Genomic DNA, 72,089 nt, shown 5'->3' with positions numbered 1-72,089 from the left:
GCTGCTTAAAATCAGACATTTAGTGTGGTCAATACCACACAGCTTTCAGAGCTGGGTCAGAGGTCAAATCTGTTCTGTATATTTAGCCTGGTCTTTCAGGCTAGCATGATCTGATTTACTGGAATGATACCTCCATGTAAACCTCAGATTCAGACCTTTTCATAGAGTCCAACATTGTTGATTTTAACCCTTCTAGTGGCTAGCAGCACACTGATGAATTATGGTTACATTCAGCTGTTTTCAAAAGGCCTGCAGCCAACTGGTTTTATATTCTAACTTATCCTCCTGTATTTCTGGTAAACCTGCTTCAAATCAAACATGTTGCACATCAAATTAAAGCTTAGGTTCTCTTCTTTCCAACAATTGTTGGCTTTCCATCCTATCACAACCTGGCTGCTTAAAATCAGACATTTAGTGTGGTCAATACCACACAGCTTTCAGAGCTGGGTCAGAGGTCAAATCTGTTCTGTATATTTAGCCTGGTCTTTCAGGCTAGCATGATCTGATTTACTGGAGTGACACCTCAATTTAAAGCTCAGACTCAGACCTTTTCATAGAGTCCAACATTGTTCATTTTAAACCTTCTGGTGGCTAGCAGCACACTGATGAATTATGGTTATATTCAGCTTTTTTTAAAAGGCCTGCAGCCAACTGGTTTTATATTCTACCTTATCCTCCTGTATTTCTGGTAAACCTGCTTCAAATCAAACATGTTGCACATCAAATTAAAGCTTAGGTTCTCTTCTTTCCAACAATTGTTGGCTTTCCATCATAGCACAACCTGGCTGCTTAAAATCAGACATTTAGTGTGGTCAATACCACACAGCTTTCAGAGCTGGGTCAGAGGTCAAATCTGTTCTGTATAATTAGCCTGGTCCTTCAGGCTAGCATGATCTGATTTACTTGAGTGACACCTCAATTTAAAGCTAAGATTCAGACCTTTTCATAGAGTCCAACATTGTTGAGTTTACCCCTTCTGGTGGCTAGCAGCACACTGATGAATTATGGTTACATTCAGCTGTTTTTAAAAGGCCTGTAGCCAACAGGTTTTATATTCTAACTTATCCTCCTGTATTTCTGGTAAACCTGCTTCAAATCAAACATGTTGCACATCAAATTAAAGCTTAGGTTCTCTTCTTTCCATCAATTGTTGGCTTTCCATCATAGCACAAGCTGGCTGCTTAAAATCAGACATTTAGTGTGGTCAATACCACACAGCTTTCAGAGCTGGGTCAGAGGTCAAATCTGTTCTGTATATTTAGCCTGGTCTTTCAGGCTAGCATGATCTGATTTACTGGAGTGACACCTCAATTTAAAGCTCAGATTCAGACCTTTTCATAGAGCCCAACATTGTTCATTTTACCCCTTCTGGTGGCTAGCAGCACACTGATGAATTATGGTTACATTCAGCTGTTTTCAAAAGGCCTGTAGCCAACAGGTTTTATATTCTAACTTATCCTCCTGTATTTCTGGTAAACCTGCTTCAAATCAAACATGTTGCACATCAAATTAAAGCTTAGGTTCTCTTCTTTCCATCAATTGTTGGCTTTCCATCATAGCACAAGCTGGCTGCTTAAAATCAGACATTTAGTGTGGTCAATACCACACAGCTTTCAGAGCTGGGTCAGAGGTCAAATCTGTTCTGTATATTTAGCCTGGTCCTTCAGGCTAGCATGATCTGATTTACTGGAGTGACACCTCAATTTAAAGCTAAGATTCAGACCTTTTCATAGAGTCCAACATTGTTGAGTTTACCCCTTCTGGTGGCTAGCAGCACACTGATGAATTATGGTTACATTCAGCTGTTTTCAAAAGGCCTGCAGCCAACAGGTTTTCTATTCTAACTTATCCTCCTGTATTTCTGGTAAACCTGCTTCAAATCAAACATGTTGCACATCAAATTAAAGCTTAGGTTCTCTTCTTTCCATCAATTGTTGGCTTTCCATCCTAGCACAAGCTGGCTGCTTAAAATCAGACATTTAGTGTGGTCAATACCACACAGCTTTCAGAGCTGGGTCAGAGGTCAAATCTGTTCTGTATATTTAGCCTGGTCTTTCAGGCTAGCATGATCTGATTTACTGGAGTGACACCTCAATTTAAAGCTCAGACTCAGACCTTTTCATAGAGTCCAACATTGTTCATTTTAAACCTTCTGGTGGCTAGCAGCACACTGATGAATTATGGTTATATTCAGCTGTTTTCAAAAGGCCTGCAGCCAACTGGTTTTATAGTCTAACTTATCCTCCTGTATTTCTGGTAAACCTGCTTCAAATCAAACATGTTGCACATCAAATTAAAGCTTAGGTTCTCTTCTTTCCAACAATTGTTGGCTTTCCATCCTATCACAACCTGGCTGCTTAAAATCAGACATTTAGTGTGGTCAATACCACACAGCTTTCAGAGCTGGGTCAGAGGTCAAATCTGTTCTGTATATTTAGCCTGGTCTTTCAGGCTAGCATGATCTGATTTACTGGAGTGACACCTCAATTTAAAGCTAAGATTCAGACCTTTTCATAGTGTCTAACATTGTTGATTTTACCCCTTCTGGTGGCTAGCAGCACACTGATGAATTATGGTTACATTCAGCTGTTTTCAAAAGGCCTGTAGCCAACAGGTTTTATATTCTAACTTATCCTCCTGTATTTCTGGTAAACCTGCTTCAAATCAAACATGTTGCACATCAAATTAAAGCTTAGGTTCTCTTCTTTCCATCAATTGTTGGCTTTCCATCCTAGCACAACCTGGCTGCTTAAAATCAGACATTTAGTGTGGTCAATACCACACAGCTTTCAGAGCTGGGTCAGAGGTCAAATCTGTTCTGTATATTTAGCCTGGTCTTTCAGGCTAGCATGATCTGATTTACTGGAGTGACACCTCAATTTAAAGCTAAGATTCAGACCTTTTCATAGTGTCTAACATTGTTGATTTTACCCCGTCTGGTGGCTAGCAGCACACTGATGAATTATGGTTACATTCAGCTGTTTTCAAAAGGCCTGTAGCCAACAGGTTTTATATTCTAACTTATCCTCCTGTATTTCTGGTAAACCTGCTTCAAATCAAACATGTTGCACATCAAATTAAAGCTTAGGTTCTCTTCTTTCCATCAATTGTTGGCTTTCCATCCTAGCACAACCTGGCTGCTTAAAATCAGACATTTAGTGTGGTCAATACCACACAGCTTTCAGAGCTGGGTCAGAGGTCAAATCTGTTCTGTATATTTAGCCTGGTCTTTCAGGCTAGCATGATCTGATTTACTGGAGTGACACCTCAATTTAAAGCTCAGACTCAGACCTTTTCATAGAGTCCAACATTGTTCATTTTAAACCTTCTGGTGGCTAGCAGCACACTGATGAATTATGGTTATATTCAGCTGTTTTCAAAAGGCCTGCAGCCAACTGGTTTTATAGTCTAACTTATCCTCCTGTATTTCTGGTAAACCTGCTTCAAATCAAACATGTTGCACATCAAATTAAAGCTTAGGTTCTCTTCTTTCCAACAATTGTTGGCTTTCCATCCTATCACAACCTGGCTGCTTAAAATCAGACATTTAGTGTGGTCAATACCACACAGCTTTCAGAGCTGGGTCAGAGGTCAAATCTGTTCTGTATATTTAGCCTGGTCTTTCAGGCTAGCATGATCTGATTTACTGGAGTGACACCTCAATTTAAAGCTCAGACTCAGACCTTTTCATAGAGTCCAACATTGTTCATTTTAAACCTTCTGGTGGCTAGCAGCACACTGATGAATTATTGTTACATTCAGCTGTTTTCAAAAGGCCTGCAGCCAACAGGTTTTATATTCTACCTTATCCTCCTGTATTTCTGGTAAACCTGCTTCAAATCAAACATGTTGCACATCAAATTAAAGCTTAGGTTCTCTTCTTTCCAACAATTGTTGGCTTTCCATCATAGCACAAGCTGGCTGCTTAAAATCAGACGTTTAGTGTGGTCAATACCACACAGCTTTCAGAGCTGGGTCAGAGGTCAAATCTGTTCTGTATATTTAGCCTGGTCTTTCAGGCTAGCATGATCTGATTTACTGGAGTGACACCTCAATTTAAAGCTCAGATTCAGACCTTCTTATAGACTCCAACATTGTTGATTTTAACCCTTCTGGTGGCTAGCAGCACACTGATGAATTATGCTTACATTCAGCTGTTTTCAAAAGGCCTGTAGCCAACAGGTTTTATATTCTAACTTATCCTCCTGTATTTCTGGTAAACCTGCTTCAAATCAAACATGTTGCACATCAAATTAAAGCTTAGGTTCTCTTCTTTCCATCAATTGTTGGCTTTCCATCATAGCACAAGCTGGCTGCTTAAAATCAGACATTTAGTGTGGTCAATACCACACAGCTTTCAGAGCTGGGTCAGAGGTCAAATCTGTTCTGTATATTTAGCCTGGTCCTTCAGGCTAGCATGATCTGATTTACTGGAGTGACACCTCAATTTAAAGCTAAGATTCAGACCTTTTCATAGAGTCCAACATTGTTGAGTTTACCCCTTCTGGTGGCTAGCAGCACACTGATGAATTATGGTTACATTCAGCTGTTTTCAAAAGGCCTGCAGCCAACAGGTTTTCTATTCTAACTTATCCTCCTGTATTTCTGGTAAACCTGCTTCAAATCAAACATGTTGCACATCAAATTAAAGCTTAGGTTCTCTTCTTTCCATCAATTGTTGGCTTTCCATCCTAGCACAAGCTGGCTGCTTAAAATCAGACATTTAGTGTGGTCAATACCACACAGCTTTCAGAGCTGGGTCAGAGGTCAAATCTGTTCTGTATATTTAGCCTGGTCTTTCAGGCTAGCATGATCTGATTTACTGGAGTGACACCTCAATTTAAAGCTCAGACTCAGACCTTTTCATAGAGTCCAACATTGTTCATTTTAAACCTTCTGGTGGCTAGCAGCACACTGATGAATTATGGTTATATTCAGCTGTTTTCAAAAGGCCTGCAGCCAACTGGTTTTATAGTCTAACTTATCCTCCTGTATTTCTGGTAAACCTGCTTCAAATCAAACATGTTGCACATCAAATTAAAGCTTAGGTTCTCTTCTTTCCAACAATTGTTGGCTTTCCATCCTATCACAACCTGGCTGCTTAAAATCAGACATTTAGTGTGGTCAATACCACACAGCTTTCAGAGCTGGGTCAGAGGTCAAATCTGTTCTGTATATTTAGCCTGGTCTTTCAGGCTAGCATGATCTGATTTACTGGAGTGACACCTCAATTTAAAGCTAAGATTCAGACCTTTTCATAGTGTCTAACATTGTTGATTTTACCCCGTCTGGTGGCTAGCAGCACACTGATGAATTATGGTTACATTCAGCTGTTTTCAAAAGGCCTGTAGCCAACAGGTTTTATATTCTAACTTATCCTCCTGTATTTCTGGTAAACCTGCTTCAAATCAAACATGTTGCACATCAAATTAAAGCTTAGGTTCTCTTCTTTCCATCAATTGTTGGCTTTCCATCCTAGCACAACCTGGCTGCTTAAAATCAGACATTTAGTGTGGTCAATACCACACAGCTTTCAGAGCTGGGTCAGAGGTCAAATCTGTTCTGTATATTTAGCCTGGTCTTTCAGGCTAGCATGATCTGATTTACTGGAGTGACACCTCAATTTAAAGCTAAGATTCAGACCTTTTCATAGTGTCTAACATTGTTGATTTTACCCCGTCTGGTGGCTAGCAGCACACTGATGAATTATGGTTACATTCAGCTGTTTTCAAAAGGCCTGTAGCCAACAGGTTTTATATTCTAACTTATCCTCCTGTATTTCTGGTAAACCTGCTTCAAATCAAACATGTTGCACATCAAATTAAAGCTTAGGTTCTCTTCTTTCCATCAATTGTTGGCTTTCCATCCTAGCACAACCTGGCTGCTTAAAATCAGACATTTAGTGTGGTCAATACCACACAGCTTTCAGAGCTGGGTCAGAGGTCAAATCTGTTCTGTATATTTAGCCTGGTCTTTCAGGCTAGCATGATCTGATTTACTGGAGTGACACCTCAATTTAAAGCTCAGACTCAGACCTTTTCATAGAGTCCAACATTGTTCATTTTAAACCTTCTGGTGGCTAGCAGCACACTGATGAATTATGGTTATATTCAGCTGTTTTCAAAAGGCCTGCAGCCAACTGGTTTTATAGTCTAACTTATCCTCCTGTATTTCTGGTAAACCTGCTTCAAATCAAACATGTTGCACATCAAATTAAAGCTTAGGTTCTCTTCTTTCCAACAATTGTTGGCTTTCCATCCTATCACAACCTGGCTGCTTAAAATCAGACATTTAGTGTGGTCAATACCACACAGCTTTCAGAGCTGGGTCAGAGGTCAAATCTGTTCTGTATATTTAGCCTGGTCTTTCAGGCTAGCATGATCTGATTTACTGGAGTGACACCTCAATTTAAAGCTCAGACTCAGACCTTTTCATAGAGTCCAACATTGTTCATTTTAAACCTTCTGGTGGCTAGCAGCACACTGATGAATTATTGTTACATTCAGCTGTTTTCAAAAGGCCTGCAGCCAACAGGTTTTATATTCTACCTTATCCTCCTGTATTTCTGGTAAACCTGCTTCAAATCAAACATGTTGCACATCAAATTAAAGCTTAGGTTCTCTTCTTTCCAACAATTGTTGGCTTTCCATCATAGCACAAGCTGGCTGCTTAAAATCAGACATTTAGTGTGGTCAATACCACACAGCTTTCAGAGCTGGGTCAGAGGTCAAATCTGTTCTGTATATTTAGCCTGGTCTTTCAGGCTAGCATGATCTGATTTACTGGAGTGACACCTCAATTTAAAGCTCAGATTCAGACCTTTTCATAGACTCCAACATTGTTGATTTTACCCCTTCTAGTGGCTAGCAGCACACTGATGAATTATGGTTACATTCAGCTGTTTTCAAAAGGCCTGTAGCCAACAGGTTTTATATTCTAACTTATCCTCCTGTATTTCTGGTAAACCTGCTTCAAATCAAACATGTTGCACATCAAATTAAAGCTTAGGTTCTCTTCTTTCCATCAATTGTTGGCTTTCCATCCTAGCACAACCTGGCTGCTTAAAATCAGACATTTAGTGTGGTCAATACCACACAGCTTTCAGAGCTGGGTCAGAGGTCAAATCTGTTCTGTATATTTAGCCTGGTCTTTCAGGCTAGCATGATCTGATTTACTGGAGTGATACCTTCATGTAAACCTCAGATTCAGACCTTTTCATAGAGTCCAACATTGTTGATTTTACCCCTTCTGGTGGCTAGCAGCACACTGATGAATTATGGTTACATTCAGCTGTTTTCAAAAGGCCTGCAGCCAACAGGTTTTCTATTCTAACTTATCCTCCTGTATTTCTGGTAAACCTGCTTCAAATCAAACATGTTGCGCATCAAATTAAAGCTTAGGTTCTCTTCTTTCCATCAATTGTTGGCTTTCCATCATAGCACAACCTGGCTGCTTAAAATCAGACATTTAGTGTGGTCAATACCACACAGCTTTCAGAGCTGGGTCAGAGGTCAAATCTGTTCTGTATATTTAGCCTGGTCCTTCAGGCTAGCATGATCTGATTTACTGGAGTGACACCTCAATTTAAAGCTCAGATTCAGACCTTTTCATAGACTCCAACATTGTTGATTTTACCCCTTCTAGTGGCTAGCAGCACACTGATGAATTATGGTTACATTCAGCTGTTTTCAAAAGGCCTGTAGCCAACAGGTTTTATATTCTACCTTATCCTCCTGTATTTCTGGTAAACCTGCTTCAAATCAAACATGTTGCACATCAAATTAAAGCTTAGGTTCTCTTCTTTCCAACAATTGTTGGCTTTCCATCATAGCACAAGCTGGCTGCTTAAAATCAGACATTTAGTGTGGTCAATACCACACAGCTTTCAGAGCTGGGTCAGAGGTCAAATCTGTTCTGTATATTTAGCCTGGTCTTTCAGGCTAGCATGATCTGATTTACTGGAGTGACACCTCAATTTAAAGCTCAGATTCAGACCTTTTCATAGACTCCAACATTGTTGATTTTACCCCTTCTAGTGGCTAGCAGCACACTGATGAATTATGGTTACATTCAGCTGTTTTCAAAAGGCCTGTAGCCAACAGGTTTTATATTCTAACTTATCCTCCTGTATTTCTGGTAAACCTGCTTCAAATCAAACATGTTGCACATCAAATTAAAGCTTAGGTTCTCTTCTTTCCATCAATTGTTGGCTTTCCATCCTAGCACAACCTGGCTGCTTAAAATCAGACATTTAGTGTGGTCAATACCACACAGCTTTCAGAGCTGGGTCAGAGGTCAAATCTGTTCTGTATATTTAGCCTGGTCTTTCAGGCTAGCATGATCTGATTTACTGGAGTGATACCTCCATGTAAACCTCAGATTCAGACCTTTTCATAGAGTCCAACATTGTTGATTTTAACCCTTCTGGTGGCTAGCAGCACACTGATGAATTATGGTTACATTCAGCTGTTTTCAAAAGGCCTGCAGCCAACTGGTTTTATATTCTACCTTATCCTCCTGTATTTCTGGTAAACCTGCTTCAAATCAAACATGTTGCACATCAAATTAAAGCTTAGGTTCTCTTCTTTCCAACAATTGTTGGCTTTCCATCATAGCACAAGCTGGCTGCTTAAAATCAGACATTTAGTGTGGTCAATACCACACAGCTTTCAGAGCTGGGTCAGAGGTCAAATCTGTTCTGTATATTTAGCCTGGTCTTTCAGGCTAGCATGATCTGATTTACTGGAGTGACACCTCAATTTAAAGCTCAGATTCAGACCTTTTCATAGAGTCCAACATTGTTGATTTTACCCCTTCTGGTGGCTAGCAGCACACTGATGAATTATGGTTACATTCAGCTGTTTTCAAAAGGCCTGTAGCCAACAGGTTTTATATTCTAACTTATCCTCCTGTATTTCTGGTAAACCTGCTTCAAATCAAACATGTTGCACATCAAATTAAAGCTTAGGTTCTCTTCTTTCCATCAATTGTTGGCTTTCCATCATAGCACAACCTGGCTGCTTAAAATCAGACATTTAGTGTGGTCAATACCACACAGCTTTCAGAGCTGGGTCAGAGGTCAAATCTGTTCTGTATATTTAGCCTGGTCTTTCAGGCTAGCATGATCTGATTTACTGGAATGATACCTCCATGTAAACCTCAGATTCAGACCTTTTCATAGAGTCCAACATTGTTGATTTTAACCCTTCTGGTGGCTAGCAGCACACTGATGAATTATGGTTACATTCAGCTGTTTTCAAAAGGCCTGCAGCCAACTGGTTTTATATTCTAACTTATCCTCCTGTATTTCTGGTAAACCTGCTTCAAATCAAACATGTTGCACATCAAATTAAAGCTTAGGTTCTCTTCTTTCCAACAATTGTTGGCTTTCCATCCTATCACAACCTGGCTGCTTAAAATCAGACATTTAGTGTGGTCAATACCACACAGCTTTCAGAGCTGGGTCAGAGGTCAAATCTGTTCTGTATATTTAGCCTGGTCTTTCAGGCTAGCATGATCTGATTTACTGGAGTGACACCTCAATTTAAAGCTAAGATTCAGACCTTTTCATAGAGATGCAACATTGTTGATTTTACACCTTCTGGTGGCTAGCAGCACACTGATGAATTATGGTTACATTCAGCTGTTTTCAAAAGGCCTGCAGCCAACAGGTTTTATATTCTAACTTATCCTCCTGTATTTCTGGTAAACCTGCTTCAAATCAAACATGTTGCACATCAAATTAAAGCTTAGGTTCTCTTCTTTCCAACAATTGTTGGCTTTCCATCCTATCACAACCTGGCTGCTTAAAATCAGACATTTAGTGTGGTCAATACCACACAGCTTTCAGAGCTGGGTCAGAGGTCAAATCTGTTCTGTATATTTAGCCTGGTCTTTCAGGCTAGCATGATCTGATTTACTGGAGTGACACCTCAATTTAAAGCTCAGACTCAGACCTTTTCATAGAGTCCAACATTGTTCATTTTAAACCTTCTGGTGGCTAGCAGCACACTGATGAATTATGGTTATATTCAGCTTTTTTTAAAAGGCCTGCAGCCAACTGGTTTTATATTCTACCTTATCCTCCTGTATTTCTGGTAAACCTGCTTCAAATCAAACATGTTGCACATCAAATTAAAGCTTAGGTTCTCTTCTTTCCAACAATTGTTGGCTTTCCATCATAGCACAACCTGGCTGCTTAAAATCAGACATTTAGTGTGGTCAATACCACACAGCTTTCAGAGCTGGGTCAGAGGTCAAATCTGTTCTGTATATTTAGCCTGGTCCTTCAGGCTAGCATGATCTGATTTACTTGAGTGACACCTCAATTTAAAGCTAAGATTCAGACCTTTTCATAGAGTCCAACATTGTTGAGTTTACCCCTTCTGGTGGCTAGCAGCACACTGATGAATTATGGTTACATTCAGCTGTTTTTAAAAGGCCTGTAGCCAACAGGTTTTATATTCTAACTTATCCTCCTGTATTTCTGGTAAACCTGCTTCAAATCAAACATGTTGCACATCAAATTAAAGCTTAGGTTCTCTTCTTTCCATCAATTGTTGGCTTTCCATCATAGCACAAGCTGGCTGCTTAAAATCAGACATTTAGTGTGGTCAATACCACACAGCTTTCAGAGCTGGGTCAGAGGTCAAATCTGTTCTGTATATTTAGCCTGGTCTTTCAGGCTAGCATGATCTGATTTACTGGAGTGACACCTCAATTTAAAGCTCAGATTCAGACCTTTTCATAGAGCCCAACATTGTTGATTTTACCCCTTCTGGTGGCTAGCAGCACACTGATGAATTATGGTTACATTCAGCTGTTTTCAAAAGGCCTGTAGCCAACAGGTTTTATATTCTAACTTATCCTCCTGTATTTCTGGTAAACCTGCTTCAAATCAAACATGTTGCACATCAAATTAAAGCTTAGGTTTTCTTCTTTCCATCAATTGTTGGCTTTCCATCATAGCACAAGCTGGCTGCTTAAAATCAGACATTTAGTGTGGTCAATACCACACAGCTTTCAGAGCTGGGTCAGAGGTCAAATCTGTTCTGTATATTTAGCCTGGTCCTTCAGGCTAGCATGATCTGATTTACTGGAGTGACACCTCAATTTAAAGCTAAGATTCAGACCTTTTCATAGAGTCCAACATTGTTGAGTTTACCCCTTCTGGTGGCTAGCAGCACACTGATGAATTATGGTTACATTCAGCTGTTTTCAAAAGGCCTGCAGCCAACAGGTTTTCTATTCTAACTTATCCTCCTGTATTTCTGGTAAACCTGCTTCAAATCAAACATGTTGCACATCAAATTAAAGCTTAGGTTCTCTTCTTTCCATCAATTGTTGGCTTTCCATCCTAGCACAACCTGGCTGCTTAAAATCAGACATTTAGTGTGGTCAATACCACACAGCTTTCAGAGCTGGGTCAGAGGTCAAATCTGTTCTGTATATTTAGCCTGGTCTTTCAGGCTAGCATGATCTGATTTACTGGAGTGACACCTCAATTTAAAGCTCAGACTCAGACCTTTTCATAGAGTCCAACATTGTTCATTTTAAACCTTCTGGTGGCTAGCAGCACACTGATGAATTATGGTTATATTCAGCTGTTTTCAAAAGGCCTGCAGCCAACTGGTTTTATAGTCTAACTTATCCTCCTGTATTTCTGGTAAACCTGCTTCAAATCAAACATGTTGCACATCAAATTAAAGCTTAGGTTCTCTTCTTTCCAACAATTGTTGGCTTTCCATCCTATCACAACCTGGCTGCTTAAAATCAGACATTTAGTGTGGTCAATACCACACAGCTTTCAGAGCTGGGTCAGAGGTCAAATCTGTTCTGTATATTTAGCCTGGTCTTTCAGGCTAGCATGATCTGATTTACTGGAGTGACACCTCAATTTAAAGCTAAGATTCAGACCTTTTCATAGTGTCTAACATTGTTGATTTTACCCCGTCTGGTGGCTAGCAGCACACTGATGAATTATGGTTACATTCAGCTGTTTTCAAAAGGCCTGTAGCCAACAGGTTTTATATTCTAACTTATCCTCCTGTATTTCTGGTAAACCTGCTTCAAATCAAACATGTTGCACATCAAATTAAAGCTTAGGTTCTCTTCTTTCCATCAATTGTTGGCTTTCCATCCTTGCACAACCTGGCTGCTTAAAATCAGACATTTAGTGTGGTCAATACCACACAGCTTTCAGAGCTGGGTCAGAGGTCAAATCTGTTCTGTATATTTAGCCTGGTCTTTCAGGCTAGCATGATCTGATTTACTGGAGTGACACCTCAATTTAAAGCTCAGACTCAGACCTTTTCATAGAGTCCAACATTGTTCATTTTAAACCTTCTGGTGGCTAGCAGCACACTGATGAATTATGGTTATATTCAGCTGTTTTCAAAAGGCCTGCAGCCAACTGGTTTTATAGTCTAACTTATCCTCCTGTATTTCTGGTAAACCTGCTTCAAATCAAACATGTTGCACATCAAATTAAAGCTTAGGTTCTCTTCTTTCCAACAATTGTTGGCTTTCCATCCTATCACAACCTGGCTGCTTAAAATCAGACATTTAGTGTGGTCAATACCACACAGCTTTCAGAGCTGGGTCAGAGGTCAAATCTGTTCTGTATATTTAGCCTGGTCTTTCAGGCTAGCATGATCTGATTTACTGGAGTGACACCTCAATTTAAAGCTCAGATTCAGACCTTTTCATAGACTCCAACATTGTTTATTTTTCCCCTTCTGGTGGCTAGCAGCACACTGATGAATTATGGTTACATTCAGCTGTTTTCAAAAGGCCTGTAGCCAACAGGTTTTATATTCTAACTTATCCTCCTGTATTTCTGGTAAACCTGCTTCAAATCAAACATGTTGCACATCAAATTAAAGCTTAGGTTCTCTTCTTTCCATCAATTGTTGGCTTTCCATCCTAGCACAACCTGGCTGCTTAAAATCAGACATTTAGTGTGGTCAATACCACACAGCTTTCAGAGCTGGGTCAGAGGTCAAATCTGTTCTGTATATTTAGCCTGGTCTTTCAGGCTAGCATGATCTGATTTACTGGAGTGACACCTCAATTTAAAGCTCAGATTCAGACCTTTTCATAGAGTCCAACATTGTTGATTTTACCCCTTCTGGTGGCTAGCAGCACACTGATGAATTATGGTTACATTCAGCTGTTTTCAAAAGGCCTGTAGCCAACAGGTTTTATATTCTAACTTATCCTCCTGTATTTCTGGTAAACCTGCTTCAAATCAAACATGTTGCACATCAAATTAAAGCTTAGGTTCTCTTCTTTCCATCAATTGTTGGCTTTCCATCATAGCACAACCTGGCTGCTTAAAATCAGACATCTAGTGTGGTCAATACCACACAGCTTTCAGAGCTGGGTCAGAGGTCAAATCTGTTCTGTATATTTAGCCTGGTCTTTCAGGCTAGCATGATCTGATTTACTGGAGTGATACCTCCATGTAAACCTCAGATTCAGACCTTTTCATAGAGTCCAACATTGTTGATTTTACCCCTTCTGGTGGCTAGCAGCACACTGATGAATTATGGTTACATTCAGCTGTTTTCAAAAGGCCTGTAGCCAACAGGTTTTATATTCTAACTTATCCTCCTGTATTTCTGGTAAACCTGCTTCAAATCAAACATGTTGCACATCAAATTAAAGCTTAGGTTCTCTTCTTTCCATCAATTGTTGGCTTTCCATCATAGCACAACCTGGCTGCTTAAAATCAGACATTTAGTGTGGTCAATACCACACAGCTTTCAGAGCTGGGTCAGAGGTCAAATCTGTTCTGTATATTTAGCCTGGTCTTTCAGGCTAGCATGATCTGATTTACTGGAATGATACCTCCATGTAAACCTCAGATTCAGACCTTTTCATAGAGTCCAACATTGTTGATTTTAACCCTTCTGGTGGCTAGCAGCACACTGATGAATTATGGTTACATTCAGCTGTTTTCAAAAGGCCTGCAGCCAAATGGTTTTATATTCTAACTTATCCTCCTGTATTTCTGGTAAACCTGCTTCAAATCAAACATGTTGCACATCAAATTAAAGCTTAGGTTCTCTTCTTTCCAACAATTGTTGGCTTTTCATCCTATCACAACCTGGCTGCTTAAAATCAGACATTTAGTGTGGTCAATACCACAAAGCTTTCAGAGCTGGGTCAGAGGTCAAATCTGTTCTGTATATTTAGCCTGGTCTTTCAGGCTAGCATGATCTGATTTACTGGAGTGATACCTTCATGTAAACCTCAGATTCAGACCTTTTCATAGAGTCCAACATTGTTGATTTTACCCCTTCTGGTGGCTAGCAGCACACTGATGAATTATGGTTACATTCAGCTGTTTTCAAAAGGCCTGCAGCCAACTGGTTTTATATTCTACCTTATCCTCCTGTATTTCTGGTAAACCTGCTTCAAATCAAACATGTTGCACATCAAATTAAAGCTTAGGTTCTCTTCTTTCCAACAATTGTTGGCTTTCCATCATAGCACAAGCTGGCTGCTTAAAATCAGACATTTAGTGTGGTCAATACCACACAGCTTTCAGAGCTGGGTCAGAGGTCAAATCTGTTCTGTATATTTAGCCTGGTCTTTCAGGCTAGCATGATCTGATTTACTGGAGTGACACCTCAATTTAAAGCTCAGATTCAGACCTTTTCATAGAGTCCAACATTGTTGATTTTACCCCTTCTGGTGGCTAGCAGCACACTGATGAATTATGGTTACATTCAGCTGTTTTCAAAAGGCCTGTAGCCAACAGGTTTTATATTCTAACTTATCCTCCTGTATTTCTGGTAAACCTGCTTCAAATCAAACATGTTGCACATCAAATTAAAGCTTAGGTTCTCTTCTTTCCATCAATTGTTGGCTTTCCATCATAGCACAACCTGGCTGCTTAAAATCAGACATCTAGTGTGGTCAATACCACACAGCTTTCAGAGCTGGGTCAGAGGTTAAATCTGTTCTGTATATTTAGCCTGGTCTTTCAGGCTAGCATGATCTGATTTACTGGAGTGACACCTCAATTTAAAGCTCAGATTCAGACCTTTTCATAGACTCCAACATTGTTGATTTTAACCCTTCTGGTGGCTAGCAGCACACTGATGAATTATGGTTACATTCAGCTGTTTTCAAAAGGCCTGCAGCCAACTGGTTTTATATTCTACCTTATCCTCCTGTATTTCTGGTAAACCTGCTTCAAATCAAACATGTTGCACATCAAATTAAAGCTTAGGTTCTCTTCTTTCCAACAATTGTTGGCTTTCCATCATAGCACAAGCTGGCTGCTTAAAATCAGACATTTAGTGTGGTCAATACCACACAGCTTTCAGAGCTGGGTCAGAGGTCAAATCTGTTCTGTATATTTAGCCTGGTCTTTCAGGCTAGCATGATCTGATTTACTGGAGTGACACCTCAATTTAAAGCTCAGATTCAGACCTTTTCATAGAGTCCAACATTGTTGATTTTACCCCTTCTGGTGGCTAGCAGCACACTGATGAATTATGGTTACATTCAGCTGTTTTCAAAAGGCCTGTAGCCAACAGGTTTTATATTCTAACTTATCCTCCTGTATTTCTGGTAAACCTGCTTCAAATCAAACATGTTGCACATCAAATTAAAGCTTAGGTTCTCTTCTTTCCATCAATTGTTGGCTTTCCATCATAGCACAACCTGGCTGCTTAAAATCAGACATCTAGTGTGGTCAATACCACACAGCTTTCAGAGCTGGGTCAGAGGTTAAATCTGTTCTGTATATTTAGCCTGGTCTTTCAGGCTAGCATGATCTGATTTACTGGAGTGACACCTCAATTTAAAGCTCAGATTCAGACCTTTTCATAGACTCCAACATTGTTGATTTTAACCCTTCTGGTGGCTAGCAGCACACTGATGAATTATGGTTACATTCAGCTGTTTTCAAAAGGCCTGCAGCCAACTGGTTTTATATTCTAACTTATCCTCCTGTATTTCTGGTAAACCTGCTTCAAATCAAACGTGTTGCACATCAAATTAAAGCTTAGGTTCTCTTCTTTCCAACAATTGTTGGCTTTCCATCCTATCACAACCTGGCTGCTTAAAATCAGACATTTAGTGTGGTCAATACCACACAGCTTTCAGAGCTGGGTCAGAGGTCAAATCTGTTCTGTATATTTAGCCTGGTCTTTCAGGCTAGCATGATCTGATTTACTGGAGTGATACCTCCATGTAAACCTCAGATTCAGACCTTTTCATAGAGTTCAACATTGTTGATTTTAACCCTTCTGGTGGCTAGCAGCACACTGATGAATTATGGTTACATTCAGCTGTTTTCAAAAGGTCTGCAGCCAACTGGTTTTATATTCTACCTTATCCTCCTGTATTTCTGGTAAACCTGCTTCAAATCAAACATGTTGCACATCAAATTAAAGCTTAGGTTCTCTTCTTTCCAACAATTGTTGGCTTTCCATCATAGCACAAGCTGGCTGCTTAAAATCAGACATTTAGTGTGGTCAATACCACACAGCTTTCAGAGCTGGGTCAGAGGTCAAATCTGTTCTGTATATTTAGCCTGGTCTTTCAGGCTAGCATGATCTGATTTACTGGAGTGACACCTCAATTTAAAGCTCAGATTCAGACCTTTTCATAGACTCCAACATTGTTGATTTTACCCCTTCTGGTGGCTAGCAGCACACTGATGAATTATGGTTACATTCAGCTGTTTTCAAAAGGCCTATAGCCAACAGGTTTTATATTCTAACTTATCCTCCTGTATTTCTGGTAAACCTGCTTCAAATCAAACATGTTGCACATCAAATTAAAGCTTAGGTTCTCTTCTTTCCATCAATTGTTGGCTTTCCATCATAGCACAACCTGGCTGCTTAAAATCAGACATTTAGTGTGGTCAATACCACACAGCTTTCAGAGCTGGGTCAGAGGTCAAATCTGTTCTGTATATTTAGCCTGGTCTTTCAGGCTAGCATGATCTGATTTACTGGAATGATACCTCCATGTAAACCTCAGATTCAGACCTTTTCATAGAGTCCAACATTGTTGATTTTAACCCTTCTGGTGGCTAGCAGCACACTGATGAATTATGGTTACATTCAGCTGTTTTCAAAAGGCCTGCAGCCAAATGGTTTTATATTCTAACTTATCCTCCTGTATTTCTGGTAAACCTGCTTCAAATCAAACATGTTGCACATCAAATTAAAGCTTAGGTTCTCTTCTTTCCAACAATTGTTGGCTTTCCATCCTATCACAACCTGGCTGCTTAAAATCAGACATTTAGTGTGGTCAATACCACACAGCTTTCAGAGCTGGGTCAGAGGTCAAATCTGTTCTGTATATTTAGCCTGGTCTTTCAGGCTAGCATGATCTGATTTACTGGAGTGATACCTTCATGTAAACCTCAGATTCAGACCTTTTCATAGAGTCCAACATCGTTGATTTTACCCCTTCTGGTGGCTAGCAGCACACTGATGAATTATGGTTACATTCAGCTGTTTTCAAAAGGCCTGCAGCCAACTGGTTTTATATTCTACCTTATCCTCCTGTATTTCTGGTAAACCTGCTTCAAATCAAACATGTTGCACATCAAATTAAAGCTTAGGTTCTCTTCTTTCCAACAATTGTTGGCTTTCCATCATAGCACAAGCTGGCTGCTTAAAATCAGACATTTAGTGTGGTCAATACCACACAGCTTTCAGAGCTGGGTCAGAGGTCAAATCTGTTCTGTATATTTAGCCTGGTCTTTCAGGCTAGCATGATCTGATTTACTGGAGTGACACCTCAATTTAAAGCTCAGATTCAGACCTTTTCATAGACTCCAACATTGTTGATTTTAACCCTTCTGGTGGCTAGCAGCACACTGATGAATTATGGTTACATTCAGCTGTTTTCAAAAGGCCTGCAGCCAACTGGTTTTATATTCTACCTTATCCTCCTGTATTTCTGGTAAACCTGCTTCAAATCAAACATGTTGCACATCAAATTAAAGCTTAGGTTCTCTTCTTTCCAACAATTGTTGGCTTTCCATCATAGCACAAGCTGGCTGCTTAAAATCAGACATTTAGTGTGGTCAATACCACACAGCTTTCAGAGCTGGGTCAGAGGTCAAATCTGTTCTGTATATTTAGCCTGGTCTTTCAGGCTAGCATGATCTGATTTACTGGAGTGACACCTCAATTTAAAGCTCAGATTCAGACCTTTTCATAGAGTCCAACATTGTTGATTTTACCCCTTCTGGTGGCTAGCAGCACACTGATGAATTATGGTTACATTCAGCTGTTTTCAAAAGGCCTGTAGCCAACAGGTTTTATATTCTAACTTATCCTCCTGTATTTCTGGTAAACCTGCTTCAAATCAAACATGTTGCACATCAAATTAAAGCTTAGGTTCTCTTCTTTCCATCAATTGTTGGCTTTCCATCATAGCACAACCTGGCTGCTTAAAATCAGACATCTAGTGTGGTCAATACCACACAGCTTTCAGAGCTGGGTCAGAGGTTAAATCTGTTCTGTATATTTAGCCTGGTCTTTCAGGCTAGCATGATCTGATTTACTGGAGTGACACCTCAATTTAAAGCTCAGATTCAGACCTTTTCATAGACTCCAACATTGTTGATTTTAACCCTTCTGGTGGCTAGCAGCACACTGATGAATTATGGTTACATTCAGCTGTTTTCAAAAGGCCTGCAGCCAACTGGTTTTATATTCTAACTTATCCTCCTGTATTTCTGGTAAACCTGCTTCAAATCAAACGTGTTGCACATCAAATTAAAGCTTAGGTTCTCTTCTTTCCAACAATTGTTGGCTTTCCATCCTATCACAACCTGGCTGCTTAAAATCAGACATTTAGTGTGGTCAATACCACACAGCTTTCAGAGCTGGGTCAGAGGTCAAATCTGTTCTGTATATTTAGCCTGGTCTTTCAGGCTAGCATGATCTGATTTACTGGAGTGATACCTCCATGTAAACCTCAGATTCAGACCTTTTCATAGAGTTCAACATTGTTGATTTTAACCCTTCTGGTGGCTAGCAGCACACTGATGAATTATGGTTACATTCAGCTGTTTTCAAAAGGTCTGCAGCCAACTGGTTTTATATTCTACCTTATCCTCCTGTATTTCTGGTAAACCTGCTTCAAATCAAACATGTTGCACATCAAATTAAAGCTTAGGTTCTCTTCTTTCCAACAATTGTTGGCTTTCCATCATAGCACAAGCTGGCTGCTTAAAATCAGACATTTAGTGTGGTCAATACCACACAGCTTTCAGAGCTGGGTCAGAGGTCAAATCTGTTCTGTATATTTAGCCTGGTCTTTCAGGCTAGCATGATCTGATTTACTGGAGTGACACCTCAATTTAAAGCTCAGATTCAGACCTTTTCATAGAGTCCAACATTGTTGATTTTACCCCTTCTGGTGGCTAGCAGCACACTGATGAATTATGGTTACATTCAGCTGTTTTCAAAAGGCCTGCAGCCAACTGGTTTTATATTCTACCTTATCCTCCTGTATTTCTGGTAAACCTGCTTCAAATCAAACATGTTGCACATCAAATTAAAGCTTAGGTTCTCTTCTTTCCAACAATTGTTGGCTTTCCATCATAGCACAAGCTGGCTGCTTAAAATCAGACATTTAGTGTGGTCAATACCACACAGCTTTCAGAGCTGGGTCAGAGGTCAAATCTGTTCTGTATATTTAGCCTGGTCTTTCAGGCTAGCATGATCTGATTTACTGGAGTGACACCTCAATTTAAAGCTCAGATTCAGACCTTTTCATAGACTCCAACATTGTTGATTTTACCCCTTCTGGTGGCTAGCAGCACACTGATGAATTATGGTTACATTCAGCTGTTTTCAAAAGGCCTATAGCCAACAGGTTTTATATTCTAACTTATCCTCCTGTATTTCTGGTAAACCTGCTTCAAATCAAACATGTTGCACATCAAATTAAAGCTTAGGTTCTCTTCTTTCCATCAATTGTTGGCTTTCCATCATAGCACAACCTGGCTGCTTAAAATCAGACATTTAGTGTGGTCAATACCACACAGCTTTCAGAGCTGGGTCAGAGGTCAAATCTGTTCTGTATATTTAGCCTGGTCTTTCAGGCTAGCATGATCTGATTTACTGGAATGATACCTCCATGTAAACCTCAGATTCAGACCTTTTCATAGAGTCCAACATTGTTGATTTTAACCCTTCTGGTGGCTAGCAGCACACTGATGAATTATGGTTACATTCAGCTGTTTTCAAAAGGCCTGCAGCCAAATGGTTTTATATTCTAACTTATCCTCCTGTATTTCTGGTAAACCTGCTTCAAATCAAACATGTTGCACATCAAATTAAAGCTTAGGTTCTCTTCTTTCCAACAATTGTTGGCTTTCCATCCTATCACAACCTGGCTGCTTAAAATCAGACATTTAGTGTGGTCAATACCACACAGCTTTCAGAGCTGGGTCAGAGGTCAAATCTGTTCTGTATATTTAGCCTGGTCTTTCAGGCTAGCATGATCTGATTTACTGGAGTGATACCTTCATGTAAACCTCAGATTCAGACCTTTTCATAGAGTCCAACATTGTTGATTTTACCCCTTCTGGTGGCTAGCAGCACACTGATGAATTATGGTTACATTCAGCTGTTTTCAAAAGGCCTGCAGCCAACTGGTTTTATATTCTACCTTATCCTCCTGTATTTCTGGTAAACCTGCTTCAAATCAAACATGTTGCACATCAAATTAAAGCTTAGGTTCTCTTCTTTCCAACAATTGTTGGCTTTCCATCATAGCACAAGCTGGCTGCTTAAAATCAGACATTTAGTGTGGTCAATACCACACAGCTTTCAGAGCTGGGTCAGAGGTCAAATCTGTTCTGTATATTTAGCCTGGTCTTTCAGGCTAGCATGATCTGATTTACTGGAGTGACACCTCAATTTAAAGCTCAGATTCAGACCTTTTCATAGACTCCAACATTGTTGATTTTACCCCTTCTGGTGGCTAGCAGCACACTGATGAATTATGGTTACATTCAGCTGTTTTCAAAAGGCCTGTAGCCAACAGGTTTTATATTCTAACTTATCCTCCTGTATTTCTGGTAAACCTGCTTCAAATCAAACATGTTGCACATCAAATTAAAGCTTAGGTTCTCTTCTTTCCATCAATTGTTGGCTTTCCATCCTAGCACAACCTGGCTGCTTAAAATCAGACATTTAGTGTGGTCAATACCACACAGCTTTCAGAGCTGGGTCAGAGGTCAAATCTGTTCTGTATATTTAGCCTGGTCTTTCAGGCTAGCATGATCTGATTTACTGGAGTGATACCTCCATGTAAACCTCAGATTCAGACCTTTTCATAGAGTTCAACATTGTTGATTTTAACCCTTCTGGTGGCTAGCAGCACACTGATGAATTATGGTTACATTCAGCTGTTTTCAAAAGGTCTGCAGCCAACTGGTTTTATATTCTACCTTATCCTCCTGTATTTCTGGTAAACCTGCTTCAAATCAAACATGTTGCACATCAAATTAAAGCTTAGGTTCTCTTCTTTCCAACAATTGTTGGCTTTCCATCATAGCACAAGCTGGCTGCTTAAAATCAGACATTTAGTGTGGTCAATACCACACAGCTTTCAGAGCTGGGTCAGAGGTCAAATCTGTTCTGTATATTTAGCCTGGTCTTTCAGGCTAGCATGATCTGATTTACTGGAGTGACACCTCAATTTAAAGCTCAGATTCAGACCTTTTCATAGAGTCCAACATTGTTGATTTTACCCCTTCTGGTGGCTAGCAGCACACTGATGAATTATGGTTACATTCAGCTGTTTTCAAAAGGCCTGTAGCCAACAGGTTTTATATTCTAACTTATCCTCCTGTATTTCTGGTAAACCTGCTTCAAATCAAACATGTTGCACATCAAATTAAAGCTTAGGTTCTCTTCTTTCCAACAATTGTTGGCTTTCCATCATAGCACAAGCTGGCTGCTTAAAATCAGACATTTAGTGTGGTCAATACCACACAGCTTTCAGAGCTGGGTCAGAGGTCAAATCTGTTCTGTATATTTAGCCTGGTCTTTCAGGCTAGCATGATCTGATTTACTGGAGTGACACCTCAATTTAAAGCTCAGATTCAGACCTTTTCATAGAGTCCAACATTGTTGATTTTACCCCTTCTGGTGGCTAGCAGCACACTGATGAATTATGGTTACATTCAGCTGTTTTCAAAAGGCCTGCAGCCAAAAAGTTTTATATTCTAACTTATCCTCCTGTATTTCTGGTAAACCTGCTTCAAATCAAACATGTTGCACATCAAATTAAAGCTTAGGTTCTCTTCTTTCCAACAATTGTTGGCTTTCCATCATAGCACAACCTGGCTGCTTAAAATCAGACATTTAGTGTGGTCAATACCACACAGCTTTCAGAGCTGGGTCAGAGGTCAAATCTGTTCTGTATATTTAGCCTGGTCTTTCAGGCTAGCATGATCTGATTTACTGGAGTGATACCTCCATGTAAACCTCAGATTCAGACCTTTTCATAGACTCCAACATTGTTGATTTTAACCCTTCTGGTGGCTAGCAGCACACTGATGAATTATGGTTACATTCAGCTGTTTTCAAAAGGCCTGCAGCCAACTGGTTTTATATTCTACCTTATCCTCCTGTATTTCTGGTAAACCTGCTTCAAATCAAACATGTTGCACATCAAATTAAAGCTTAGGTTCTCTTCTTTCCAACAATTGTTGGCTTTCCATCATAGCACAAGCTGGCTGCTTAAAATCAGACATTTAGTGTGGTCAATACCACACAGCTTTCAGAGCTGGGTCAGAGGTCAAATCTGTTCTGTATATTTAGCCTGGTCTTTCAGGCTAGCATGATCTGATTTACTGGAGTGATACCTTCATGTAAACCTCAGATTCAGACCTTTTCATAGAGTCCAACATTGTTGATTTTACCCCTTCTGGTGGCTAGCAGCACACTGATGAATTATGGTTACATTCAGCTGTTTTCAAAAGGCCTGCAGCCAACTGGTTTTATATTCTACCTTATCCTCCTGTATTTCTGGTAAACCTGCTTCAAATCAAACATGTTGCACATCAAATTAAAGCTTAGGTTCTCTTCTTTCCAACAATTGTTGGCTTTCCATCCTATCACAACCTGGCTGCTTAAAATCAGACATTTAGTGTGGTCAATACCACACAGCTTTCAGAGCTGGGTCAGAGGTCAAATCTGTTCTGTATATTTAGCCTGGTCTTTCAGGCTAGCATGATCTGATTTACTGGAGTGATACCTTCATGTAAACCTCAGATTCAGACCTTTTCATAGAGTCCAACATTGTTGATTTTACCCCTTCTGGTGGCTAGCAGCACACTGATGAATTATGGTTACATTCAGCTGTTTTCAAAAGGCCTGCAGCCAACTGGTTTTATATTCTACCTTATCCTCCTGTATTTCTGGTAAACCTGCTTCAAATCAAACATGTTGCACATCAAATTAAAGCTTAGGTTCTCTTCTTTCCAACAATTGTTGGCTTTCCATCATAGCACAAGCTGGCTGCTTAAAATCAGACATTTAGTGTGGTCAATACCACACAGCTTTCAGAGCTGGGTCAGAGGTCAAATCTGTTCTGTATATTTAGCCTGGTCTTTCAGGCTAGCATGATCTGATTTACTGGAGTGACACCTCAATTTAAAGCTCAGATTCAGACCTTTTCATAGACTCCAACATTGTTGATTTTACCCCTTCTGGTGGCTAGCAGCACACTGATGAATTATGGTTACATTCAGCTGTTTTCAAAAGGCCTGTAGCCAACAGGTTTTATATTCTAACTTATCCTCCTGTATTTCTGGTAAACCTGCTTCAAATCAAACATGTTGCACATCAAATTAAAGCTTAGGTTCTCTTCTTTCCATCAATTGTTGGCTTTCCATCCTAGCACAACCTGGCTGCTTAAAATCAGACATTTAGTGTGGTCAATACCACACAGCTTTCAGAGCTGGGTCAGAGGTCAAATCTGTTCTGTATATTTAGCCTGGTCTTTCAGGCTAGCATGATCTGATTTACTGGAGTGATACCTCCATGTAAACCTCAGATTCAGACCTTTTCATAGAGTTCAACATTGTTGATTTTAACCCTTCTGGTGGCTAGCAGCACACTGATGAATTATGGTTACATTCAGCTGTTTTCAAAAGGTCTGCAGCCAACTGGTTTTATATTCTACCTTATCCTCCTGTATTTCTGGTAAACCTGCTTCAAATCAAACATGTTGCACATCAAATTAAAGCTTAGGTTCTCTTCTTTCCAACAATTGTTGGCTTTCCATCATAGCACAAGCTGGCTGCTTAAAATCAGACATTTAGTGTGGTCAATACCACACAGCTTTCAGAGCTGGGTCAGAGGTCAAATCTGTTCTGTATATTTAGCCTGGTCTTTCAGGCTAGCATGATCTGATTTACTGGAGTGACACCTCAATTTAAAGCTTAGATTCAGACCTTTTCATAGAGTTCAACATTGTTGATTTTAACCCTTCTGGTGGCTAGCAGCACACTGATGAATTATGGTTACATTCAGCTGTTTTCAAAAGGTCTGCAGCCAACTGGTTTTATATTCTACCTTATCCTCCTGTATTTCTGGTAAACCTGCTTCAAATCAAACATGTTGCACATCAAATTAAAGCTTAGGTTCTCTTCTTTCCAACAATTGTTGGCTTTCCATCATAGCACAAGCTGGCTGCTTAAAATCAGACATTTAGTGTGGTCAATACCACACAGCTTTCAGAGCTGGGTCAGAGGTCAAATCTGTTCTGTATATTTAGCCTGGTCTTTCAGGCTAGCATGATCTGATTTACTGGAGTGACACCTCAATTTAAAGCTCAGATTCAGACCTTTTCATAGAGTCCAACATTGTTGATTTTACCCCTTCTGGTGGCTAGCAGCACACTGATGAATTATGGTTACATTCAGCTGTTTTCAAAAGGCCTGTAGCCAACAGGTTTTATATTCTAACTTATCCTCCTGTATTTCTGGTAAACCTGCTTCAAATCAAACATGTTGCACATCAAATTAAAGCTTAGGTTCTCTTCTTTCCAACAATTGTTGGCTTTCCATCATAGCACAAGCTGGCTGCTTAAAATCAGACATTTAGTGTGGTCAATACCACACAGCTTTCAGAGCTGGGTCAGAGGTCAAATCTGTTCTGTATATTTAGCCTGGTCTTTCAGGCTAGCATGATCTGATTTACTGGAGTGACACCTCAATTTAAAGCTCAGATTCAGACCTTTTCATAGAGTCCAACATTGTTGATTTTAACCCTTCTGGTGGCTAGCAGCACACTGATGAATTATGGTTACATTCAGCTGTTTTCAAAAGGCCTGCAGCCAAAAAGTTTTATATTCTAACTTATCCTCCTGTATTTCTGGTAAACCTGCTTCAAATCAAACATGTTGCACATCAAATTAAAGCTTAGGTTCTCTTCTTTCCAACAATTGTTGGCTTTCCATCATAGCACAACCTGGCTGCTTAAAATCAGACATTTAGTGTGGTCAATACCACACAGCTTTCAGAGCTGGGTCAGAGGTCAAATCTGTTCTGTATATTTAGCCTGGTCTTTCAGGCTAGCATGATCTGATTTACTGGAGTGATACCTCCATGTAAACCTCAGATTCAGACCTTTTCATAGACTCCAACATTGTTGATTTTAACCCTTCTGGTGGCTAGCAGCACACTGATGAATTATGGTTACATTCAGCTGTTTTCAAAAGGCCTGCAGCCAACTGGTTTTATATTCTACCTTATCCTCCTGTATTTCTGGTAAACCTGCTTCAAATCAAACATGTTGCACATCAAATTAAAGCTTAGGTTCTCTTCTTTCCAACAATTGTTGGCTTTCCATCATAGCACAAGCTGGCTGCTTAAAATCAGACATTTAGTGTGGTCAATACCACACAGCTTTCAGAGCTGGGTCAGAGGTCAAATCTGTTCTGTATATTTAGCCTGGTCTTTCAGGCTAGCATGATCTGATTTACTGGAGTGATACCTTCATGTAAACCTCAGATTCAGACCTTTTCATAGACTCCAACATTGTTGATTTTACCCCTTCTGGTGGCTAGCAGCACACTGATGAATTATGGTTATATTCAGCTGTTTTCAAAAGGCCTGCAGCCAACTGGTTTTATATTCTACCTTATCCTCCTGTATTTCTGGTAAACCTGCTTCAAATCAAACATGTTGCACATCAAATTAAAGCTTAGGTTCTCTTCTTTCCAACAATTGTTGGCTTTCCATCCTATCACAACCTGGCTGCTTAAAATCAGACATTTAGTGTGGTCAATACCACACAGCTTTCAGAGCTGGGTCAGAGGTCAAATCTGTTCTGTATATTTAGCCTGGTCTTTCAGGCTAGCATGATCTGATTTACTGGAGTGATACCTTCATGTAAACCTCAGATTCAGACCTTTTCATAGAGTCCAACATTGTTGATTTTACCCCTTCTGGTGGCTAGCAGCACACTGATGAATTATGGTTACATTCAGCTGTTTTCAAAAGGCCTGCAGCCAACTGGTTTTATATTCTACCTTATCCTCCTGTATTTCTGGTAAACCTGCTTCAAATCAAACATGTTGCACATCAAATTAAAGCTTAGGTTCTCTTCTTTCCAACAATTGTTGGCTTTCCATCATAGCACAAGCTGGCTGCTTAAAATCAGACATTTAGTGTGGTCAATACCACACAGCTTTCAGAGCTGGGTCAGAGGTCAAATCTGTTCTGTATATTTAGCCTGGTCTTTCAGGCTAGCATGATCTGATTTACTGGAGTGACACCTCAATTTAAAGCTCAGATTCAGACCTTTTCATAGACTCCAACATTGTTGATTTTACCCCTTCTGGTGGCTAGCAGCACACTGATGAATTATGGTTACATTCAGCTGTTTTCAAAAGGCCTGTAGCCAACAGGTTTTATATTCTAACTTATCCTCCTGTATTTCTGGTAAACCTGCTTCAAATCAAACATGTTGCACATCAAATTAAAGCTTAGGTTCTCTTCTTTCCATCAATTGTTGGCTTTCCATCCTAGCACAACCTGGCTGCTTAAAATCAGACATTTAGTGTGGTCAATACCACACAGCTTTCAGAGCTGGGTCAGAGGTCAAATCTGTTCTGTATATTTAGCCTGGTCTTTCAGGCTAGCATGATCTGATTTACTGGAGTGATACCTCCATGTAAACCTCAGATTCAGACCTTTTCATAGAGTTCAACATTGTTGATTTTAACCCTTCTGGTGGCTAGCAGCACACTGATGAATTATGGTTACATTCAGCTGTTTTCAAAAGGTCTGCAGCCAACTGGTTTTATATTCTACCTTATCCTCCTGTATTTCTGGTAAACCTGCTTCAAATCAAACATGTTGCACATCAAATTAAAGCTTAGGTTCTCTTCTTTCCAACAATTGTTGGCTTTCCATCATAGCACAAGCTGGCTGCTTAAAATCAGACATTTAGTGTGGTCAATACCACACAGCTTTCAGAGCTGGGTCAGAGGTCAAATCTGTTCTGTATATTTAGCCTGGTCTTTCAGGCTAGCATGATCTGATTTACTGGAGTGACACCTCAATTTAAAGCTCAGATTCAGACCTTTTCATAGACTCCAACATTGTTGATTTTAACCCTTCTGGTGGCTAGCAGCACACTGATGAATTATGGTTACATTCAGCTGTTTTCAAAAGGCCTGCAGCCAACTGGTTTTATATTCTAACTTATCCTCCTGTATTTCTGGTAAACCTGCTTCAAATCAAACGTGTTGCACATCAAATTAAAGCTTAGGTTCTCTTCTTTCCAACAATTGTTGGCTTTCCATCCTATCACAACCTGGCTGCTTAAAATCAGACATTTAGTGTGGTCAATACCACACAGCTTTCAGAGCTGGGTCAGAGGTCAAATCTGTTCTGTATATTTAGCCTGGTCTTTCAGGCTAGCATGATCTGATTTACTGGAGTGATACCTCCATGTAAACCTCAGATTCAGACCTTTTCATAGAGTTCAACATTGTTGATTTTAACCCTTCTGGTGGCTAGCAGCACACTGATGAATTATGGTTACATTCAGCTGTTTTCAAAAGGTCTGCAGCCAACTGGTTTTATATTCTACCTTATCCTCCTGTATTTCTGGTAAACCTGCTTCAAATCAAACATGTTGCACATCAAATTAAAGCTTAGGTTCTCTTCTTTCCAACAATTGTTGGCTTTCCATCATAGCACAAGCTGGCTGCTTAAAATCAGACATTTAGTGTGGTCAATACCACACAGCTTTCAGAGCTGGGTCAGAGGTCAAATCTGTTCTGTATATTTAGCCTGGTCTTTCAGGCTAGCATGATCTGATTTACTGGAGTGACACCTCAATTTAAAGCTCAGATTCAGACCTTTTCATAGAGTCCAACATTGTTGATTTTACCCCTTCTGGTGGCTAGCAGCACACTGATGAATTATGGTTACATTCAGCTGTTTTCAAAAGGCCTGTAGCCAACAGGTTTTATATTCTAACTTATCCTCCTGTATTTCTGGTAAACCTGCTTCAAATCAAACATGTTGCACATCAAATTAAAGCTTAGGTTCTCTTCTTTCCATCAATTGTTGGCTTTCCATCATAGCACAACCTGGCTGCTTAAAATCAGACATCTAGTGTGGTCAATACCACACAGCTTTCAGAGCTGGGTCAGAGGTTAAATCTGTTCTGTATATTTAGCCTGGTCTTTCAGGCTAGCATGATCTGATTTACTGGAGTGACACCTCAATTTAAAGCTCAGATTCAGACCTTTTCATAGACTCCAACATTGTTGATTTTAACCCTTCTGGTGGCTAGCAGCACACTGATGAATTATGGTTACATTCAGCTGTTTTCAAAAGGCCTGCAGCCAACTGGTTTTATATTCTACCTTATCCTCCTGTATTTCTGGTAAACCTGCTTCAAATCAAACATGTTGCACATCAAATTAAAGCTTAGGTTCTCTTCTTTCCAACAATTGTTGGCTTTCCATCATAGCACAAGCTGGCTGCTTAAAATCAGACATTTAGTGTGGTCAATACCACACAGCTTTCAGAGCTGGGTCAGAGGTCAAATCTGTTCTGTATATTTAGCCTGGTCTTTCAGGCTAGCATGATCTGATTTACTGGAGTGACACCTCAATTTAAAGCTCAGATTCAGACCTTTTCATAGAGTCCAACATTGTTGATTTTACCCCTTCTGGTGGCTAGCAGCACACTGATGAATTATGGTTACATTCAGCTGTTTTCAAAAGGCCTGTAGCCAACAGGTTTTATATTCTAACTTATCCTCCTGTATTTCTGGTAAACCTGCTTCAAATCAAACATGTTGCACATCAAATTAAAGCTTAGGTTCTCTTCTTTCCATCAATTGTTGGCTTTCCATCATAGCACAACCTGGCTGCTTAAAATCAGACATCTAGTGTGGTCAATACCACACAGCTTTCAGAGCTGGGTCAGAGGTTAAATCTGTTCTGTATATTTAGCCTGGTCTTTCAGGCTAGCATGATCTGATTTACTGGAGTGACACCTCAATTTAAAGCTCAGATTCAGACCTTTTCATAGACTCCAACATTGTTGATTTTAACCCTTCTGGTGGCTAGCAGCACACTGATGAATTATGGTTACATTCAGCTGTTTTCAAAAGGCCTGCAGCCAACTGGTTTTATATTCTAACTTATCCTCCTGTATTTCTGGTAAACCTGCTTCAAATCAAACGTGTTGCACATCAAATTAAAGCTTAGGTTCTCTTCTTTCCAACAATTGTTGGCTTTCCATCCTATCACAACCTGGCTGCTTAAAATCAGACATTTAGTGTGGTCAATACCACACAGCTTTCAGAGCTGGGTCAGAGGTCAAATCTGTTCTGTATATTTAGCCTGGTCTTTCAGGCTAGCATGATCTGATTTACTGGAGTGATACCTCCATGTAAACCTCAGATTCAGACCTTTTCATAGAGTTCAACATTGTTGATTTTAACCCTTCTGGTGGCTAGCAGCACACTGATGAATTATGGTTACATTCAGCTGTTTTCAAAAGGTCTGCAGCCAACTGGTTTTATATTCTACCTTATCCTCCTGTATTTCTGGTAAACCTGCTTCAAATCAAACATGTTGCACATCAAATTAAAGCTTAGGTTCTCTTCTTTCCAACAATTGTTGGCTTTCCATCATAGCACAAGCTGGCTGCTTAAAATCAGACATTTAGTGTGGTCAATACCACACAGCTTTCAGAGCTGGGTCAGAGGTCAAATCTGTTCTGTATATTTAGCCTGGTCTTTCAGGCTAGCATGATCTGATTTACTGGAGTGATACCTCCATGTAAACCTCAGATTCAGACCTTTTCATAGACTCCAACATTGTTGATTTTAACCCTTCTGGTGGCTAGCAGCACACTGATGAATTATGGTTACATTCAGCTGTTTTCAAAAGGCCTGCAGCCAACTGGTTTTATATTCTCCCTTATCCTCCTGTATTTCTGGTAAACCTGCTTCAAATCAAACATGTTGCACATCAAATTAAAGCTTAGGTTCTCTTCTTTCCAACAATTGTTGGCTTTCCATCATAGCACAAGCTGGCTGCTTAAAATCAGACATTTAGTGTGGTCAATACCACACAGCTTTCAGAGCTGGGTCAGAGGTCAAATCTGTTCTGTATATTTAGCCTGGTCTTTCAGGCTAGCATGATCTGATTTACTGGAGTGACACCTCAATTTAAAGCTCAGATTCAGACCTTTTCATAGAGTCCAACATTGTTGATTTTACCCCTTCTGGTGGCTAGCAGCACACTGATGAATTATGGTTACATTCAGCTGTTTTCAAAAGGCCTGTAGCCAACAGGTTTTATATTCTAACTTATCCTCCTGTATTTCTGGTAAACCTGCTTCAAATCAAACATGTTGCACATCAAATTAAAGCTTAGGTTCTCTTCTTTCCATCAATTGTTGGCTTTCCATCATAGCACAACCTGGCTGCTTAAAATCAGACATCTAGTGTGGTCAATACCACACAGCTTTCAGAGCTGGGTCAGAGGTTAAATCTGTTCTGTATATTTAGCCTGGTCTTTCAGGCTAGCATGATCTGATTTACTGGAGTGACACCTCAATTTAAAGCTCAGATTCAGACCTTTTCATAGACTCCAACATTGTTGATTTTAACCCTTCTGGTGGCTAGCAGCACACTGATGAATTATGGTTACATTCAGCTGTTTTCAAAAGGCCTGCAGCCAACTGGTTTTATATTCTAACTTATCCTCCTGTATTTCTGGTAAACCTGCTTCAAATCAAACGTGTTGCACATCAAATTAAAGCTTAGGTTCTCTTCTTTCCAACAATTGTTGGCTTTCCATCCTATCACAACCTGGCTGCTTAAAATCAGACATTTAGTGTGGTCAATACCACACAGCTTTCAGAGCTGGGTCAGAGGTCAAATCTGTTCTGTATATTTAGCCTGGTCTTTCAGGCTAGCATGATCTGATTTACTGGAGTGATACCTCCATGTAAACCTCAGATTCAGACCTTTTCATAGAGTTCAACATTGTTGATTTTAACCCTTCTGGTGGCTAGCAGCACACTGATGAATTATGGTTACATTCAGCTGTTTTCAAAAGGTCTGCAGCCAACTGGTTTTATATTCTACCTTATCCTCCTGTATTTCTGGTAAACCTGCTTCAAATCAAACATGTTGCACATCAAATTAAAGCTTAGGTTCTCTTCTTTCCAACAATTGTTGGCTTTCCATCATAGCACAAGCTGGCTGCTTAAAATCAGACATTTAGTGTGGTCAATACCACACAGCTTTCAGAGCTGGGTCAGAGGTCAAATCTGTTCTGTATATTTAGCCTGGTCTTTCAGGCTAGCATGATCTGATTTACTGGAGTGACACCTCAATTTAAAGCTCAGATTCAGACCTTTTCATAGAGTCCAACATTGTTGATTTTACCCCTTCTGGTGGCTAGCAGCACACTGATGAATTATGGTTACATTCAGCTGTTTTCAAAAGGCCTGTAGCCAACAGGTTTTATATTCTAACTTATCCTCCTGTATTTCTGGTAAACCTGCTTCAAATCAAACATGTTGCACATCAAATTAAAGCTTAGGTTCTCTTCTTTCCATCAATTGTTGGCTTTCCATCATAGCACAACCTGGCTGCTTAAAATCAGACATCTAGTGTGGTCAATACCACACAGCTTTCAGAGCTGGGTCAGAGGTTAAATCTGTTCTGTATATTTAGCCTGGTCTTTCAGGCTAGCATGATCTGATTTACTGGAGTGACACCTCAATTTAAAGCTCAGATTCAGACCTTTTCATAGACTCCAACATTGTTGATTTTAACCCTTCTGGTGGCTAGCAGCACACTGATGAATTATGGTTACATTCAGCTGTTTTCAAAAGGCCTGCAGCCAACTGGTTTTATATTCTACCTTATCCTCCTGTATTTCTGGTAAACCTGCTTCAAATCAAACATGTTGCACATCAAATTAAAGCTTAGGTTCTCTTCTTTCCAACAATTGTTGGCTTTCCATCATAGCACAAGCTGGCTGCTTAAAATCAGACATTTAGTGTGGTCAATACCACACAGCTTTCAGAGCTGGGTCAGAGGTCAAATCTGTTCTGTATATTTAGCCTGGTCTTTCAGGCTAGCATGATCTGATTTACTGGAGTGACACCTCAATTTAAAGCTCAGATTCAGACCTTTTCATAGAGTCCAACATTGTTGATTTTACCCCTTCTGGTGGCTAGCAGCACACTGATGAATTATGGTTACATTCAGCTGTTTTCAAAAGGCCTGTAGCCAACAGGTTTTATATTCTAACTTATCCTCCTGTATTTCTGGTAAACCTGCTTCAAATCAAACATGTTGCACATCAAATTAAAGCTTAGGTTCTCTTCTTTCCATCAATTGTTGGCTTTCCATCATAGCACAACCTGGCTGCTTAAAATCAGACATCTAGTGTGGTCAATACCACACAGCTTTCAGAGCTGGGTCAGAGGTTAAATCTGTTCTGTATATTTAGCCTGGTCTTTCAGGCTAGCATGATCTGATTTACTGGAGTGACACCTCAATTTAAAGCTCAGATTCAGACCTTTTCATAGACTCCAACATTGTTGATTTTAACCCTTCTGGTGGCTAGCAGCACACTGATGAATTATGGTTACATTCAGCTGTTTTCAAAAGGCCTGCAGCCAACTGGTTTTATATTCTAACTTATCCTCCTGTATTTCTGGTAAACCTGCTTCAAATCAAACGTGTTGCACATCAAATTAAAGCTTAGGTTCTCTTCTTTCCAACAATTGTTGGCTTTCCATCCTATCACAACCTGGCTGCTTAAAATCAGACATTTAGTGTGGTCAATACCACACAGCTTTCAGAGCTGGGTCAGAGGTCAAATCTGTTCTGTATATTTAGCCTGGTCTTTCAGGCTAGCATGATCTGATTTACTGGAGTGATACCTCCATGTAAACCTCAGATTCAGACCTTTTCATAGAGTTCAACATTGTTGATTTTAACCCTTCTGGTGGCTAGCAGCACACTGATGAATTATGGTTACATTCAGCTGTTTTCAAAAGGTCTGCAGCCAACTGGTTTTATATTCTACCTTATCCTCCTGTATTTCTGGTAAACCTGCTTCAAATCAAACATGTTGCACATCAAATTAAAGCTTAGGTTCTCTTCTTTCCAACAATTGTTGGCTTTCCATCATAGCACAAGCTGGCTGCTTAAAATCAGACATTTAGTGTGGTCAATACCACACAGCTTTCAGAGCTGGGTCAGAGGTCAAATCTGTTCTGTATATTTAGCCTGGTCTTTCAGGCTAGCATGATCTGATTTACTGGAGTGACACCTCAATTTAAAGCTCAGATTCAGACCTTTTCATAGAGTCCAACATTGTTGATTTTACCCCTTCTGGTGGCTAGCAGCACACTGATGAATTATGGTTACATTCAGCTGTTTTCAAAAGGCCTGTAGCCAACAGGTTTTATATTCTAACTTATCCTCCTGTATTTCTGGTAAACCTGCTTCAAATCAAACATGTTGCACATCAAATTAAAGCTTAGGTTCTCTTCTTTCCATCAATTGTTGGCTTTCCATCATAGCACAACCTGGCTGCTTAAAATCAGACATCTAGTGTGGTCAATACCACACAGCTTTCAGAGCTGGGTCAGAGGTTAAATCTGTTCTGTATATTTAGCCTGGTCTTTCAGGCTAGCATGATCTGATTTACTGGAGTGACACCTCAATTTAAAGCTCAGATTCAGACCTTTTCATAGACTCCAACATTGTTGATTTTAACCCTTCTGGTGGCTAGCAGCACACTGATGAATTATGGTTACATTCAGCTGTTTTCAAAAGGCCTGCAGCCAACTGGTTTTATATTCTAACTTATCCTCCTGTATTTCTGGTAAACCTGCTTCAAATCAAACGTGTTGCACATCAAATTAAAGCTTAGGTTCTCTTCTTTCCAACAATTGTTGGCTTTCCATCCTATCACAACCTGGCTGCTTAAAATCAGACATTTAGTGTGGTCAATACCACACAGCTTTCAGAGCTGGGTCAGAGGTCAAATCTGTTCTGTATATTTAGCCTGGTCTTTCAGGCTAGCATGATCTGATTTACTGGAGTGACACCTCAATTTAAAGCTCAGATTCAGACCTTTTCATAGACTCCAACATTGTTGATTTTACCCCTTCTGGTGGCTAGCAGCACACTGATGAATTATGGTTACATTCAGCTGTTTTCAAAAGGCCTGCAGCCAACAGGTTTTATATTCTAACTTATCCTCCTGTATTTCTGGTAAACCTGCTTCAAATCAAACATGTTGCACATCAAATTAAAGCTTAGGTTCTCTTCTTTCCATCAATTGTTGGCTTTCCATCATAGCACAACCTAGCTGCTTAAAATCAGACATCTAGTGTGGTCAATACCACACAGCTTTCAGAGCTGGGTCAGAGGTCAAATCTGTTCTGTATATTTAGCCTGGTCTTTCAGGCTAGCATGATCTGATTTACTGGAGTGACACCTCAATTTAAAGCTCAGATTCAGACCTTTTCATAGAGTCCAACATTGTTGATTTTACCCCTTCTGGTGGCTAGCAGCACACTGATGAATTATGGTTACATTCAGCTGTTTTCAAAAGGCCTGTAGCCAACAGGTTTTATATTCTAACTTATCCTCCTGTATTTCTGGTAAACCTGCTTCAAATCAAACATGTTGCACATCAAATTAAAGCTTAGGTTCTCTTCTTTCCATCAATTGTTGGCTTTCCATCCTAGCACAACCTGGCTGCTTAAAATCAGACATTTAGTGTGGTCAATACCACACAGCTTTCAGAGCTGGGTCAGAGGTCAAATCTGTTCTGTATATTTAGCCTGGTCTTTCAGGCTAGCATGATCTGATTTACTGGAGTGACACCTCAATTTAAAGCTCAGATTCAGACCTTTTCATAGAGTCCAACATTGTTGATTTTACCCCTTCTGGTGGCTAGCAGCACACTGATGAATTATGGTTACATTCAGCTGTTTTCAAAAGGCCTGTAGCCAACAGGTTTTCTATTCTAACTTATCCTCCTGTATTTCTGGTAAACCTGCTTCAAATCAAACATGTTGCGCATCAAATTAAAGCTTAGGTTCTCTTCTTTCCATCAATTGTTGGCTTTCCATCATAGCACAACCTGGCTGCTTAAAATCAGACATTTAGTGTGGTCAATACCACACAGCTTTCAGAGCTGGGTCAGAGGTCAAATCTGTTCTGTATATTTAGCCTGGTCCTTCAGGCTAGCATGATCTGATTTACTGGAGTGATACATCCATGTAAACCTCAGATTCAGACCTTTTCATAGAGTCCAACATTCTTGATTTTAACCCTTCTGGTGGCTAGCAGCACACTGATGAATTATGGTTACATTCAGCTGTTTTCAAAAGGCCTGCAGCCAACAGGTTTTATATTCTACCTTATCCTCCTGTATTTCTGGTAAACCTGCTTCAAATCAAACATGTTGCACATCAAATTAAAGCTTAGGTTCTCTTCTTTCCAACAATTGTTGGCTTTCCATCATAGCACAACCTGGCTGCTTAAAATCAGACATCTAGTGTGGTCAATACCACACAGCTTTCAGAGCTGGGTCAGAGGTCAAATCTGTTCTGTATATTTAGCCTGGTCTTTCAGGCTAGCATGATCTGATTTACTGGAGTGACACCTCAATTTAAAGCTCAGATTCAGACCTTTTCATAGACTCCAACATTGTTGATTTTACCCCTTCTGGTGGCTAGCAGCACACTGATGAATTATGGTTACATTCAGCTGTTTTCAAAAGGCCTGTAGCCAACAGGTTTTATATTCTAACTTATCCTCCTGTATTTCTGGTAAACCTGCTTCAAATCAAACATGTTGCACATCAAATTAAAGCTTAGGTTCTCTTCTTTCCATCAATTGTTGGCTTTCCATCATAGCACAACCTGGCTGCTTAAAATCAGACATCTAGTGTGGTCAATACCACACAGCTTTCAGAGCTGGGTCAGAGGTCAAATCTGTTCTGTATATTTAGCCTGGTCTTTCAGGCTAGCATGATCTGATTTACTGGAGTGACACCTCAATTTAAAGCTCAGATTCAGACCTTTTCATAGAGTCCAACATTGTTGATTTTACCCCTTCTGGTGGCTAGCAGCACACTGATGAATTATGGTTACATTCAGCTGTTTTCAAAAGGCCTGTAGCCAACAGGTTTTATATTCTAACTTATCCTCCTGTATTTCTGGTAAACCTGCTTCAAATCAAACATGTTGCACATCAAATTAAAGCTTAGGTTCTCTTCTTTCCATCAATTGTTGGCTTTCCATCCTAGCACAACCTGGCTGCTTAAAATCAGACATTTAGTGTGGTCAATACCACACAGCTTTCAGAGCTGGGTCAGAGGTCAAATCTGTTCTGTATATTTAGCCTGGTCTTTCAGGCTAGCATGATCTGATTTACTGGAGTGACACCTCAATTTAAAGCTCAGATTCAGACCTTTTCATAGAGTCCAACATTGTTGATTTTACCCCTTCTGGTGGCTAGCAGCACACTGATGAATTATGGTTACATTCAGCTGTTTTCAAAAGGCCTGTAGCCAACAGGTTTTCTATTCTAACTTATCCTCCTGTATTTCTGGTAAACCTGCTTCAAATCAAACATGTTGCGCATCAAATTAAAGCTTAGGTTCTCTTCTTTCCATCAATTGTTGGCTTTCCATCCTAGCACAACCTGGCTGCTTAAAATCAGACATTTAGTGTGGTCAATACCACACAGCTTTCAGAGCTGGGTCAGAGGTCAAATCTGTTCTGTATATTTAGCCTGGTCTTTCAGGCTAGCATGATCTGATTTACTGGAGTGACACCTCAATTTAAAGCTCAGATTCAGACCTTTTCATAGAGTCCAACATTGTTGATTTTACCCCTTCTGGTGGCTAGCAGCACACTGATGAATTATGGTTACATTCAGCTGTTTTCAAAAGGCCTGTAGCCAACAGGTTTTCTATTCTAACTTATCCTCCTGTATTTCTGGTAAACCTGCTTCAAATCAAACATGTTGCGCATCAAATTAAAGCTTAGGTTCTCTTCTTTCCATCAATTGTTGGCTTTCCATCATAGCACAACCTGGCTGCTTAAAATCAGACATTTAGTGTGGTCAATACCACACAGCTTTCAGAGCTGGGTCAGAGGTCAAATCTGTTCTGTATATTTAGCCTGGTCCTTCAGGCTAGCATGATCTGATTTACTGGAGTGATACCTCCATGTAAACCTCAGATTCAGACCTTTTCATAGAGTCCAACATTGTTGATTTTAACCCTTCTGGTGGCTAGCAGCACAATGATGAATTATGGTTACATTCAGCTGTTTTCAAAAGGCCTGCAGCCAACAGGTTTTATATTCTACCTTATCCTCCTGTATTTCTGGTAAACCTGCTTCAAATCAAACATGTTGCACATCAAATTAAAGCTTAGGTTCTCTTCTTTCCAACAATTGTTGGCTTTCCATCATAGCACAAGCTGGCTGCTTAAAATCAGACATTTAGTGTGGTCAATACCACACAGCTTTCAGAGCTGGGTCAGAGGTCAAATCTGTTCTGTATATTTAGCCTGGTCTTTCAGGCTAGCATGATTTGATTTACTGGAGTGATACCTCCATGTAAACCTCAGATTCAGACCTTTTCATAGAGTCCAACATTGTTGATTTTACCCCTTCTGGTGGCTAGCAGCACACTGATGAATTATGGTTACATTCAGCTGTTTTCAAAAGGCCTGTAGCCAACAGGTTTTATATTCTAACTTATCCTCCTGTATTTCTGGTAAACCTGCTTCAAATCAAACATGTTGCACATCAAATTAAAGCTTAGGTTCTCTTCTTTCCATCAATTGTTGGCTTTCCATCCTAGCACAACCTGGCTGCTTAAAATCAGACATCTAGTGTGATCAATACCACACAGCTTTCAGAGCTGGGTCAGAGGTCAAATCTGTTCTGTATATTTAGCCTGGTCTTTCAGGCTAGCATGATCTGATTTACTGGAGTGACACCTCAATTTAAAGCTCAGATTCAGACCTTTTCATAGACTCCAACATTGTTGATTTTACCCCTTCTGGTGGCTAGCAGCACACTGATGAATTATGGTTACATTCAGCTGTTTTCAAAAGGCCTGTAGCCAACAGGTTTTATATTCTAACTTATCCTCCTGTATTTCTGGTAAACCTGCTTCAAATCAAACATGTTGCACATCAAATTAAAGCTTAGGTTCTCTTCTTTCCATCAATTGTTGGCTTTCCATCCTAGCACAACCTGGCTGCTTAAAATCAGACATTTAGTGTGGTCAATACCACACAGCTTTCAGAGCTGGGTCAGAGGTCAAATCTGTTCTGTATATTTAGCCTGGTCTTTCAGGCTAGCATGATCTGATTTACTGGAGTGACACCTCAATTTAAAGCTCAGATTCAGACCTTTTCATAGAGTCCAACATTGTTGATTTTACCCCTTCTGGTGGCTAGCAGCACACTGATGAATTATGGTTACATTCAGCTGTTTTCAAAAGGCCTGTAGCCAACAGGTTTTCTATTCTAACTTATCCTCCTGTATTTCTGGTAAACCTGCTTCAAATCAAACATGTTGCGCATCAAATTAAAGCTTAGGTTCTCTTCTTTCCATCAATTGTTGGCTTTCCATCATAGCACAACCTGGCTGCTTAAAATCAGACATCTAGTGTGGTCAATACCACACAGCTTTCAGAGCTGGGTCAGAGGTCAAATCTGTTCTGTATATTTAGCCTGGTCTTTCAGGCTAGCATGATCTGATTTACTGGAGTGATACCTCCATGTAAACCTCAGATTCAGACCTTTTCATAGAGTCCAACATTGTTGATTTTACCCCTTCTGGTGGCTAGCAGCACACTGATGAATTATGGTTACATTCAGCTGTTTTCAAAAGGCCTGCAGCCAACTGGTTTTATATTCTAACGTATCCTCCTGTATTTCTGGTAAACCTGCTTCAAATCAAACATGTTGCACATCAAATTAAAGCTTAGGTTCTCTTCTTTCCATCAATTGTTGGCTTTCCATCATAGCACAACCTGGCTGCTTAAAATCAGACATTTAGTGTGGTCAATACCACACAGCTTTCAGAGCTGGGTCAGAGGTCAAATCTGTTCTGTATATTTAGCCTGGTCTTTCAGGCTAGCATGATCTGATTTACTGGAGTGACACCTCAATTTAAAGCTCAGATTCAGACCTTTTCATAGAGTCCAACATTGTTGATTTTACCCCTTCTGGTGGCTAGCAGCACACTGATGAATTATGGTTACATTCAGCTGTTTTCAAAAGGCCTGCAGCCAACTGGTTTTATATTCTACCTTATCCTCCTATATTTCTGGTAAACCTGCTTCAAATCAAACATGTTGCACATCAAATTAAAGCTTAGGTTCTCTTCTTTCCAACAATTGTTGGCTTTCCATCCTATCACAAGCTGGCTGCTTAAAATCAGACATTTAGTGTGATCAATACCACACAGCTTTCAGAGCTGGGTCAGAGGTCAAATCTGTTCTGTATATTTAGCCTGGTCTTTCAGGCTAGCATGATCTGATTTACTGGAGTGACACCTGAATTTAAAGCTCAGATTCAGACCTTTTCATAGAGTCCAACATTGTTGAGTTTACCACTTCTGGTGGCTAGCAGCACACTGATGAATTATGGTTACATTCAGCTGTTTTCAAAAGGCCTGCAGCCAACAGGTTTTATAATCTAACTTATCCTCCTGTATTTCTGGTAAACCTGCTTCAAATCAAACATGTTGCACATCAAATTAAAGCTTAGGTTCTCTTCTTTCCATCAATTGTTGGCTTTCCATCCTATCACAACCTGGCTGCTTAAAATCAGACATTTAGTGTGGTCAATACCACACAGCTTTCAGAGCTGGGTCAGAGGTCAAATCCGTTCTGTATATTTAGCCTGGTTCTACAGGCTAGCATGATCTGATTTACTGGAGTGACACCTCAATGTAAAGCTAAGATTCAGACCTTTTCATAGAGTCCAACATTGTTGATTTTACCCCTTCTGGTGGCTAGCAGCACACTGATGAATTATGGTTACATTCAGCTGTTTTCAAAAGGCCTGCAGTCAACAGGTTTTATATTCTAACTTATCCTCCTGTATTTCTGGTAAACCTGCTTCAAATCAAACATGTTGCACATCAAATTAAAGCTTAGGTTCTCTTCTTTCCATCAATTGTTGGCTTTCCATCCTATCACAACCTGGCTGCTTAAAATCAGACATTTAGTGTGGTCAATACCACACAGCTTTCAGATCTGATTTACTGGAGTGACACCTCAATTTAAAGCTCAGATTCAGACCTTTTCATAGAGTCCAACATTGTTGAGTTTACCCCTTCTGGTGGCTAGCAGCACACTGATGAATTATGGTTACATTCAGCTGTTTTCAAAAGGCCTGCAGCCAACTGGTTTTATATTCTAACTTATCCTCCTGTATTTCTGGTAAACCTGCTTCAAATCAAACATGTTGCACATCAAATTAAAGCTTAGGTTCTCTTCTTTCCATCAATTGTTGGCTTTCCATCCTATCACAACCTGGGTGCTTAAAATCAGACATTTAGTTTGGTCAATACCACACAGCTTTCAGAGCTGGGTCAGAGGTCAAATCTGTTCTGTATATTTAGCCTGGTCTTTCAGGCTAGCATGATCTGATTTACTGGAGTGACACCTCCATTTAAAGCTAAGATTCAGACCTTTTCATAGAGTCCAACACTGTTGAGTTTACCCCTTCTGGTGGCTAGCAGCACACTGATGAATTATGGTTACATTCAGCTGTTTTCAAAAGGCCTGCAGCCAACAGGTTTTATATTCTAACTTATCCTCCTATATTTCTGGTAAACCTGCTTCAAATCAAACATGTTGCACATCAAATTAAAGCTTAGGTTCTCTTCTTTCCATCAATTGTTGGCTTTCCATCCTATCACAACCTGGCTGCTTAAAATCAGACATTTAGTGTGGTCAATACCACACAGCTTTCAGAGCTGGGTCAGAGGTCAAATCTGTTCTGTATATTTAACCTGGTCTTTCAGGCTAGCATGATCTGATTTACTGGAGTGACACCTCAATTTAAAGCTAAGATTCAGACCTTTTCATAGAGTCCAACATTGTTGAGTTTACCCCTTCTGGTGGCTAGCAGCACACTGATGAATTATGGTTACATTCAGCTGTTTTCAAAAGGCCTGCAGCCAACAGGTTTTATATTCTACCTTATCCTCCTGTATTTCTGGTAAACCTGCTTCAAATCAAACATGTTGCACATCAAATTAAAGCTTAGGTTCTCTTCTTTCCATCAATTGTTGGCTTTCCATCATAGCACAACCTGGCTGCTTAAAATCAGACATTTAGTGTGGTCAATACCACACAGCTTTCAGAGCTGGGTCAGAGGTCAAATCTGTTCTGTATATTTAGCCTGGTCTTTCAGGCTAGCATGATCTGATTTACTGGAGTGACACCTCCATTTAAAGCTAAGATTGAGACCTTTTCATAGAGTCCAACATTGTTGAGTTTACCCCTTCTGGTGGCTAGCAGCACACTGATGAATTATGGTTACATTCAGCTGTTTTCAAAAGGCCTGCAGCCAACAGGTTTTATATTCTAACTTATCCTCCTGTATTTCTGGTAAACCTGCTTCAAATCAAACATGTTGCACATCAAATTAAAGCTTAGGTTCTCTTCTTTCCATCAATTGTTGGCTTTCCATCCTATCACAACCTGGCTGCTTAAAATCAGACATTTAGTATGGTCAATACCACACAGCTTTCAGAGCTGGGTCAGAGGTCAAATCTGTTCTGTATATTTAGCCTGGTCCTTCAGGCTAGCATGATCTGATTTACTGGAGTGACACCTCAATTTAAAGCTAAGATTCAGACCTTTTCATAGAGTCCAACATTGTTGAGTTTACCCCTTCTGGTGGCTAGCAGCACACTGATGAATTATGGTTACATTCAGCTGTTTTCAAAAAGCCTGCAGCCAACAGGTTTTATATTCTACCGTATCCTCCTGTATTTCTGGTAAACCTGCTTCAAATCAAACATGTTGCACATCAAATTAAAGCTTAGGTTCTCTTCTTTCCATCAATTGTAGGCTTTCCATCCCATCACAACCTGGCTGCTTAAAATCAGACATTTAGTGTGGTCAATACCACACAGCTTTCAGAGCTGGGTCAGAGGTCAAATCTGTTCTGTATATTTAACCTGGTCTTTCAGGCTAGCATGATCTGATTTACTGGAGTGACACCTCAATTTAAAGCTAAGATTCAGACCTTTTCATAGAGTCCAACATTGTTGAGTTTACCCCTTCTGGTGGCTAGCAGCACACTGATGAATTATGGTTACATTCAGCTGTTTTCAAAAGGCCTGCAGCCAACAGGTTTTATATTCTAACTTATCCTCCTGTATTTCTGGTAAACCTGCTTCAAATCAAACATGTTGCACATCAAATTAAAGCTTAGGTTCTCTTCTTTCCATCAATTGTTGGCTTTCCATCCTATCACAACCTGGCTGCTTAAAATCAGACATTTAGTGTGGTCAATACCACACAGCTTTCAGATCTGATTTACTGGAGTGACACCTCAATTTAAAGCTCAGATTCAGACCTTTTCATAGAGTCCAACATTGTTGATTTTACCCCTTCTGGTGGCTAGCAGCACACTGATGAATTATGGTTACATTCAGCTGTTTTTAAAAGGCCTGCAGCCAACAGGTTTTATATTCTACCTTATCCTCCTGTATTTCTGGTAAACCTGCTTCAAATCAAACATGTTGCACATCAAATTAAAGCTTAGGTTCTCTTCTTTCCATCAATTGTTGGCTTTCCATCATAGCACAACCTGGCTGCTTAAAATCAGACATTTAGTGTGGTCAATACCACACAGCTTTCAGAGCTGGGTCAGAGGTCAAATCTGTTCTGTATATTTAGCCTGGTCCTTCAGGCTAGCATGATCTGATTTACTGGAGTGATACCTCCATGTAAACCTCAGATTCAGACCTTTTCATAGAGTCCAACATTGTTGATTTTAACCCTTCTGGTGGCTAGCAGCACACTGATGAATTATGGTTACATTCAGCTGTTTTCAAAAGGCCTGCAGCCAACTGGTTTTATATTCTACCTTATCCTCCTGTATTTCTGGTCAACCTGCTTCAAATCAAACATGTTGCACATCAAATTAAAGCTTAGGTTCTCTTCTTTCCAACAATTGTTGGCTTTCCATCATAGCACAAGCTGGCTGCTTAAAATCAGACATTTAGTGTGGTCAATACCACACAGCTTTCAGAGCTGGGTCAGAGGTCAAATCTGTTCTGTATATTTAGCCTGGTCTTTCAGGCTAGCATGATCTGATTTACTGGAGTGACACCTCAATTTAAAGCTCAGATTCAGACCTTTTCATAGACTCCAACATTGTTGATTTTACCCCTTCTAGTGGCTAGCAGCACACTGATGAATTATGGTTACATTCAGCTGTTTTCAAAAGGCCTGTAGCCAACAGGTTTTATATTCTAACTTATCCTCCTGTATTTCTGGTAAACCTGCTTCAAATCAAACATGTTGCACATCAAATTAAAGCTTAGGTTCTCTTCTTTCCAACAATTGTTGGCTTTCCATCATAGCACAAGCTGGCTGCTTAAAATCAGACATTTAGTGTGGTCAATACCACACAGCTTTCAGAGCTGGGTCAGAGGTCAAATCTGTTCTGTATATTTAGCCTGGTCTTTCAGGCTAGCATGATCTGATTTACTGGAGTGACACCTCAATTTAAAGCTCAGATTCAGACCTTTTCATAGAGTCCAACATTCTTGATTTTATCCCTTCTGGTGGCTAGCAGCACACTAATGAATTATGGTTACATTCAGCTGTTTTCAAAAGGCCTGTAGCCAACAGGTTTTATATTCTAACTTATCCTCCTGTATTTCTGGTAAACCTGCTTCAAATCAAACATGTTGCACATCAAATTAAAGCTTAGGTTCTCTTCTTTCCATCAATTGTTGGCTTTCCATCATAGCACAACCTGGCTGCTTAAAATCAGACATTTAGTGTGGTCAATACCAGACAGCTTTCAGAGCTGGGTCAGAGGTCAAATCTGTTCTGTATATTTAGCCTGGTCTTTCAGGCTAGCATGATCTGATTTACTGGAGTGACACCTCAATTTAAAGCTCAGATTCAGACCTTTTCATAGACTCCAACATTGTTGATTTTACCCCTTCTGGTGGCTAGCAGCACACTGATGAATTATGGTTACATTCAGCTGTTTTCAAAAGGCCTGTAGCCAACAGGTTTTATATTCTAACTTATCCTCCTGTATTTCTGGTAAACCTGCTTCAAATCAAACATGTTGCACATCAAATTAAAGCTTAGGTTCTCTTCTTTCCATCAATTGTTGGCTTTCCATCCTAGCACAACCTGGCTGCTTAAAATCAGACATTTAGTGTGGTCAATACCACACAGCTTTCAGAGCTGGGTCAGAGGTCAAATCTGTTCTGTATATTTAGCCTGGTCTTTCAGGCTAGCATGATCTGATTTACTGGAGTGATACCTCCATGTAAACATCAGATTCAGACCTTTTCATAGAGTCCAACATTGTTGATTTTAACCCTTCTGGTGGCTAGCAGCACACTGATGAATTATGGTTACATTCAGCTGTTTTCAAAAGGCCTGCAGCCAACTGGTTTTATATTCTACCTTATCCTCCTGTATTTCTGGTAAACCTGCTTCAAATCAAACATGTTGCACATCAAATTAAAGCTTAGGTTCTCTTCTTTCCAACAATTGTTGGCTTTCCATCATAGCACAAGCTGGCTGCTTAAAATCAGACATTTAGTGTGGTCAATACCACACAGCTTTCAGAGCTGGGTCAGAGGTCAAATCTGTTCTGTATATTTAGCCTGGTCTTTCAGGCTAGCATGATCTGATTTACTGGAGTGATACCTTCATGTAAACCTCAGATTCAGACCTTTTCATAGAGTCCAACATTGTTGATTTTAACCCTTCTGGTGGCTAGCAGCACACTGATGAATTATGGTTACATTCAGCTGTTTTCAAAAGGCCTGCAGCCAACTGGTTTTATATTCTAACGTATCCTCCTGTATTTCTGGTAAACCTGCTTCAAATCAAACATGTTGCACATCAAATTAAAGCTTAGGTTCTCTTCTTTCCATCAATTGTTGGCTTTCCATCATAGCACAACCTGGCTGCTTAAAATCAGACATCTAGTGTGGTCAATACCACACAGCTTTCAGAGCTGGGTCAGAGGTCAAATCTGTTCTGTATATTTAGCCTGGTCTTTCAGGCTAGCATGATTTGATTTACTGGAGTGATACCTCCATGTAAACCTCAGATTCAGACCTTTTCATAGAGTCCAACATTGTTGATTTTACCCCTTCTGGTGGCTAGCAGCACACTGATGAATTATGGTTACATTCAGCTGTTTTCAAAAGGCCTGTAGCCAACAGGTTTTATATTCTAACTTATCCTCCTGTATTTCTGGTAAACCTGCTTCAAATCAAACATGTTGCACATCAAATTAAAGCTTAGGTTCTCTTCTTTCCATCAATTGTTGGCTTTCCATCATAGCACAACCTGGCTGCTTAAAATCAGACATCTAGTGTGGTCAATACCACACAGCTTTCAGAGCTGGGTTAGAGGTCAAATCTGTTCTGTATATTTAGCCTGGTCTTTCAGGCTAGCATGATCTGATTTACTGGAGTGACACCTCAATTTAAAGCTCAGATTCAGACCTTTTCATAGACTCCAACATTGTTGATTTTAACCCTTCTGGTGGCTAGCAGCACACTGATGAATTATGGTTACATTCAGCTGTTTTCAAAAGGCCTGCAGCCAACTGGTTTTATATTCTAACTTATCCTCCTGTATTTCTGGTAAACCTGCTTCAAATCAAACGTGTTGCACATCAAATTAAAGCTTAGGTTCTCTTCTTTCCAACAATTGTTGGCTTTCCATCCTATCACAACCTGGCTGCTTAAAATCAGACATTTAGTGTGGTCAATACCACACAGCTTTCAGAGCTGGGTCAGAGGTCAAATCTGTTCTGTATATTTAGCCTGGTCTTTCAGGCTAGCATGATCTGATTTACTGGAGTGACACCTCAATTTAAAGCTCAGATTCAGACCTTTTCATAGACTCCAACATTGTTGATTTTAACCCTTCTGGTGGCTAGCAGCACACTGATGAATTATGGTTACATTCAGCTGTTTTCAAAAGGCCTGCAGCCAACTGGTTTTATATTCTACCTTATCCTCCTGTATTTCTGGTAAACCTGCTTCAAATCAAACATGTTGCACATCAAATTAAAGCTTAGGTTCTCTTCTTTCCATCAATTGTTGGCTTTCCATCATAGCACAACCTGGCTGCTTAAAATCAGACATCTAGTGTGGTCAATACCACACAGCTTTCAGAGCTGGGTCAGAGGTCAAATCTGTTCTGTATATTTAGCCTGGTCTTTCAGGCTAGCATGATCTGATTTACTGGATTGATACCTCCATGTAAACCTCAGATTCAGACCTTTTCATAGAGTCCAACATTGTTGATTTTACCCCTTCTGGTGGCTAGCAGCACACTGATGAATTATGGTTACATTCAGCTGTTTTCAAAAGGCCTGCAGCCAACTGGTTTTATATTCTACCTTATCCTCCTGTATTTCTGGTAAACCTGCTTCAAATCAAACATGTTGCACATCAAATTAAAGCTTAGGTTCTCTTCTTTCCAACAATTGTTGGCTTTCCATCATAGCACAAGCTGGCTGCTTAAAATCAGACATTTAGTGTGGTCAATACCACACAGCTTTCAGAGCTGGGTCAGAGGTCAAATCTGTTCTGTATATTTAGCCTGGTCTTTCAGGCTAGCATGATCTGATTTACTGGAGTGACACCTCAATTTAAAGCTCAGATTCAGACCTTTTCATAGACTCCAACATTGTTCATTTTAAACCTTCTGGTGGCTAGCAGCACACTGATGAATTATGGTTATATTCAGCTGTTTTTAAAAGGCCTGCAGCCAACTGGTTTTATATTCTACCTTATCCTCCTGTATTTCTGGTAAACCTGCTTCAAATCAAACATGTTGCACATCAAATTAAAGCTTAGGTTCTCTTCTTTCCAACAATTGTTGGCTTTCCATCATAGCACAAGCTGGCTGCTTAAAATCAGACATTTAGTGTGGTCAATACCACACAGCTTTCAGAGCTGGGTCAGAGGTCAAATCTGTTCTGTATATTTAGCCTGGTCTTTCAGGCTAGCATGATCTGATTTACTGGAGTGATACCTTCATGTAAACCTCAGATTCAGACCTTTTCATAGAGTCCAACATTGTTGATTTTAACCCTTCTGGTGGCTAGCAGCACACTGATGAATTATGGTTACATTCAGCTGTTTTCAAAAGGCCTGCAGCCAACTGGTTTTATATTCTAACGTATCCTCCTGTATTTCTGGTAAACCTGCTTCAAATCAAACATGTTGCACATCAAATTAAAGCTTAGGTTCTCTTCTTTCCATCAATTGTTGGCTTTCCATCATAGCACAACCTGGCTGCTTAAAATCAGACATCTAGTGTGGTCAATACCACACAGCTTTCAGAGCTGGGTCAGAGGTCAAATCTGTTCTGTATATTTAGCCTGGTCTTTCAGGCTAGCATGATTTGATTTACTGGAGTGATACCTCCATGTAAACCTCAGATTCAGACCTTTTCATAGAGTCCAACATTGTTGATTTTACCCCTTCTGGTGGCTAGCAGCACACTGATGAATTATGGTTACATTCAGCTGTTTTCAAAAGGCCTGTAGCCAACAGGTTTTATATTCTAACTTATCCTCCTGTATTTCTGGTAAACCTGCTTCAAATCAAACATGTTGCACATCAAATTAAAGCTTAGGTTCTCTTCTTTCCATCAATTGTTGGCTTTCCATCATAGCACAACCTGGCTGCTTAAAATCAGACATCTAGTGTGGTCAATACCACACAGCTTTCAGAGCTGGGTTAGAGGTCAAATCTGTTCTGTATATTTAGCCTGGTCTTTCAGGCTAGCATGATCTGATTTACTGGAGTGACACCTCAATTTAAAGCTCAGATTCAGACCTTTTCATAGACTCCAACATTGTTGATTTTAACCCTTCTGGTGGCTAGCAGCACACTGATGAATTATGGTTACATTCAGCTGTTTTCAAAAGGCCTGCAGCCAACTGGTTTTATATTCTAACTTATCCTCCTGTATTTCTGGTAAACCTGCTTCAAATCAAACGTGTTGCACATCAAATTAAAGCTTAGGTTCTCTTCTTTCCAACAATTGTTGGCTTTCCATCCTATCACAACCTGGCTGCTTAAAATCAGACATTTAGTGTGGTCAATACCACACAGCTTTCAGAGCTGGGTCAGAGGTCAAATCTGTTCTGTATATTTAGCCTGGTCTTTCAGGCTAGCATGATCTGATTTACTGGAGTGACACCTCAATTTAAAGCTCAGATTCAGACCTTTTCATAGACTCCAACATTGTTGATTTTAACCCTTCTGGTGGCTAGCAGCACACTGATGAATTATGGTTACATTCAGCTGTTTTCAAAAGGCCTGCAGCCAACTGGTTTTATATTCTACCTTATCCTCCTGTATTTCTGGTAAACCTGCTTCAAATCAAACATGTTGCACATCAAATTAAAGCTTAGGTTCTCTTCTTTCCATCAATTGTTGGCTTTCCATCATAGCACAACCTGGCTGCTTAAAATCAGACATCTAGTGTGGTCAATACCACACAGCTTTCAGAGCTGGGTCAGAGGTCAAATCTGTTCTGTATATTTAGCCTGGTCTTTCAGGCTAGCATGATCTGATTTACTGGATTGATACCTCCATGTAAACCTCAGATTCAGACCTTTTCATAGAGTCCAACATTGTTGATTTTACCCCTTCTGGTGGCTAGCAGCACACTGATGAATTATGGTTACATTCAGCTGTTTTCAAAAGGCCTGCAGCCAACTGGTTTTATATTCTACCTTATCCTCCTGTATTTCTGGTAAACCTGCTTCAAATCAAACATGTTGCACATCAAATTAAAGCTTAGGTTCTCTTCTTTCCAACAATTGTTGGCTTTCCATCATAGCACAAGCTGGCTGCTTAAAATCAGACATTTAGTGTGGTCAATACCACACAGCTTTCAGAGCTGGGTCAGAGGTCAAATCTGTTCTGTATATTTAGCCTGGTCTTTCAGGCTAGCATGATCTGATTTACTGGAGTGACACCTCAATTTAAAGCTCAGATTCAGACCTTTTCATAGACTCCAACATTGTTCATTTTAAACCTTCTGGTGGCTAGCAGCACACTGATGAATTATGGTTATATTCAGCTGTTTTTAAAAGGCCTGCAGCCAACAGGTTTTATATTCTAACTTATCCTCCTGTATTTCTGGTAAACCTGCTTCAAATCAAACATGTTGCACATCAAATTAAAGCTTAGGTTCTCTTCTTTCCATCAATTGTTGGCTTTCCATCATAGCACAACCTGGCTGCTTAAAATCAGACATTTAGTGTGGTCAATACCACACAGCTTTCAGAGCTGGGTCAGAGGTCAAATCTGTTCTGTATATTTAGCCTGGTCTTTCAGGCTAGCATGATCTGATTTACTGGAGTGACACCTCAATTTAAAGCTCAGATTCAGACCTTTTCATAGACTCCAACATTGTTGATTTTACCCCTTCTGGTGGCTAGCAGCACACTGATGAATTATGGTTACATTCAGCTGTTTTCAAAAGGCCTGCAGCCAACTGGTTTTATATTCTAACTTATCCTCCTGTATTTCTGGTAAACCTGCTTCAAATCAAACGTGTTGCACATCAAATTAAAGCTTAGGTTCTCTTCTTTCCAACAATTGTTGGCTTTCCATCCTATCACAACCTGGCTGCTTAAAATCAGACATTTAGTGTGGTCAATACCACACAGCTTTCAGAGCTGGGTCAGAGGTCAAATCTGTTCTGTATATTTAGCCTGGTCTTTCAGGCTAGCATGATCTGATTTACTGGAGTGACACCTCAATTTAAAGCTCAGATTCAGACCTTTTCATAGAGTCCAACATTGTTGATTTTACCCCTTCTGGTGGCTAGCAGCACACTGATGAATTATGGTTACATTCAGCTGTTTTCAAAAGGCCTGTAGCCAACAGGTTTTATATTCTAACTTATCCTCCTGTATTTCTGGTAAACCTGCTTCAAATCAAACATGTTGCACATCAAATTAAAGCTTAGGTTCTCTTCTTTCCATCAATTGTTGGCTTTCCAGCATAGCACAACCTGGCTGCTTAAAATCAGACATCTAGTGTGGTCAATACCACACAGCTTTCAGAGCTGGGTCAGAGGTCAAATCTGTTCTGTATATTTAGCCTGGTCTTTCAGGCTAGCATGATCTGATTTACTGGATTGATACCTCCATGTAAACCTCAGATTCAGACCTTTTCATAGAGTCCAACATTGTTGATTTTACCCCTTCTGGTGGCTAGCAGCACACTGATGAATTATGGTTACATTCAGCTGTTTTCAAAAGGCCTGCAGCCAACTGGTTTTATATTCTACCTTATCCTCCTGTATTTCTGGTAAACCTGCTTCAAATCAAACATGTTGCACATCAAATTAAAGCTTAGGTTCTCTTCTTTCCAACAATTGTTGGCTTTCCATCATAGCACAAGCTGGCTGCTTAAAATCAGACATTTAGTGTGGTCAATACCACACAGCTTTCAGAGCTGGGTCAGAGGTCAAATCTGTTCTGTATATTTAGCCTGGTCTTTCAGGCTAGCATGATCTGATTTACTGGAGTGATACCTTCATGTAAACCTCAGATTCAGACCTTTTCATAGAGTCCAACATTGTTGATTTTAACCCTTCTGGTGGCTAGCAGCACACTGATGAATTATGGTTACATTCAGCTGTTTTCAAAAGGCCTGCAGCCAACTGGTTTTATATTCTAACGTATCCTCCTGTATTTCTGGTAAACCTGCTTCAAATCAAACATGTTGCACATCAAATTAAAGCTTAGGTTCTCTTCTTTCCATCAATTGTTGGCTTTCCATCATAGCACAACCTGGCTGCTTAAAATCAGACATCTAGTGTGGTCAATACCACACAGCTTTCAGAGCTGGGTCAGAGGTCAAATCTGTTCTGTATATTTAGCCTGGTCTTTCAGGCTAGCATGATTTGATTTACTGGAGTGATACCTCCATGTAAACCTCAGATTCAGACCTTTTCATAGAGTCCAACATTGTTGATTTTACCCCTTCTGGTGGCTAGCAGCACACTGATGAATTATGGTTACATTCAGCTGTTTTCAAAAGGCCTGTAGCCAACAGGTTTTATATTCTAACTTATCCTCCTGTATTTCTGGTAAACCTGCTTCAAATCAAACATGTTGCGCATCAAATTAAAGCTTAGGTTCTCTTCTTTCCATCAATTGTTGGCTTTCCATCATAGCACAACCTGGCTGCTTAAAATCAGACATTTAGTGTGGTCAATACCACACAGCTTTCAGAGCTGGGTCAGAGGTCAAATCTGTTCTGTATATTTAGCCTGGTCCTTCAGGCTAGCATGATCTGATTTACTGGAGTGACACCTCAATTTAAAGCTCAGATTCAGACCTTTTCATAGAGTCCAACATTGTTGATTTTACCCCTTCTGGTGGCTAGCAGCACACTGATGAATTATGGTTACATTCAGCTGTTTTTAAAAGGCCTGCAGCCAACAGGTTTTATATTCTACCTTATCCTCCTGTATTTCTGGTAAACCTGCTTCAAATCAAACATGTTGCACATCAAATTAAAGCTTAGGTTCTCTTCTTTCCATCAATTGTTGGCTTTCCATCATAGCACAACCTGGCTGCTTAAAATCAGACATTTAGTGTGGTCAATACCACACAGCTTTCAGAGCTGGGTCAGAGGTCAAATCTGTTCTGTATATTTAGCCTGGTCCTTCAGGCTAGCATGATCTGATTTACTGGAGTGATACCTCCATGTAAACCTCAGATTCAGACCTTTTCATAGAGTCCAACATTGTTGATTTTAACCCTTCTGGTGGCTAGCAGCACACTGATGAATTATGGTTACATTCAGCTGTTTTCAAAAGGCCTGCAGCCAACTGGTTTTATATTCTACCTTATCCTCCTGTATTTCTGGTCAACCTGCTTCAAATCAAACATGTTGCACATCAAATTAAAGCTTAGGTTCTCTTCTTTCCAACAATTGTTGGCTTTCCATCATAGCACAAGCTGGCTGCTTAAAATCAGACATTTAGTGTGGTCAATACCACACAGCTTTCAGAGCTGGGTCAGAGGTCAAATCTGTTCTGTATATTTAGCCTGGTCTTTCAGGCTAGCATGATCTGATTTACTGGAGTGACACCTCAATTTAAAGCTCAGATTCAGACCTTTTCATAGACTCCAACATTGTTGATTTTACCCCTTCTAGTGGCTAGCAGCACACTGATGAATTATGGTTACATTCAGCTGTTTTCAAAAGGCCTGTAGCCAACAGGTTTTATATTCTAACTTATCCTCCTGTATTTCTGGTAAACCTGCTTCAAATCAAACATGTTGCACATCAAATTAAAGCTTAGGTTCTCTTCTTTCCAACAATTGTTGGCTTTCCATCATAGCACAAGCTGGCTGCTTAAAATCAGACATTTAGTGTGGTCAATACCACACAGCTTTCAGAGCTGGGTCAGAGGTCAAATCTGTTCTGTATATTTAGCCTGGTCTTTCAGGCTAGCATGATCTGATTTACTGGAGTGACACCTCAATTTAAAGCTCAGATTCAGACCTTTTCATAGAGTCCAACATTCTTGATTTTATCCCTTCTGGTGGCTAGCAGCACACTAATGAATTATGGTTACATTCAGCTGTTTTCAAAAGGCCTGTAGCCAACAGGTTTTATATTCTAACTTATCCTCCTGTATTTCTGGTAAACCTGCTTCAAATCAAACATGTTGCACATCAAATTAAAGCTTAGGTTCTCTTCTTTCCATCAATTGTTGGCTTTCCATCATAGCACAACCTGGCTGCTTAAAATCAGACATTTAGTGTGGTCAATACCAGACAGCTTTCAGAGCTGGGTCAGAGGTCAAATCTGTTCTGTATATTTAGCCTGGTCTTTCAGGCTAGCATGATCTGATTTACTGGAGTGACACCTCAATTTAAAGCTCAGATTCAGACCTTTTCATAGACTCCAACATTGTTGATTTTACCCCTTCTGGTGGCTAGCAGCACACTGATGAATTATGGTTACATTCAGCTGTTTTCAAAAGGCCTGTAGCCAACAGGTTTTATATTCTAACTTATCCTCCTGTATTTCTGGTAAACCTGCTTCAAATCAAACATGTTGCACATCAAATTAAAGCTTAGGTTCTCTTCTTTCCATCAATTGTTGGCTTTCCATCCTAGCACAACCTGGCTGCTTAAAATCAGACATTTAGTGTGGTCAATACCACACAGCTTTCAGAGCTGGGTCAGAGGTCAAATCTGTTCTGTATATTTAGCCTGGTCTTTCAGGCTAGCATGATCTGATTTACTGGAGTGATACCTCCATGTAAACATCAGATTCAGACCTTTTCATAGAGTCCAACATTGTTGATTTTAACCCTTCTGGTGGCTAGCAGCACACTGATGAATTATGGTTACATTCAGCTGTTTTCAAAAGGCCTGCAGCCAACTGGTTTTATATTCTACCTTATCCTCCTGTATTTCTGGTAAACCTGCTTCAAATCAAACATGTTGCACATCAAATTAAAGCTTAGGTTCTCTTCTTTCCAACAATTGTTGGCTTTCCATCATAGCACAAGCTGGCTGCTTAAAATCAGACATTTAGTGTGGTCAATACCACACAGCTTTCAGAGCTGGGTCAGAGGTCAAATCTGTTCTGTATATTTAGCCTGGTCTTTCAGGCTAGCATGATCTGATTTACTGGAGTGATACCTTCATGTAAACCTCAGATTCAGACCTTTTCATAGAGTCCAACATTGTTGATTTTAACCCTTCTGGTGGCTAGCAGCACACTGATGAATTATGGTTACATTCAGCTGTTTTCAAAAGGCCTGCAGCCAACTGGTTTTATATTCTAACGTATCCTCCTGTATTTCTGGTAAACCTGCTTCAAATCAAACATGTTGCACATCAAATTAAAGCTTAGGTTCTCTTCTTTCCATCAATTGTTGGCTTTCCATCATAGCACAACCTGGCTGCTTAAAATCAGACATCTAGTGTGGTCAATACCACACAGCTTTCAGAGCTGGGTCAGAGGTCAAATCTGTTCTGTATATTTAGCCTGGTCTTTCAGGCTAGCATGATTTGATTTACTGGAGTGATACCTCCATGTAAACCTCAGATTCAGACCTTTTCATAGAGTCCAACATTGTTGATTTTACCCCTTCTGGTGGCTAGCAGCACACTGATGAATTATGGTTACATTCAGCTGTTTTCAAAAGGCCTGTAGCCAACAGGTTTTATATTCTAACTTATCCTCCTGTATTTCTGGTAAACCTGCTTCAAATCAAACATGTTGCACATCAAATTAAAGCTTAGGTTCTCTTCTTTCCATCAATTGTTGGCTTTCCATCATAGCACAACCTGGCTGCTTAAAATCAGACATCTAGTGTGGTCAATACCACACAGCTTTCAGAGCTGGGTTAGAGGTCAAATCTGTTCTGTATATTTAGCCTGGTCTTTCAGGCTAGCATGATCTGATTTACTGGAGTGACACCTCAATTTAAAGCTCAGATTCAGACCTTTTCATAGACTCCAACATTGTTGATTTTAACCCTTCTGGTGGCTAGCAGCACACTGATGAATTATGGTTACATTCAGCTGTTTTCAAAAGGCCTGCAGCCAACTGGTTTTATATTCTAACTTATCCTCCTGTATTTCTGGTAAACCTGCTTCAAATCAAACGTGTTGCACATCAAATTAAAGCTTAGGTTCTCTTCTTTCCAACAATTGTTGGCTTTCCATCCTATCACAACCTGGCTGCTTAAAATCAGACATTTAGTGTGGTCAATACCACACAGCTTTCAGAGCTGGGTCAGAGGTCAAATCTGTTCTGTATATTTAGCCTGGTCTTTCAGGCTAGCATGATCTGATTTACTGGAGTGACACCTCAATTTAAAGCTCAGATTCAGACCTTTTCATAGACTCCAACATTGTTGATTTTAACCCTTCTGGTGGCTAGCAGCACACTGATGAATTATGGTTACATTCAGCTGTTTTCAAAAGGCCTGCAGCCAACTGGTTTTATATTCTACCTTATCCTCCTGTATTTCTGGTAAACCTGCTTCAAATCAAACATGTTGCACATCAAATTAAAGCTTAGGTTCTCTTCTTTCCATCAATTGTTGGCTTTCCATCATAGCACAACCTGGCTGCTTAAAATCAGACATCTAGTGTGGTCAATACCACACAGCTTTCAGAGCTGGGTCAGAGGTCAAATCTGTTCTGTATATTTAGCCTGGTCTTTCAGGCTAGCATGATCTGATTTACTGGATTGATACCTCCATGTAAACCTCAGATTCAGACCTTTTCATAGAGTCCAACATTGTTGATTTTACCCCTTCTGGTGGCTAGCAGCACACTGATGAATTATGGTTACATTCAGCTGTTTTCAAAAGGCCTGCAGCCAACTGGTTTTATATTCTACCTTATCCTCCTGTATTTCTGGTAAACCTGCTTCAAATCAAACATGTTGCACATCAAATTAAAGCTTAGGTTCTCTTCTTTCCAACAATTGTTGGCTTTCCATCATAGCACAAGCTGGCTGCTTAAAATCAGACATTTAGTGTGGTCAATACCACACAGCTTTCAGAGCTGGGTCAGAGGTCAAATCTGTTCTGTATATTTAGCCTGGTCTTTCAGGCTAGCATGATCTGATTTACTGGATTGATACCTCCATGTAAACCTCAGATTCAGACCTTTTCATAGAGTCCAACATTGTTGATTTTACCCCTTCTGGTGGCTAGCAGCACACTGATGAATTATGGTTACATTCAGCTGTTTTCAAAAGGCCTGCAGCCAACTGGTTTTATATTCTACCTTATCCTCCTGTATTTCTGGTAAACCTGCTTCAAATCAAACATGTTGCACATCAAATTAAAGCTTAGGTTCTCTTCTTTCCAACAATTGTTGGCTTTCCATCATAGCACAAGCTGGCTGCTTAAAATCAGACATTTAGTGTGGTCAATACCACACAGCTTTCAGAGCTGGGTCAGAGGTCAAATCTGTTCTGTATATTTAGCCTGGTCTTTCAGGCTAGCATGATCTGATTTACTGGAGTGACACCTCAATTTAAAGCTCAGATTCAGACCTTTTCATAGACTCCAACATTGTTCATTTTAAACCTTCTGGTGGCTAGCAGCACACTGATGAATTATGGTTATATTCAGCTGTTTTTAAAAGGCCTGCAGCCAACAGGTTTTATATTCTAACTTATCCTCCTGTATTTCTGGTAAACCTGCTTCAAATCAAACATGTTGCACATCAAATTAAAGCTTAGGTTCTCTTCTTTCCATCAATTGTTGGCTTTCCATCATAGCACAACCTGGCTGCTTAAAATCAGACATTTAGTGTGGTCAATACCACACAGCTTTCAGAGCTGGGTCAGAGGTCAAATCTGTTCTGTATATTTAGCCTGGTCTTTCAGGCTAGCATGATCTGATTTACTGGAGTGACACCTCAATTTAAAGCTCAGATTCAGACCTTTTCATAGACTCCAACATTGTTGATTTTACCCCTTCTGGTGGCTAGCAGCACACTGATGAATTATGGTTACATTCAGCTGTTTTCAAAAGGCCTGCAGCCAACTGGTTTTATATTCTAACTTATCCTCCTGTATTTCTGGTAAACCTGCTTCAAATCAAACGTGTTGCACATCAAATTAAAGCTTAGGTTCTCTTCTTTCCAACAATTGTTGGCTTTCCATCCTATCACAACCTGGCTGCTTAAAATCAGACATTTAGTGTGGTCAATACCACACAGCTTTCAGAGCTGGGTCAGAGGTCAAATCTGTTCTGTATATTTAGCCTGGTCTTTCAGGCTAGCATGATCTGATTTACTGGAGTGACACCTCAATTTAAAGCTCAGATTCAGACCTTTTCATAGACTCCAACATTGTTGATTTTACCCCTTCTGGTGGCTAGCAGCACACTGATGAATTATGGTTACATTCAGCTGTTTTCAAAAGGCCTGTAGCCAACAGGTTTTATATTCTAACTTATCCTCCTGTATTTCTGGTAAACCTGCTTCAAATCAAACATGTTGCACATCAAATTAAAGCTTAGGTTCTCTTCTTTCCATCAATTGTTGGCTTTCCAGCATAGCACAACCTGGCTGCTTAAAATCAGACATCTAGTGTGGTCAATACCACACAGCTTTCAGAGCTGGGTCAGAGGTCAAATCTGTTCTGTATATTTAGCCTGGTCTTTCAGGCTAGCATGATCTGATTTACTGGATTGATACCTCCATGTAAACCTCAGATTCAGACCTTTTCATAGAGTCCAACATTGTTGATTTTACCCCTTCTGGTGGCTAGCAGCACACTGATGAATTATGGTTACATTCAGCTGTTTTCAAAAGGCCTGCAGCCAACTGGTTTTATATTCTACCTTATCCTCCTGTATTTCTGGTAAACCTGCTTCAAATCAAACATGTTGCACATCAAATTAAAGCTTAGGTTCTCTTCTTTCCAACAATTGTTGGCTTTCCATCATAGCACAAGCTGGCTGCTTAAAATCAGACATTTAGTGTGGTCAATACCACACAGCTTTCAGAGCTGGGTCAGAGGTCAAATCTGTTCTGTATATTTAGCCTGGTCTTTCAGGCTAGCATGATCTGATTTACTGGAGTGATACCTTCATGTAAACCTCAGATTCAGACCTTTTCATAGAGTCCAACATTGTTGATTTTAACCCTTCTGGTGGCTAGCAGCACACTGATGAATTATGGTTACATTCAGCTGTTTTCAAAAGGCCTGCAGCCAACTGGTTTTATATTCTAACGTATCCTCCTGTATTTCTGGTAAACCTGCTTCAAATCAAACATGTTGCACATCAAATTAAAGCTTAGGTTCTCTTCTTTCCATCAATTGTTGGCTTTCCATCATAGCACAACCTGGCTGCTTAAAATCAGACATCTAGTGTGGTCAATACCACACAGCTTTCAGAGCTGGGTCAGAGGTCAAATCTGTTCTGTATATTTAGCCTGGTCTTTCAGGCTAGCATGATTTGATTTACTGGAGTGATACCTCCATGTAAACCTCAGATTCAGACCTTTTCATAGAGTCCAACATTGTTGATTTTACCCCTTCTGGTGGCTAGCAGCACACTGATGAATTATGGTTACATTCAGCTGTTTTCAAAAGGCCTGTAGCCAACAGGTTTTATATTCTAACTTATCCTCCTGTATTTCTGGTAAACCTGCTTCAAATCAAACATGTTGCACATCAAATTAAAGCTTAGGTTCTCTTCTTTCCATCAATTGTTGGCTTTCCATCATAGCACAACCTGGCTGCTTAAAATCAGACATCTAGTGTGGTCAATACCACACAGCTTTCAGAGCTGGGTTAGAGGTCAAATCTGTTCTGTATATTTAGCCTGGTCTTTCAGGCTAGCATGATCTGATTTACTGGAGTGACACCTCAATTTAAAGCTCAGATTCAGACCTTTTCATAGACTCCAACATTGTTGATTTTAACCCTTCTGGTGGCTAGCAGCACACTGATGAATTATGGTTACATTCAGCTGTTTTCAAAAGGCCTGCAGCCAACTGGTTTTATATTCTAACTTATCCTCCTGTATTTCTGGTAAACCTGCTTCAAATCAAACGTGTTGCACATCAAATTAAAGCTTAGGTTCTCTTCTTTCCAACAATTGTTGGCTTTCCATCCTATCACAACCTGGCTGCTTAAAATCAGACATTTAGTGTGGTCAATACCACACAGCTTTCAGAGCTGGGTCAGAGGTCAAATCTGTTCTGTATATTTAGCCTGGTCTTTCAGGCTAGCATGATCTGATTTACTGGAGTGACACCTCAATTTAAAGCTCAGATTCAGACCTTTTCATAGACTCCAACATTGTTGATTTTAACCCTTCTGGTGGCTAGCAGCACACTGATGAATTATGGTTACATTCAGCTGTTTTCAAAAGGCCTGCAGCCAACTGGTTTTATATTCTACCTTATCCTCCTGTATTTCTGGTAAACCTGCTTCAAATCAAACATGTTGCACATCAAATTAAAGCTTAGGTTCTCTTCTTTCCATCAATTGTTGGCTTTCCATCATAGCACAACCTGGCTGCTTAAAATCAGACATCTAGTGTGGTCAATACCACACAGCTTTCAGAGCTGGGTCAGAGGTCAAATCTGTTCTGTATATTTAGCCTGGTCTTTCAGGCTAGCATGATCTGATTTACTGGATTGATACCTCCATGTAAACCTCAGATTCAGACCTTTTCATAGAGTCCAACATTGTTGATTTTACCCCTTCTGGTGGCTAGCAGCACACTGATGAATTATGGTTACATTCAGCTGTTTTCAAAAGGCCTGCAGCCAACTGGTTTTATATTCTACCTTATCCTCCTGTATTTCTGGTAAACCTGCTTCAAATCAAACATGTTGCACATCAAATTAAAGCTTAGGTTCTCTTCTTTCCAACAATTGTTGGCTTTCCATCATAGCACAAGCTGGCTGCTTAAAATCAGACATTTAGTGTGGTCAATACCACACAGCTTTCAGAGCTGGGTCAGAGGTCAAATCTGTTCTGTATATTTAGCCTGGTCTTTCAGGCTAGCATGATCTGATTTACTGGAGTGACACCTCAATTTAAAGCTCAGATTCAGACCTTTTCATAGACTCCAACATTGTTCATTTAAAACCTTCTGGTGGCTAGCAGCACACTGATGAATTATGGTTATATTCAGCTGTTTTTAAAAGGCCTGCAGCCAACAGGTTTTATATTCTAACTTATCCTCCTGTATTTCTGGTAAACCTGCTTCAAATCAAACATGTTGCACATCAAATTAAAGCTTAGGTTCTCTTCTTTCCATCAATTGTTGGCTTTCCATCATAGCACAACCTGGCTGCTTAAAATCAGACATTTAGTGTGGTCAATACCACACAGCTTTCAGAGCTGGGTCAGAGGTCAAATCTGTTCTGTATATTTAGCCTGGTCTTTCAGGCTAGCATGATCTGATTTACTGGAGTGACACCTCAATTTAAAGCTCAGATTCAGACCTTTTCATAGACTCCAACATTGTTGATTTTACCCCTTCTGGTGGCTAGCAGCACACTGATGAATTATGGTTACATTCAGCTGTTTTCAAAAGGCCTGCAGCCAACTGGTTTTATATTCTAACTTATCCTCCTGTATTTCTGGTAAACCTGCTTCAAATCAAACGTGTTGCACATCAAATTAAAGCTTAGGTTCTCTTCTTTCCAACAATTGTTGGCTTTCCATCCTATCACAACCTGGCTGCTTAAAATCAGACATTTAGTGTGGTCAATACCACACAGCTTTCAGAGCTGGGTCAGAGGTCAAATCTGTTCTGTATATTTAGCCTGGTCTTTCAGGCTAGCATGATCTGATTTACTGGAGTGACACCTCAATTTAAAGCTCAGATTCAGACCTTTTCATAGACTCCAACATTGTTGATTTTACCCCTTCTGGTGGCTAGCAGCACACTGATGAATTATGGTTACATTCAGCTGTTTTCAAAAGGCCTGTAGCCAACAGGTTTTATATTCTAACTTATCCTCCTGTGTTTCTGGTAAACCTGCTTCAAATCAAACATGTTGCACATCAAATTAAAGCTTAGGTTCTCTTCTTTCCATCAATTGTTGGCTTTCCAGCATAGCACAACCTGGCTGCTTAAAATCAGACATCTAGTGTGGTCAATACCACACAGCTTTCAGAGCTGGGTCAGAGGTCAAATCTGTTCTGTATATTTAGCCTGGTCTTTCAGGCTAGCATGATCTGATTTACTGGATTGATACCTCCATGTAAACCTCAGATTCAGACCTTTTCATAGAGTCCAACATTGTTGATTTTACCCCTTCTGGTGGCTAGCAGCACACTGATGAATTATGGTTACATTCAGCTGTTTTCAAAAGGCCTGCAGCCAACTGGTTTTATATTCTACCTTATCCTCCTGTATTTCTGGTAAACCTGCTTCAAATCAAACATGTTGCACATCAAATTAAAGCTTAGGTTCTCTTCTTTCCAACAATTGTTGGCTTTCCATCATAGCACAAGCTGGCTGCTTAAAATCAGACATTTAGTGTGGTCAATACCACACAGCTTTCAGAGCTGGGTCAGAGGTAAAATCTGTTCTGTATATTTAGCCTGGTCTTTCAGGCTAGCATGATCTGATTTACTGGAGTGACACCTCAATTTAAAGCTCAGATTCAGACCTTTTCATAGACTCCAACATTGTTCATTTTAAACCTTCTGGTGGCTAGCAGCACACTGATGAATTATGGTTATATTCAGCTGTTTTTAAAAGGCCTGCAGCCAACTGGTTTTATATTCTAACTTATCCTCCTGTATTTCTGGTAAACCTGCTTCAAATCAAACATGTTGCACATCAAATTAAAGCTTAGGTTCTCTTCTTTCCATCAATTGTTGGCTTTCCATCATAGCACAACCTGGCTGCTTAAAATCAGACATTTAGTGTGGTCAATACCACACAGCTTTCAGAGCTGGGTCAGAGGTCAAATCTGTTCTGTATATTTAGCCTGGTCTTTCAGGCTAGCATGATCTGATTTACTGGAGTGACACCTCAATTTAAAGCTCAGATTCAGACCTTTTCATAGACTCCAACATTGTTGATTTTACCCCTTCTGGTGGCTAGCAGCACACTGATGAATTATGGTTACATTCAGCTGTTTTCAAAAGGCCTGTAGCCAACAGGTTTTATATTCTAACTTATCCTCCTGTATTTCTGGTAAACCTGCTTCAAATCAAACATGTTGCACATCAAATTAAAGCTTAGGTTCTCTTCTTTCCATCAATTGTTGGCTTTCCATCCTAGCACAACCTGGCTGCTTAAAATCAGACATTTAGTGTGGTCAATACCACACAGCTTTCAGAGCTGGGTCAGAGGTCAAATCTGTTCTGTATATTTAGCCTGGTCTTTCAGGCTAGCATGATCTGATTTACTGGAGTGATACCTCCATGTAAACATCAGATTCAGACCTTTTCATAGAGTCCAACATTGTTGATTTTAACCCTTCTGGTGGCTAGCAGCACACTGATGAATTATGGTTACATTCAGCTGTTTTCAAAAGGCCTGCAGCCAACTGGTTTTATATTCTAACTTATCCTCCTGTATTTCTGGTAAACCTGCTTCAAATCAAACGTGTTGCACATCAAATTAAAGCTTAGGTTCTCTTCTTTCCAACAATTGTTGGCTTTCCATCCTATCACAACCTGGCTGCTTAAAATCAGACATTTAGTGTGGTCAATACCACACAGCTTTCAGAGCTGGGTCAGAGGTCAAATCTGTTCTGTATATTTAGCCTGGTCTTTCAGGCTAGCATGATCTGATTTACTGGAGTGACACCTCAATTTAAAGCTCAGATTCAGACCTTTTCATAGACTCCAACATTGTTGATTTTACCCCTTCTGGTGGCTAGCAGCACACTGATGAATTATGGTTACATTCAGCTGTTTTCAAAAGGCCTGTAGCCAACAGGTTTTATATTCTAACTTATCCTCCTGTATTTCTGGTAAACCTGCTTCAAATCAAACATGTTGCACATCAAATTAAAGCTTAGGTTCTCTTCTTTCCATCAATTGTTGGCTTTCCATCATAGCACAACCTGGCTGCTTAAAATCAGACATCTAGTGTGGTCAATACCACACAGCTTTCAGAGCTGGGTCAGAGGTCAAATCTGTTCTGTATATTTAGCCTGGTCTTTCAGGCTAGCATGATCTGATTTACTGGATTGATACCTCCATGTAAACCTCAGATTCAGACCTTTTCATAGAGTCCAACATTGTTGATTTTACCCCTTCTGGTGGCTAGCAGCACACTGATGAATTATGGTTACATTCAGCTGTTTTCAAAAGGCCTGCAGCCAACTGGTTTTATATTCTACCTTATCCTCCTGTATTTCTGGTAAACCTGCTTCAAATCAAACATGTTGCACATCAAATTAAAGCTTAGGTTCTCTTCTTTCCAACAATTGTTGGCTTTCCATCATAGCACAAGCTGGCTGCTTAAAATCAGACATTTAGTGTGGTCAATACCACACAGCTTTCAGAGCTGGGTCAGAGGTCAAATCTGTTCTGTATATTTAGCCTGGTCTTTCAGGCTAGCATGATCTGATTTACTGGAGTGACACCTCAATTTAAAGCTCAGATTCAGACCTTTTCATAGACTCCAACATTGTTGATTTTACCCCTTCTGGTGGCTAGCAGCACACTGATGAATTATGGTTACATTCAGCTGTTTTCAAAAGGCCTGTAGCCAACAGGTTTTCTATTCTAACTTATCCTCCTGTATTTCTGGTAAACCTGCTTCAAATCAAACATGTTGCGCATCAAATTAAAGCTTAGGTTCTCTTCTTTCCATCAATTGTTGGCTTTCCATCATAGCACAACCTGGCTGCTTAAAATCAGACATTTAGTGTGGTCAATACCACACAGCTTTCAGAGCTGGGTCAGAGGTCAAATCTGTTCTGTATATTTAGCCTGGTCTTTCAGGCTAGCATGATTTGATTTACTGGAGTGATACCTCCATGTAAACCTCAGATTCAGACCTTTTCATAGAGTCCAACATTGTTGATTTTACCCCTTCTGGTGGCTAGCAGCACACTGATGAATTATGGTTACATTCAGCTGTTTTCAAAAGGCCTGTAGCCAACAGGTTTTATATTCTAACTTATCCTCCTGTATTTCTGGTAAACCTGCTTCAAATCAAACATGTTGCACATCAAATTAAAGCTTAGGTTCTCTTCTTTCCATCAATTGTTGGCTTTCCATCATAGCACAACCTGGCTGCTTAAAATCAGACATCTAGTGTGGTCAATACCACACAGCTTTCAGAGCTGGGTCAGAGGTCAAATCTGTTCTGTATATTTAGCCTGGTCTTTCAGGCTAGCATGATCTGATTTACTGGAGTGACACCTCAATTTAAAGCTCAGATTCAGACCTTTTCATAGAGTCCAACATTGTTGATTTTACCCCTTCTGGTGGCTAGCAGCACACTGATGAATTATGGTTACATTCAGCTGTTTTCAAAAGGCCTGTAGCCAACAGGTTTTATATTCTAACTTATCCTCCTGTATTTCTGGTAAACCTGCTTCAAATCAAACATGTTGCACATCAAATTAAAGCTTAGGTTCTCTTCTTTCCATCAATTGTTGGCTTTCCATCCTAGCACAACCTGGCTGCTTAAAATCAGACATTTAGTGTGGTCAATACCACACAGCTTTCAGAGCTGGGTCAGAGGTCAAATCTGTTCTGTATATTTAGCCTGGTCTTTCAGGCTAGCATGATCTGATTTACTGGAGTGATACCTCCATGTAAACCTCAGATTCAGACCTTTTCATAGAGTCCAACATTGTTGATTTTAACCCTTCTGGTGGCTAGCAGCACACTGATGAATTATGGTTACATTCAGCTGTTTTCAAAAGGCCTGCAGCCAACTGGTTTTCTATTCTAACTTATCCTCCTGTATTTCTGGTAAACCTGCTTCAAATCAAACATGTTGCGGATCAAATTAAAGCTTAGGTTCTCTTCTTTCCATCAATTGTTGGCTTTCCATCATAGCACAACCTGGCTGCTTAAAATCAGACATTTAGTGTGGTCAATACCACACAGCTTTCAGAGCTGGGTCAGAGGTCAAATCTGTTCTGTATATTTAGCCTGGTCTTTCAGGCTAGCATGATCTGATTTACTGGAGTGACACCTCAATTTAAAGCTCAGATTCAGACCTTTTCATAGAGTCCAACATTGTTGATTTTACCCCTTCTGGTGGCTAGCAGCACACTGATGAATTATGGTTACATTCAGCTGTTTTCAAAAGGCCTGCAGCCAACTGGTTTTATATTCTAACTTATCCTCCTGTATTTCTGGTAAACCTGCTTCAAATCAAACATGTTGCACATCAAATTAAAGCTTAGGTTCTCTTCTTTCCATCAATTGTTGGCTTTCCATCCTAGCACAACCTGGCTGCTTAAAATCAGACATTTAGTGTGGTCAATACCACACAGCTTTCAGAGCTGGGTCAGAGGTCAAATCTGTTCTGTATATTTAGCCTGGTCTTTCAGGCTAGCATGATCTGATTTACTGGAGTGATACCTTCATGTAAACCTCAGATTCAGACCTTTTCATAGAGTCCAACATTGTTGATTTTACCCCTTCTGGTGGCTAGCAGCACACTGATGAATTATGGTTACATTCAGCTGTTTTCAAAAGGCCTGCAGCCAACAGGTTTTCTATTCTAACTTATCCTCCTGTATTTCTGGTAAACCTGCTTCAAATCAAACATGTTGCACATCAAATTAAAGCTTAGGTTCTCTTCTTTCCAACAATTGTTGGCTTTCCATCATAGCACAAGCTGGCTGCTTAAAATCAGACATTTAGTGTGGTCAATACCACACAGCTTTCAGAGCTGGGTCAGAGGTCAAATCTGTTCTGTATATTTAGCCTGGTCCTTCAGGCTAGCATGATCTGATTTACTTGAGTGACACCTCAATTTAAAGCTAAGATTCAGACCTTTTCATAGAGTCCAACATTGTTGAGTTTACCCCTTCTGGTGGCTAGCAGCACACTGATGAATTATGGTTACATTCAGCTGTTTTTAAAAGGCCTGTAGCCAACAGGTTTTATATTCTAACTTATCCTCCTGTATTTCTGGTAAACCTGCTTCAAATCAAACATGTTGCACATCAAATTAAAGCTTAGGTTCTCTTCTTTCCATCAATTGTTGGCTTTCCATCATAGCACAAGCTGGCTGCTTAAAATCAGACATTTAGTGTGGTCAATACCACACAGCTTTCAGAGCTGGGTCAGAGGTCAAATCTGTTCTGTATATTTAGCCTGGTCTTTCAGGCTAGCATGATCTGATTTACTGGAGTGACACCTCAATTTAAAGCTCAGATTCAGACCTTTTCATAGAGCCCAACATTGTTCATTTTACCCCTTCTGGTGGCTAGCAGCACACTGATGAATTATGGTTACATTCAGCTGTTTTCAAAAGGCCTGTAGCCAACAGGTTTTATATTCTAACTTATCCTCCTGTATTTCTGGTAAACCTGCTTCAAATCAAACATGTTGCACATCAAATTAAAGCTTAGGTTCTCTTCTTTCCATCAATTGTTGGCTTTCCATCATAGCACAAGCTGGCTGCTTAAAATCAGACATTTAGTGTGGTCAATACCACACAGCTTTCAGAGCTGGGTCAGAGGTCAAATCTGTTCTGTATATTTAGCCTGGTCCTTCAGGCTAGCATGATCTGATTTACTGGAGTGACACCTCAATTTAAAGCTAAGATTCAGACCTTTTCATAGAGTCCAACATTGTTGAGTTTACCCCTTCTGGTGGCTAGCAGCACACTGATGAATTATGGTTACATTCAGCTGTTTTCAAAAGGCCTGCAGCCAACAGGTTTTCTATTCTAACTTATCCTCCTGTATTTCTGGTAAACCTGCTTCAAATCAAACATGTTGCACATCAAATTAAAGCTTAGGTTCTCTTCTTTCCATCAATTGTTGGCTTTCCATCATAGCACAACCTGGCTGCTTAAAATCAGACATCTAGTGTGGTCAATACCACACAGCTTTCAGAGCTGGGTCAGAGGTCAAATCTGTTCTGTATATTTAGCCTGGTCTTTCAGGCTAGCATGATCTGATTTACTGGATTGATACCTCCATGTAAACCTCAGATTCAGACCTTTTCATAGAGTCCAACATTGTTGATTTTACCCCTTCTGGTGGCTAGCAGCACACTGATGAATTATGGTTACATTCAGCTGTTTTCAAAAGGCCTGCAGCCAACTGGTTTTATATTCTACCTTATCCTCCTGTATTTCTGGTAAACCTGCTTCAAATCAAACATGTTGCACATCAAATTAAAGCTTAGGTTCTCTTCTTTCCAACAATTGTTGGCTTTCCATCATAGCACAAGCTGGCTGCTTAAAATCAGACATTTAGTGTGGTCAATACCACACAGCTTTCAGAGCTGGGTCAGAGGTCAAATCTGTTCTGTATATTTAGCCTGGTCTTTCAGGCTAGCATGATCTGATTTACTGGAGTGACACCTCAATTTAAAGCTCAGATTCAGACCTTTTCATAGACTCCAACATTGTTGATTTTACCCCTTCTGGTGGCTAGCAGCACACTGATGAATTATGGTTACATTCAGCTGTTTTCAAAAGGCCTGTAGCCAACAGGTTTTCTATTCTAACTTATCCTCCTGTATTTCTGGTAAACCTGCTTCAAATCAAACATGTTGCGCATCAAATTAAAGCTTAGGTTCTCTTCTTTCCATCAATTGTTGGCTTTCCATCATAGCACAACCTGGCTGCTTAAAATCAGACATTTAGTGTGGTCAATACCACACAGCTTTCAGAGCTGGGTCAGAGGTCAAATCTGTTCTGTATATTTAGCCTGGTCTTTCAGGCTAGCATGATTTGATTTACTGGAGTGATACCTCCATGTAAACCTCAGATTCAGACCTTTTCATAGAGTCCAACATTGTTGATTTTACCCCTTCTGGTGGCTAGCAGCACACTGATGAATTATGGTTACATTCAGCTGTTTTCAAAAGGCCTGTAGCCAACAGGTTTTATATTCTAACTTATCCTCCTGTATTTCTGGTAAACCTGCTTCAAATCAAACATGTTGCACATCAAATTAAAGCTTAGGTTCTCTTCTTTCCATCAATTGTTGGCTTTCCATCATAGCACAACCTGGCTGCTTAAAATCAGACATCTAGTGTGGTCAATACCACACAGCTTTCAGAGCTGGGTCAGAGGTCAAATCTGTTCTGTATATTTAGCCTGGTCTTTCAGGCTAGCATGATCTGATTTACTGGAGTGACACCTCAATTTAAAGCTCAGATTCAGACCTTTTCATAGAGTCCAACATTGTTGATTTTACCCCTTCTGGTGGCTAGCAGCACACTGATGAATTATGGTTACATTCAGCTGTTTTCAAAAGGCCTGTAGCCAACAGGTTTTATATTCTAACTTATCCTCCTGTATTTCTGGTAAACCTGCTTCAAATCAAACATGTTGCACATCAAATTAAAGCTTAGGTTCTCTTCTTTCCATCAATTGTTGGCTTTCCATCCTAGCACAACCTGGCTGCTTAAAATCAGACATTTAGTGTGGTCAATACCACACAGCTTTCAGAGCTGGGTCAGAGGTCAAATCTGTTCTGTATATTTAGCCTGGTCTTTCAGGCTAGCATGATCTGATTTACTGGAGTGATACCTCCATGTAAACCTCAGATTCAGACCTTTTCATAGAGTCCAACATTGTTGATTTTAACCCTTCTGGTGGCTAGCAGCACACTGATGAATTATGGTTACATTCAGCTGTTTTCAAAAGGCCTGCAGCCAACTGGTTTTCTATTCTAACTTATCCTCCTGTATTTCTGGTAAACCTGCTTCAAATCAAACATGTTGCGGATCAAATTAAAGCTTAGGTTCTCTTCTTTCCATCAATTGTTGGCTTTCCATCATAGCACAACCTGGCTGCTTAAAATCAGACATTTAGTGTGGTCAATACCACACAGCTTTCAGAGCTGGGTCAGAGGTCAAATCTGTTCTGTATATTTAGCCTGGTCTTTCAGGCTAGCATGATCTGATTTACTGGAGTGACACCTCAATTTAAAGCTCAGATTCAGACCTTTTCATAGAGTCCAACATTGTTGATTTTACCCCTTCTGGTGGCTAGCAGCACACTGATGAATTATGGTTACATTCAGCTGTTTTCAAAAGGCCTGCAGCCAACTGGTTTTATATTCTAACTTATCCTCCTGTATTTCTGGTAAACCTGCTTCAAATCAAACATGTTGCACATCAAATTAAAGCTTAGGTTCTCTTCTTTCCATCAATTGTTGGCTTTCCATCCTAGCACAACCTGGCTGCTTAAAATCAGACATTTAGTGTGGTCAATACCACACAGCTTTCAGAGCTGGGTCAGAGGTCAAATCTGTTCTGTATATTTAGCCTGGTCTTTCAGGCTAGCATGATCTGATTTACTGGAGTGATACCTTCATGTAAACCTCAGATTCAGACCTTTTCATAGAGTCCAACATTGTTGATTTTACCCCTTCTGGTGGCTAGCAGCACACTGATGAATTATGGTTACATTCAGCTGTTTTCAAAAGGCCTGCAGCCAACAGGTTTTCTATTCTAACTTATCCTCCTGTATTTCTGGTAAACCTGCTTCAAATCAAACATGTTGCACATCAAATTAAAGCTTAGGTTCTCTTCTTTCCAACAATTGTTGGCTTTCCATCATAGCACAAGCTGGCTGCTTAAAATCAGACATTTAGTGTGGTCAATACCACACAGCTTTCAGAGCTGGGTCAGAGGTCAAATCTGTTCTGTATATTTAGCCTGGTCCTTCAGGCTAGCATGATCTGATTTACTTGAGTGACACCTCAATTTAAAGCTAAGATTCAGACCTTTTCATAGAGTCCAACATTGTTGAGTTTACCCCTTCTGGTGGCTAGCAGCACACTGATGAATTATGGTTACATTCAGCTGTTTTTAAAAGGCCTGTAGCCAACAGGTTTTATATTCTAACTTATCCTCCTGTATTTCTGGTAAACCTGCTTCAAATCAAACATGTTGCACATCAAATTAAAGCTTAGGTTCTCTTCTTTCCATCAATTGTTGGCTTTCCATCATAGCACAAGCTGGCTGCTTAAAATCAGACATTTAGTGTGGTCAATACCACACAGCTTTCAGAGCTGGGTCAGAGGTCAAATCTGTTCTGTATATTTAGCCTGGTCTTTCAGGCTAGCATGATCTGATTTACTGGAGTGACACCTCAATTTAAAGCTCAGATTCAGACCTTTTCATAGAGCCCAACATTGTTCATTTTACCCCTTCTGGTGGCTAGCAGCACACTGATGAATTATGGTTACATTCAGCTGTTTTCAAAAGGCCTGTAGCCAACAGGTTTTATATTCTAACTTATCCTCCTGTATTTCTGGTAAACCTGCTTCAAATCAAACATGTTGCACATCAAATTAAAGCTTAGGTTCTCTTCTTTCCATCAATTGTTGGCTTTCCATCATAGCACAAGCTGGCTGCTTAAAATCAGACATTTAGTGTGGTCAATACCACACAGCTTTCAGAGCTGGGTCAGAGGTCAAATCTGTTCTGTATATTTAGCCTGGTCCTTCAGGCTAGCATGATCTGATTTACTGGAGTGACACCTCAATTTAAAGCTAAGATTCAGACCTTTTCATAGAGTCCAACATTGTTGAGTTTACCCCTTCTGGTGGCTAGCAGCACACTGATGAATTATGGTTACATTCAGCTGTTTTCAAAAGGCCTGCAGCCAACAGGTTTTCTATTCTAACTTATCCTCCTGTATTTCTGGTAAACCTGCTTCAAATCAAACATGTTGCACATCAAATCAAAGCTTAGGTTCTCTTCTTTCCATCAATTGTTGGCTTTCCATCCTAGCACAACCTGGCTGCTTAAAATCAGACATTTAGTGTGGTCAATACCACACAGCTTTCAGAGCTGGGTCAGAGGTCAAATCTGTTCTGTATATTTAGCCTGGTCTTTCAGGCTAGCATGATCTGATTTACTGGAGTGACACCTCAATTTAAAGCTCAGACTCAGACCTTTTCATAGAGTCCAACATTGTTCATTTTAAACCTTCTGGTGGCTAGCAGCACACTGATGAATTATGGTTATATTCAGCTGTTTTCAAAAGGCCTGCAGCCAACTGGTTTTATAATCTAACTTATCCTCCTGTATTTCTGGTAAACCTGCTTCAAATCAAACATGTTGCACATCAAATTAAAGCTTAGGTTCTCTTCTTTCCAACAATTGTTGGCTTTCCATCCTATCACAACCTGGCTGCTTAAAATCAGACATTTAGTGTGGTCAATACCACACAGCTTTCAGAGCTGGGTCAGAGGTCAAATCTGTTCTGTATATTTAGCCTGGTCTTTCAGGCTAGCATGATCTGATTTACTGGAGTGACACCTCAATTTAAAGCTCAGACTCAGACCTTTTCATAGAGTCCAACATTGTTCATTTTAAACCTTCTGGTGGCTAGCAGCACACTGATGAATTATGGTTATATTCAGCTGTTTTCAAAAGGCCTGCAGCCAACTGGTTTTATAGTCTAACTTATCCTCCTGTATTTCTGGTAAACCTGCTTCAAATCAAACATGTTGCACATCAAATTAAAGCTTAGGTTCTCTTCTTTCCAACAATTGTTGGCTTTCCATCCTATCACAACCTGGCTGCTTAAAATCAGACATTTAGTGTGGTCAATACCACACAGCTTTCAGAGCTGGGTCAGAGGTCAAATCTGTTCTGT

The sequence above is a fragment of the Centroberyx gerrardi genome, chromosome 17 (assembly GCF_048128805.1).
Source record: "Centroberyx gerrardi isolate f3 chromosome 17, fCenGer3.hap1.cur.20231027, whole genome shotgun sequence".
Classification (NCBI taxonomy): domain Eukaryota; kingdom Metazoa; phylum Chordata; class Actinopteri; order Beryciformes; family Berycidae; genus Centroberyx; species Centroberyx gerrardi.
Note: the sequence above shows the minus strand (reverse complement) of the source record.